This window comes from Uranotaenia lowii, chromosome 1 (assembly GCF_029784155.1).
Source record: "Uranotaenia lowii strain MFRU-FL chromosome 1, ASM2978415v1, whole genome shotgun sequence".
NCBI classification, from domain to species: Eukaryota; Metazoa; Arthropoda; class Insecta; order Diptera; family Culicidae; genus Uranotaenia; species Uranotaenia lowii.
This window is the reverse complement of record NC_073691.1, coordinates 73,557,182-73,629,270: the sequence shown is the minus strand read 5'-3', so window position 1 is coordinate 73,629,270 and position 72,089 is coordinate 73,557,182.

The window sequence follows — 72,089 nt, the reverse complement described above, 5'->3', positions numbered from 1 at the left end:
CTAGACCTCTGGACGCTGGTGTTTGGTTGATCTCGTCTTTTAAATTTGGCAATAGAAATTAAATCACTGACTTCATACAGAATGCTACAGTTTTATCTTGATTTAGAATTTCATGCAATACTTTGTTTGAAATAATATTTGGCTCTAAAAGCAATCCTCGAAAAAAATGGTAGATATGTCATCACTCGGATAAGCTTCTTTAAATTCATAAAGTAGTCTCTGCTAAAAAGGACATTGCTCTTCATCGATATGGCCGTTAAATTAAGTAACAGTCCAAAATATCGATGATATATTGACAAAAGTAGGCCGTTCCCTTAAAATCATCTTTTATTTCGCTCAGATTCAGTAAAGCATTATCCACGGAAGCGCTGAGTATTTGAACTACTATCACTTTCGTTATATTATTTTGGAAGCCCAAATGGTTCTGCTTGACGCTTGTCAACGGAGTATCAGATACATTTTGAAAATGAACTATTTTTTTTTCTAATGCTGCCAATCAGCTAATCCCAACATGGTTTGAAGTTGTTGAAGACTGTGCAATGTGATGCCTATTAGAAATTCCAGGAAGCCCGTTTGTTGGGAGTTTCAACAATTAGGTTTTCCCGGCTCCTTTGTTTTTATCATTTTGTTTATTTTTTACGGACACAAACACATTCACGATCTCAATGAAACTCGATGTTTCCTCGAAGAGATTTCTTTTTCTTAACTCTAAGCGTACATCCTTCGAGGACATGATGGCTAGCATCTTACAAGTGCTTAAACCACCAACCCACAGAAAGTGTACTATGTATGCCGTAACCGGGATTCGATCTCAAACCCGCTGGCTCAGAAGACTTGGAGGCTATCCTCCACGCCACGGGCTGCGGCATTTCCACTGTATTCAAGAAGGAATAGGTCAAATCAAGCACGTCCATACTACTAGGTCCATTCCGCAGACTCAATGGAGCTTTCAGTCCTACACGATCTGTTTGTGAAATCAAAATGTCAAAATGAGCATGAACAATTCATACGCCGTTATAAAAGTTTGTTACTTAATATATCGGCCTTATCGGTGAAAAGTGATGTCCTTTTTAGCAGGGACATCTTAAGTTATGAAATATCAATAGACGGATAGAAAGTTGGACGAAATCAAAGATGGTGAAAATGAGCGGTTAGAATTTATTTAGAAGCATTATCCTCACACACCAAAGTTTTGTTCAGCACGGGCCTACTACAATGAAGTGGTAGATACAGATAAAGTTGCATCCACCACCAAACATTAGTAGGCCGAGTATGATTCGCACCACATGCGGAAACTTGCAGTGCGAATCAATAAAAAAAATGGTATGTGCGTCTAAATAAATTTAACCCGCTCATTTTCACCTTATTACATTTTTTTTCTAACTTTCTTACTGTTTATAAACATTTCATAATCTTGAGATGTTCCTACAACAAAGGACATCGCTTTTTACCGATAAGGCCGGAAATTAGGTAAAAGTCCAAAATATCGTTGATAGATTGACAAAAGCAGGTCGTTGTATCTGCTCTTTTGAAATCATCGCTCAGATTCAGTTGAGCGTTTGCCACGGAAGCAGTGAGTGCCTGAACTGCTAATATCACTTTCATTATATTATTTTGGAAGCCCAAATGCTGACGCTGCTTGACGCTTGTTAACGGAGTACCAGATACATTTTGAAAATTAACTTATTTTTCAAAATGCTGCCAATCAGTGACTCCCAACGTGGTTTGAAGTCGTTGAAGACTGTATAATTTACTCCAAACAAGCTTAAGCATATGTCAGGGATCTAGAAGTACACGAACTTCGTGATTCTCGGAAGGATGGATGTTTTTGGAGGTCTGTTCGGATGGTACTGTAGATCACATCCCTAAAAATTCGCCATCTTAATGTTCGAATAAAGGGTGATACGGTCAAAATTTGGTCAAGGGAAAACGCGTGTTAATCGGTGAAATCGTTTATTTAAAAAATCAAATTAAATTTCTTTTTCACGTTTAATTAGTATCAAATTCCGGAAAAATATTCAGTTAGGCTTCCGCTTTTCCAAATCCAAATTGCCGGGCCTTACGCTTAACCCCTGCCATCAGATTTTGTACAGCCACCTTGTCCACCTTATTCGCCGCAGAAAGCCAGTTTGCCTTGAACTGCTCCTGAACTGTCCTTAGCAGCTTTTTTGGTCTACTTTAGGTTCCGCTTGACAATAGCCCAGTATTTCTCTGGCGTGTTGGGAGGGTTCTTGTCCTTGAGAACCACCTGCACGTTGTTGGCGGCGTATCACTCCATGGCCTTATTACCGTAATGGCAAGATGCCAAATGCTGAAAGCCGACCCTGCCCTATCAGCACAAATGTTGCACCGTCTTTTCGCTGACATCTGGGATACTGCAACATTCCCGGCCGACTGGATGCAGGGTATCCTCGTAAAGTATTATTAATATTTATTTATTCCGCCAAACAGTGTAGGCTACATATATATAATAACTTAAACCTAGAGATTACAATTTTCAAATAAGCTTAATAATAATAATTTTTCTTTACATTTACAAAGTCAGGTTCTTCGGTGCCTGTTACCGTAAAAACCTTTTTTCAGCTGCTGTTTTGACATAGTTAAGTCTATATTCTCATAATGTTTATTATAACTATACATTAAACAATTAACAGGACTATATTTTCCATAATCAGTTCGAGTAGAGGTTATAATGAAAAGATTTCTTGTTCTTAAATGACGGCAAGGACAATAAAAGTTTAATTGATTTAGTAGATAAGCAGACTGAACGCGCTGATTAATTATGTCGTTTACAAAACAGATTGCAGCAAACTCTCTTCTTACACTTAATGTTTCCATGTTTATAAGCAGGCAACGTGATTCATAGCTAGGTAATTGGTTCTGAGACCATCCTAAATTTCGTAAAGCGAATAGAACAAATTGTTTCTGGACTGATTCCAAACGGTTTTTATGTAAAATTTGAAAAGGCGACCACACAACGCTACAATACTCAAGAATAGATCTAACATAAGCTGTGTACAATGTTTTTATTGTGTATGGGCCTTTAAAATTATAACTGAAACGTTTTATAAATGCTAACATACCGTTTGATTTCTGGATTATTGAGTTATAGTGATCTACAAAGGTAAGTTTTGAGTCCAATATAACTCCAAGGTCTCTAATTTTGTTGACTCTCTCGACAGGATCATCTCCCAATTTGACAATTTCATATGACTGACATTTTCTTCTGGTAAATACAATATTTGAACATTTTGCCACGTTAAGTTTGAGCAGACTTTTAATGCACCATTTGTTAAATACATTAACTTCGTTTTGAAAGATTCTAAAGTCTTCTTCGCTATTCACTTTCATATAAAGTTTCATATCATCAGCATAAATTAGCACATTTGACTGCTTGAGAAGACAAGTTATATCATTTACGTATAAAATAAATAATAAGGGGCCGAGATGGGAGCCTTGAGGCACACCAGAAGTAACGGAGATACTTTTTGAAAGTGAACCATTAAATCTAACAACTTGTGAGCGGTTCGTTAAATAGGACCTTATCCATTTCAGTAGGTGTGAACTGAAACCCTGTTTATTTAGTTTAAAAATTAACATGGGGATGTCAATTCTGTCAAAAGCTTTACTGAAGTCCGTGTATAAAGCCTGTACAGAATTACCGCGATCCATACAGCTAATATTATAGGTAACAAACTCGAGTAAATTAGTGGCTGTAGATCTTCCTTTAACAAATCCATGTTGCTTTTCAGTAATGAGTGTTTTAATTTGATTATATATTTTTGCATTCACTATAGCTTCGAAAAGTTTTGGTATGCACGATAAAATGGCTATGCCCCTGTAATTGTTTATGTCAGATTTTTTTCCTGACTTGAATATGGGTACAAGAAATGATTCTTTCCATACTTGAGGAAAAACACCTGATTTCAATGAAGAGTTAAATAGAAGAAACAATGGCATACTCAGTTCATTTACTAGATTTTTTAAAAGAAGTGGAGGAATTCCATCAGGCCCGGGCCCTTTAGTGCTGTCTAAGGAAGAAATGGTTTTAGATATTTCTTCAAAGGAAATTGATTCTACTACAGTAAGTACCGTTGAATCAGAGAGATAACTAAAAAACGAAGTATCACGATCTTGCTCGGAAAAACTAGTGTAAACATTTTGGAAAAAGTCGGCGAATAGATTACAAATTTCGTCGGAATTTTGAACTTCTATGCTGCCAAAGTACATGCGAGATGGAAAACTATTATTTTTTATTTTGTATTGACATATCTAAAAAAGTTTCTTGGGTTCGATTTTATGTTTTGCTCAATTTTTATATTATAGTCTTGGAAAGAAGTATTTAAGCGTATTGCTAGTCGATTACTGGCTTCTTGGTGTTCTAACTTAGTGACTAATGATGGATTCTTTTTCCAGTTTTTATGTGCCTTCTGCTTTTTATTTCTTAAATGCACAAGCTCTTTCGTGAACCATGGCGGATTTTTGTTATTATTTGTTCGTCGCTTTAATTTTGTTGGAACGTATTCATTGAGAATATTACCAAGAATTTTGTAAAAAATCTCCACTTGATTGTCTGTTGAGTTTTCAGCTCGGAATATTGTTTGCCAATCAACAACTTGTAATTTCGTTTTAATCATATTATAGTTAGCATGAAAAAAGTCAAACGTCTCTATAAACTCGTAATCATCTGGTAAACGTTTTTGATCAGGACATATGATTGAGAATTCGATAGCAGTGTGGAAGACCTCGTTTTTCCAAATTGGATCTGAAGCTTCTACAACACAAAAATCATCAGTCAGATTTGAAAATAATAAGTCCAGATATCGACTACAGGCATTTTTTACATGATTTATTTGATTAAGACACAAAGAAGCCAGATTATCAAAAAGAATTTGCAGTGTTTCATTATCACCACAGATCGGCAAGAGAATGCTTTCATTATCTTCATCAATTAAGAATTGGAGACTTGATTGGTTAAAGTCGCCATAAAGGTGTATTTTAAATTCGGGCTCAAAATTTGCGAACATTTCAGTAATGTCAAACAGAAACTTTTGAAAATATTCTTTAGTGGCATATTCTGGCGGAAAGTAAATCGACCCAAAAATATGCGTTTCATTGAAGATGCGGGCTTTGACCCACACCTGCTCGAATTCTTTGTGTTTAGTCGTAGGAATGAGCTCAGAATCGAAGACAGAGCTGATTGCCACAACCACACCACCGCCAGATTTCTTGTCAGAAAGAAGAAAGTTTCTATCATCTCTAAACACGTTGAAACTAGAACCAAAAACTTCTTCGCTCTTTATGTTTACATCCCAGCTTGTTTCTGTTCCCAAAATTATAGTATAACTACTAGCTGCTAAATTTTTATAAATTATATTCAATTTCGATGCACTTCGCATTCTGTTAAAATTTTGACAATAAGCCACAATTTCATTATTATTTACTATAGCGGATGTATTCAGGGCAGAAGATGTTCTATGGTCGCGCGAACGAATTGTAACGCGATCCGCTTGGTCAACATTAATCAAAGAGCTAATACCTATAGTGGCACGCGTCGATGGGGCAGAAAATATGGATACATTACCGGGTTGTTGAAATCAAATGCATTAGGGCCATGGTGGTAGCAGGGGCCGGCAAAGGGTGCACTGAATGAAGTGGGACACGGATTGAACGTTGCATATGGCGGCATGGAAGTCGATGGATGATGTGTGCACATATTTGCTTGGTACGGTGAAGTCGTTGTCGCAGCAGTAGTCGGGAACCTAGCCGGTAGCCTATCATGATGTGGTGGCGTATTAGGTGACACAGAAGAGGGTCCAGGGTCCAGTGGTGGTGTATTTGATGATACAGTAGAGGGTCCAGGGTTTAGAGTATCTCCACGTTGAAAATTGATGAAGGTCGGGCTCTTTGTTTTCGGCTGAGGTTTCCTATTAAACGTGACCTTGGCGGCAGCAAGCAGTTCTTTGTCAATGGAAGGCTTTTTGATCGGTTTGATTTGACGTTGACGTTTTCTTCGTTTTTTCGCTTTATCAGCGTTTTTTTGTTGCTCTCTAAGACGCGACTGGCGAATATCGAACTCTGCCCAGTCAGCTTTCCACACCTTTTTTGTACCCAGAAGTCGCCAACCTGAGTCATTTAATTTTAATTTTCTGTTTAGCTCGATATCTAGGCTTGGGTAATCTGGTGTCGGAGGTGAGGGAGAACGACAACGGGCAGAGGCTATGTTGGCTGACAATGATTTTAACTCATCCAGTATATCAAGCTCCAATACTGGGTTTGACGTAATCGTGCAACTTGAGGCGATTTCCATCGACAGCTGTTGTAGCTGACTGAGTTCCTCATTTATGTTGCACAGGTCTTTGGAAAGACCTGACGTCACTGAATTAATTGACTTTGTTAGGCATTCCTGCGAAGTCAACATAGCCGTGTCGAAAAGCGATGTCGCATGGTTTTTCAACGCAGCGACAGATCCAGCTAAAGTGCTGTTTTTATTAATTGTAGTGAGCTCTAATTTAATGGCCTGCATAGCTATTTCTAGCCCTTCGATCGCCTCTAAGATCATGTTTGACTGATCATGCTGAAGCGCGAAGCGATGCGCCACCTCCGTGTTTTTGTGAATCAGCTCAGCTAGTTTTTTTTGTTCTTCAGCTAAACTGTTGATTTCTAGCTTAGCATTAACGAGCTCCTGGCAAGTTTGACAGCACGGTAAGAGGTACGCACTGGAATCCACTTTTTTGCTCCTCAATGTGTTTCTTTGAATAACAACTCCCACACAGGATGCATGGAAAACTCGCGGGCAACCAATGCACTTCCACATGATTGAATCAGTGGCAGAGTCCAGAGAACAAATTTCACACTTCATTTTAATTAATTTAAAAACAGCGGGCGATAAAAAAAAAGTTAAACGCAGAGTACGGAGGAGCGGAAAAAACACGTCCGAATCGATTGACAACTGAAAGCAATTGTCCCAAAGGTCCCGGAGGTCCCGAAGAAAGGAGACCTGACAGAGTGCGGTAACTGGCGAGGCATAACGTTGATCTGTACAACCCTCAAAGTACTCTGCAAAGTGATTCTGAACAGGATCCAGGAGAAAATAGACGCTACACTCCGAGGGCAACAAGCTGGATTCCGATCTCGACGATCACGTGTGGACCACATCACAACGCTACGAATCATACTGGAACAAATCAACGAATTCCAGGACTCTCTTCTGCTGGTGTTCGTTGATTTCGAAAAAGCATTTGACCGACTGAACCATGAAAACATCTAGGCGGCTCTAAGGCGAAGAGGAGTACCAGAGAAACTAGTCCATCTCATCGAAGCACAGTATGAGGCATTTTCGTGCAAGGTCTTGCACGACGGTGTCTTGTCCGAACCAATCCCGGTAACTGCTGGAGTGAGACAAGGATGTATTCTATCACCGCTACTTTTTCTAATCGTAATGGATGAGATTTTGATTGGATCGATTGACTGTGCACCGAACCGAGGATTGCCGTGGAATCCTTCAACAATGGAGCAACTGAACGACCTTGACCTGGCCGACGATATTGTTTTGCTCGCCCAAACACAACCAGATATGCAGAGCAAACTCGACGACCTCACCGAAAGTTCCAAGGCAGCAGGTCTCAAAGTCAATGTCGGAAAGACCAAGTCGATGGAGATCAACACAGGAAATCCCTCCAGTTTCATGGTAGCTGGGGCAACAAGTTGAGAAAGTGGAGTGCTTCCAGTATCTTGGTAGCCAGAGAACGCCTGATGGTGGTACCAGAAAAGACATCGAAACACGGATCAGAAAGGCCCGATTTGCATTTGCGAGTCTCCGAAACATCTGGCGGTCACGCCAGATCTCTCTACGAACAAAAATCCGAATCTTCAACTCAAACGTCAAATCCGTATTGCTGTACGGGTGCGAAACTTGGTGCACATATGCGGTAACGACGCGAAAACTGCAAGTATATGTAAACCGCTGCCTGCGGAATATCATCCGCGCTTGGTGGCCTGGCAACTGGATCTCGAATGAGGAACTACATCGCCGGTGTCATCAAAAGGCGCTAGAAATCGAGATTCGGGAACGTAAGTGGAGATGGATTGGGCACACGCTGCGAAAAGATGAAAACGAGATTTGCAGAGAGGCACTAGATTGAAATCCAGAAGGTCATCGAAGAAAAGGCAGACCCAGAAATTCGTGGCGGCGAAGCCTACCCTCTGAAATCCGAACTGTCGACGAGAATCTTGACTGGGACCAGGTGAAGACGCTGGCTCCGGATCGTCAACAGTGGAGGTCTTTTACCACGGCCCTATGCACCGGAGGATCGGCGCGGGATCATTAAAAAAAAAAAAAAAGATGCCAAATCCGGCCAAAACAGTACGGAACAACCGTGTTTCTTCAGGAAAGGCAGCAGACGTTCATTCAAACACTCTTTCACGTAAATTTCTTGGTTGACAGTCCCGGAAGCTATGAAAATGCTGCTTTTCAAGCCACAGGTACAGATGGCTTGCCAAACCAGATATTTCTTCGCGAACTTTGACAGTTTCATGTGCTTGAACATATCTGCTACCTTTCCCCTTCCTTTTGCCGTATAATACTCCTGTTCCGGATGCTGCTTGTAGTCGACTTTGACGTAGGTTTCGTCGTCCATTACCACGCAGTCAAACTTTGTCAGCATCGTCGTGTACAGCCTCCGGGATCGCGCTTTGGCCGTCGTATTTTGTTCATCATCGCGATTTGGAGTCACTACTTTCTTGTAAATCGATAGTCCGGCTCGTTACTTGGCTCGATGTACGGTTGTAGACGATACACCCAGCTTATTTGCGGCATCTCGGAGAGAGAGAGGTTAGGGTTTCGCTTGAAACTACCGGCAACTCTCTTTGTCGTCTCAGCGGCTTCCGGTTTTTGATTTCTCCCGATCCAGACTTCCTGGCTGTCGACAAACGTTCCCCAAATACTTTAATTACATTTGTAAGGGTTGATTTGGCAAATTTTAGCGATTTTGCCAGCTTTGCGTGCGAGTAGCTCGGATTTTCGCGATGCGCGAGCAAAATTTTGATACGCTGCTCTTCTTCCTTGGACGGCATTTTGACAACTGAAGAGTGAATTCCAAAGTCAAAATTGTACGTCTCGGTGGTCGAGTGGTTAGCGTGGTAAGACGGTAATCGCTGGTCCAAATGGCATTTTTTGATGGCATGGGTTCGATTCCCATCTCGGTACTGGGTATTAAATGTTAATCTTAAGTTTTCCATGTCATTTATTCAGTCTGTAAGCCTAAATCGGCTAAGACGGTGTGTGTCTTTTAAAATAGGAGCAACATTCTACACACACACCTTCAAATTGAGGGGTGTTCTGGTTTTTTAAATGCAAAATTGAAAGAAATAAGTCAAGTTGATATTGACCAAATTTTACCGTATCAACTTTTAAATACGTTTTTAAAACGAAGACGTTTTAATTTAAAAAAATATTTCTCATCTTCAAATTTTTAATTCATTTTCAAACAAATTTATCGATTTTTATTATAATCCTACTGGTAATTTTTTTAGGTGTGTCTTTGCTTTTCAATTCTGAATTTTTGTGTTCTGAAAACATAATCTTCGTGAAAGCCGAAATCTAAATTTATAATTAAAAAACATTGTACCTTTTGTATCTTTGAATAGAAAACAATAAATCCTGCGCTTATAAATTGAAAAACGGTTCACTTTGTTAATAACTTGAAATCTTCCTTTTTTGAATCGAACATGATAAATTGAATAGTAATTGAAAACTTAGAGCAATGATTTCAAGAAGAAACTTCTAAAGTAAATTCCAATGCGCAATATATGCTTTAAATTAACTTTTTGTTTTCATATAAACTACAACACTTGGTTTTTATAATTGTTATCATACTTACCCATACTTTGTAAGTATGGATAGTTTAAATATGTAAAGTTATTATTACTAACTTCGAAAATTAACCATTATGTGTGAATTCATCTCTGGCTCTTACTTGCAATAAAACAGTTTCTTTTTTTTATCAAATTAAATTTCATCACCAACTATGTGTTTTGAATATAATCTCATAGTTTCAAAATCGAAATATTTCTTTCTCCAATCGAGAATTGATATTTCAAATTGTGATTGTAATTTCTTAATCAATCCTTCAATTGAAAATGATGAAAAGAATTGAATATTAAGATGAATAATGATTACCAATAACTTTGATAAACAATTTTCAATAACGGCTTATTTCTGACCTGATCTTACATTTATTTTAAAATTCGGATTTAATTTCTTTTCAAATCTGGTGCTATATTTTAATTATTTGTTGATACTTACGATTTCGGTGAAGCACATTGCTGCCGATTGCAGCTGAACCAAAACATTGTTTGTTTTGGTTATTATAGTTGTATTCTTATGGCTTCACAGACGAAACATTAATAAAGATAACGCTATTCCACCACTGAAACCTGCGTTTTACAACAGGTTATGGGCCCAGATACATCTGGATACGGAAATTAGGAGTTAATTCGAGAGGGGTTCTCTCAAGTATTTGACTTGCGGTTAGCAAGTGGAGCAGCCAGCAGCCAGAGGACCACCAAGAAGAGGACCACCAGCCAGAAGGACCAGCCTGCGCAGAGACCACCCAGCCCAGAGGGACCACCCGGAGAATTACCAAACAGCGAGATGTCCAATGCTCGAAGTAATCGAGAAAAGGTGTTGTTGGCTAAAAGAGGTTGTTTTTCTGGGGTGACCAGAAAACAGTCTGCCAAAAATATTCACCACTCGCAAGCTGAGGCTATCAGCCACCAGAAGCAACGCAAGGTTCGATTCTTTGCCGATTCTGGTGCCACGCAACACATGGTTCGAGATCAGAGCCTGTTGGTTGATGTCAGAACTCTGGCAGAGCCATACATCATCACCACAGCAAAGACTGGCGAGTGCTTGATAGCCAAGCGGACTGGAACAATGCATCTGAGCAGTGTAGTTGGGAAGTCTATTTTTCCAATTATACTGTTCAATGTACTTTTGAAACCAGAGCTAGACGAAAATCTACTTTCGGTCAGCAAGTGTACCGAGAACGGGAAAAGGGTTACTTTTTTCGGGAAACAAGTAAAATTTGAGTTTTCAGGGGAGGTTTTCGCCCAAGGAAAACTCCTGAACAACTTGTACTGTGTGGATTTATTGTGGAGCCCTAAAATCAGGCGGAAAGCTTTACTTGGAAGCCAACCGAAGTACAAACAGTGACATATGAGACTCGGACATCTTGGCTTTGGAGCGATACAGAAGATGGTCCGCGATAATATGACCAGCTGTCTAGCAGGGAAGCAAGCGGCCAACAAATTCTGCAACGCTGAGCTTCCTCGGTCGGGTAGACCACTTGAGCTCGTGCATTCTGACGTGTGTGGATACATGGAGGTGTCGACGTTCGATGGATTTCAGTATTTCGTCACCTTCATCGACGTGCTTGGTCTATCCGTTGAAGAGTGACTGTTGCGTTTACCGATCCTGCAAGCGAGGCAATCAGGAATCCTGCGGCATCCTGATTGCCGGAAAAGACATTTCACTGGTTATCTGGATAAAGACCGAGCTTGGAAGGCTATTCCTGATGAAGGATCTCCTGGAAGTCAAGACTTTCTTGAGGATGACCATCAAGCTAGACTTCCTGAATAGCGTCATCAAGATTTCGCAATCAGGATACGTCGAGAAGGTTCTGCATTTATTCGGTATGGCCGATTGTAAACCCGTAAGCACACCGCTTGACACAAACGTTCGCTGGACGAAGCTAAACAATGGTGAGGTTATCACCGAACAACCGTTCAAAGAATTGATCGGTTGTCTACAATATCTGGCGACATCTTCGAGATCAGATATCTGTGCTGCGGTTAGCGCAATGAGCAAGTACCAGGCAAGCCCGGCGGATAGGCACTGGCAAGGCCTGAAGCCTATTCTGCGATACCTTCGAGGTACGACCGATACGGCGTTGGTATTCCGCGGAAACACGAAATTGGATCCACTCATCAGATATGCTGATGCAGATTTTGCCAACGACTCCGATGATCGGAGATCTGTATCAGGTCACGCTTACATGATCTTCGGGAATCTAGTTTCGTGGTCAACGAAACGTCAGCAGACGGTCAGTCTGTCGTCGACCGAAGCTGAGATAGGATCCCTTTGCCATGCAGTCAAGGAAGGTTTGTGGTTAACAAACTTCCTTGGTGAATTGGGTGTGGTTAGCACTCCTTTCACGTTAATGGTAGATAACATCCCTTGCATCCAGTATCTGGAAGAGGCGCGGACTCATCAGCGGATGAAGCATCTGGATGTGAAATATGCATTCATCAGGGAGATCGTAAGATGCGGTCAGCTTTCTTTGAGAAACATCTCTACTGAGGATCAGCCAGCTGATGCGTTCACGAAGGCGTTACCAAGGGCGAGGCACGCGAAGCTGTTCAGCATTCTCAATCTGCGAATTGAGGTGAGGTGTTGATACTTACGATTTCGGTGGAGCACATTGCTGCCGATTGCAGCAGAACCAAAACATTGTTTGTTTTGGTTCCCCTTGCTATTTCCTATTCGCAATCGGGAGCAATAGATCGATGATTGCTGATGACAGGTGATGATAGTAAACACGGTACAAATGTTTACATCATCACACGGTTAGGCGAGAATACTCAAATTGGGTTGGTGGTAACACAACAGTGTTGCCAGATATTCCGGGTACTCATTGGTAAATGAGTACATTCCCGGTTAGGGATTATAAGAAGTGGAAGGTGACAATTAGCTATCCCTAATTAATATAGTTGTATTCTAATGACCTCACAGACGAAACGAAACTATTCCACCACTGAAACCTGCGTTTTGAAACATTATTCTATTCGTATTCGTTTACTAACGTTTCAAAAATATTGATTCCAAATTTGAAAACTTTGGCTGCTTAAAATTTATTTTCGAGCACATTTCTAATTCAGAACTAAAAACATTATTTTGAAAAATTTATTGATAACTTCATGGAAAAAAACATTGATTTGATATTTCAAATCTTATTTATTTTGAATCGTATTAGCTATGTGATGGTCATCAGCTGAAAAATTTATTTCAAAAATCAATTTCTTTATTCATTGTGTATTTTTTTGGTATTGTTATTATTGCTAGCTAAATTTGAAATTCGAAAATCCCCCTATCGGCGAGTCTTTCGCACGGGCCTGATCAGAAATATAGTTGAATATAAGCGGAATATTATTGAAAAAGCTGAACTCATTGTCGAGACCGACCGACCTAATTGCTATTGTGACTTCTATATTTTCTCATTCTTTTCTTTTTAAATTCAATTCTTTTTCCGCCATTTTCTTCTACGAAAATTACACTTTTTTCGCACAATACCAAAACTCGATCCATCTCTCTCGAAATTATTCTGTTAACTGATTCGTCTTTTCCTTTCGGTTCCTGATCAATTATCTTCTTCTAAAACTCTGCACAGTGTTTCTCTCTAATAGAAACAAACGCTCCCAAAAACCAATAGTTGCTAAGTACATCAACAGGAACCTGCTTACTCTTGAGCCATTTTGCCAACAGTTCATTTTTTCCATAGCTATTTATCCTCACTTTATTCCCTACACTCATGTCTCCGAGTACAACATGTGGAAATTATCGAAAATCTTTGAAATATGAAATCCCAGCCAAACTTATAACCCTTATAGAACTGTTTTAGGCGTTTTAGGTTAATTATTACAAAATTAAAAAGTGTTAGTAGAAAGCCCAGGACTATGGCACGTATAATGCTAGTGGCTAAAAGAGCTGCCCTAATATTCCCCAGGCGGAAATAACAATCACGATAAAATTAAGTATCCGTCGTGAGTTTTCGTGTAAGCTATACATCAACCGGTTAAGCCCTTTTCATGCATCGAAAATACCTACAAGAAAAAGTATCCTGATGATCGAAAAATGATGCAGTAATGACACGTCTTCGCAAAAATCCATTGCCCTTATCCACGGGGAAAACCAGCATGTCCAGTAGCGTGTTTAACAGCACAAAGATTGCCACCACTTTTCGGAAAACCAGGAGGCCATAGGCCAACCTTTTGAAGCCGGATCGTTCTCGGTGCTGTCATGTTTCTACAGCAGTTGCCCCCATCCAGTCCAGAAACGGTCTTCAGTTCCCATCGTCGCAGTGGAAAACAATGTCCCGATGTCACTCGTCTGCCATTCATTCGCTCGGCTGCCCGGCTGCTGTTGGAAATGCTCCGATGATGGACGTGCGAAAATTGGGCATCCTTCAGGGGATAAAGAAGCTGACAGCATCGATGGAAGCGTCCCGCCGGAGAAAGAATTGAATGGGTTAAACTCTGCAGCAAGTAGGCACATAGGTACCTCCACATTGACTGACACAACTCTCCTCTGCGCCGGCATCAATCCGTCGTTGTCATAATGAAGCAGCGCCAAAGGTCCTCACCACGACGACGACGACGATGATGATGATGAAGGGCATTGTTTATTGGAGATGTTTTTGTTTCTTCCACCAGGTCCGCAATTTTGGGGAACCCAAATCGCTGACTCTCTGGAGACATTCGAGGGCCCGATAGGAGTACAAGCCATCGATGCTGCAGCTAATGGGACTGTGGTTTGGGAATTCTCCACTAGTCAATGTTGATTGTTAAGTTTCAGCTCCTAGAGTGATGTGATTAACAAACATAATTAATGCAGAGTTATTGTGTTGAAAGTTATTGTCATGTTTTGGAACTCTTTTGAGGAACAAGACTAACACAAAATAAATTCATTTGACCATAAGACACATTTCGGCGGGACGTGACGGTTTTGTGAATGGTTTTTTGGTTTCAATTTTAATTTTTTTGCTTCATTTTTCAATTAAACTCACAAACTATACATAAAAATAGAGTGTCCCGCCATATATCTACAAACGATTTAAAATCAACAGCATAAACACAATTTTAGAGCAAATCCAATTTTATTATCACTTTTTGTTGAAAATGAGCAATTCAACACAGGTTTCAGTGGTGAAATAGAGTTATCTTTATTCATGTTTCGTCTGTGAGGTCAGTAAAATACAACTATATTAATTAGCGATAGCTAATTGTCATTTTCCACTTCTTATATTCCCTAACCGGGAGAGAACTCATTTCTCAATGAGTACTTTGATATTCTTACCTAGAATATCTGGCAACAATGTTGTGTTACCACGAACCCAATTTGAGTAGTCTCGCCTAACCGTGTGATCATGTAAACATTTGTACCGCGTTTATCATCATCTGTCATCAGCAATCATTGATCTATTGTTCTCAATTGCGAATTGAAAATGGCAAGTTCGGTTCTGTTGCAATCGGAAGCAATGTGGGAGCGGCTCCGCCGAAACCGTAATTATCAACACTTTTATATTCTCTTTAGTCTGCTTTTACAGTGAATCAATAAAAAAATAGATTCCAGTCAATCGTAGTGATCGCCAGTGATCGAAAACTGCTCATCAGCTTCAGCACAAACTTCTTTACGATGATTTTGAATATTTTTTTTTTCAGTCTCATGCAAAGTTTTTGATAGAATCTGCAGGTTTCACATCCCAAATAAGATTTGGTAGGGGCCTAAAAAGTTTTAATCGGTCTCGCTTGAGCACAATTTGGCGGAACCATCTCATTCTGGTTTTTTTATTTGGTACCTAGCCATCGTATCCTTTGAGTAGTGAACTGATGGAAAATCAATTCATGCCACACTTACAAATGGCTCTCGTCTCCACAATAGATCAAATAAGTTGGTCGCAGTGGATTTGCTCATACAAAAAAAAAAATATATGGCTTGACAAAATATTGCATTTTCCCCAAATTTTTCTGCTTAAATTTATGTCTTCGTCTCGTCAATACTTAGGCCATCCCGAATACTGTTTCAATACTGGTCATCCGGAAGCGTTTTCTAATCAAACTTGCAACACAGTAGTTGGTCATCTAACTAACGAGCTCTTGGTTTGACAGGGGCAGCTTGATTTTAACTCCGCTTTGGCTTGTGCTGCTTCTTATATGTCTTAAGCCTCCATTTTACCTTGGAACAATTGATGGAACGGAGAGAGGAACCCACTGTAAGCACGTAAGCACGCATGACTTTCCGGTCCAAAGTTTTGTCCACCGGATCAGGTTTCCGCCCTGAATCGCATCTCGGACCGCTCCAATGCTTACTTTTTCCATTTTAGCCAACTGACTCAGCGAAACGTTGAGGAAAATATAGTTACTTTTTGTGCACGATATTTTTGCGCTTTTCCGGGATTATGCTTCTCATTTTCTCGAAAGTTATGAAAACTAGTGCTGACTATACACAGAGTTTTAAGTTGAATTGTAAACAACACTTCAGAAATGTGTGTTAAATTTCAAAGGCTATCAGCAAAAATATACGTTGAAAATTTACTTGAAACAGTGCCATCTATAGCGCCGTTCAAAAGTTACAAATCAACTTTAAAGTGCTCAGTTTTCGAAAAGATGAAGTCGTATATGAACTCACAAATAATCAATCCCATGCCTTAGTGCAATGGACGGCTTCAACTTATTGCTAGATAAATGAAATCAAAGTTTCTTTTAACTAGGCGAAATTTCACTTTCTTCATTTTTGCACTACTACGACAGTTAAAATAACTAACAGCTTTGGTATAAGTTTTCGCTAGAAAACGCCTAAATTGCCTATTACAGTAAAATAAAGAGAAATTCTTGGCGATCAGTCCCACCCAGCGATACTGATTCTAGGCATCTTAAAGCGAGTTACTTTCGCATATCACTTTAGTATATCATTCTTAAAAACTTTGTATCTCTAACCAATTTGAAGGGAAGAGCTAATAACTTTAAAGATATGTTTTAATGCAACATAATGAACGTGTTATGAATTTCCAACAGCGTTTTTCTTGAAGCTTGCCAAGTAGCTCATACAACCTATTGAAAACTGTCAGAAAACTAAATAGTTATTTTTCCTCAGCTTTGTTTTGACAGTTCCCTTTGGTGCGTTTGGAGACATCTAGTGACCCAGCCAAAAAACAAAAATTAGTTCAAAAAGATTGTTGGGATTTTTACACTAGTTTCGTGGGCTAGCTTGTACGTCTGTTCTCTGTGGTTTTACAAAGGCAAGAAGAACAATTATAAACTTTTATTTTTCTTTGGGACTCAGACATACCCAATAAACATTTTGGCTGCTTAAGAACGGCAATTCGCTGAACAAAAGCTGAGCTAAAGCGTAATTGCTGCTTCAGCTTAATGGATGAATAAAGACAAACTATAACCATGTTTCAGCGTTTAAAGAAGTCTCAGTGCAGCCAATGTAAGGAGTTGAAGAGTTGCTTCCATAACACTATTTCAGCCTTTCTTCAACCATTCGCTACCATTGGAATTTGACAGACTGTGAACTGTGGTAAAATTGCCCTGCATGATGGCGGCTTGATTGGAATGAGAGGGGAATTTTTGTTTTCTTTATGCAATGAGATTTTTTTTTATGATTTCTCATTTAGCCTAATTTTGAAATAAAGAATAAATTTTTTTACAAATTTTATTTTTGGTGCCCAAAACTGAAAAAAAAGATCATTTCTCTCACACTTATTTAAAAAAAAAACTCGGTTGAGAAGCATGTTGGTCACTTAAGATCAACAAATTTTCATCGCACCGCAGACTTCATGATTGGTTCTGCGTGCTGCGGCATGCGATCAACAAGCCGGAGGTTTAAAAGTCAGGGCAGTTGAAACGAAAAAAAAAACAGCACAGAGGGGAAAAAGTGGGTGTGAAACATTTGACAGACAGACATTTGACTTTTTTTTTATTTTTTATGTTTTTGATGATCCGTCAATTGACGTTTAATGACGTTTGCTGAATAACTTCTCCAGATCAAGATGATTAAAGGCTGAAGACACGTGAATTAGTGAATTTTTGAGACCGTCTTTCAGCCAGACTGCTGATTAAAAATTGAACCACGATATTTTTTCAGCGTTTATTCAGCAAAAAGTGTTTGTTGGGTAAGTTCTGGCTGTGAAAGTATGATAAGTGATAAGCGATTAGTGAACTGTAAAACAGCACAGAAATTTTGAATTTGAAAATTCACAATGACGTAATTCCCTTTAGTGGTTCGCAGGTCCTGTTTACAAAATTTTACAACAAAAAAATGGGGTGCGGTAAAATTTTCTAGTGCAGCTGTACGGTCAAGAAATTTTACTCAAAACTCAGTTTAAGGGTGGAAAAAAACCAAGTCCCATTTTGTGAACTAAATTTAGTTTGTACACAAAGTTGCAAATTCTTTAAAAGTTCGATGATAAGACTTGTTTACTTAAATGTTTCAAACCCATTTTTTACATGTAAATTCTGGACCAACCCACTTTGCATTGAATATTCTGGGGCAGCACTACTACCGTAAAACGGGGTAACATTGATCACCGGGGTAGCTTTGATCAACATGAAATTGTGCCAAATAATCATCAATAACTAAGTCTATAGTTTGAATATTTGAAAAGTGTTTTCTACGTTTGAAAGCCTATTAATTGAGTTTTAAATAGGCAAAATTTGGTTTGTATTTGAAATTTGTTTTCTGCTAGTAAAAATGTTATTTCAAAATCTTAAAATATCTATCTTTTCCAAGGCTCGCAAACAAACAGCTCTCCTGATGATACCAAAAAGCATTTAGAAGCAAACGAGTTGTTGAATGTGAAAGAACAACTTTTTTCTTTGTATTTGTGTAGTTTTAGTGCTATTTTTATAGGCATTTAGTGATAAACTTTTTATATTTAGAAATAAAGGACGTTTTCCAAGAGTAAGCCCGTACTGTAAAAATGGCTATGAACCCTGTCAAATGGTTAACTTTGAAGAAAAAATGGAAATGGTAATAGTGGGTGAGCCTAGAAGAACGTGTGAAGGTAAAATTTCATTTGTATTTTGAAGCTAAAACTATTTAGCAATTGTTATAACTTTTGCCCCTAAATGTATGCAACATCAGTGTTCTTTTTTCGATTATAAATGTTTTTAAAAGAAAAAGTTAAAAACTAGGTCAAATTGATGAACAAGCATTTAAAATTTTATTATTATGGTTTTTTGTATTCTTTATGATCAAGAAAACTCGATAAAACCGTCAAAATAGAGACTGATCAATGTCACCCCAAAGCATCAAATTCTGAACAGAGACTAAATCGATTTTTAAATCAAATTTAAAGAAGTCTAATAAATTTCTGCAACCATGTTTTACGTTCATAGGAGCCCAGTACTGGTTTTAAAAATATTAAACATGCCACATTCCCCTTAACAGAAAAAATAATCGAAAAATATTGAAAAAAGTGATCAATCTTACCCTGGATTACGGTACTTGAAACAAAAAATCCCATCGAATATCAAAATGTGGAAGCTTCCAAAGAATTCCAAAGAATATGCCCAATCAAATGTACGAAAGCTTCTTGTGTTATTTTGACCGGAAGCTTTAAAAAAGTGCACGGTCAAATATGTTTTTCCCCACATATGTATTTTCGATGCCTTTTGGGTCAGCAAGTGTAAAATTTTAGGTGATTTGGTTGATTCCTGAGTCAACCCAACGCGTTTAAATTTTGTTTGGACATTTGGATGGAAAAAGAAATTATTGCTCATTAAATCATCCAGAAAATTCAAACAAGCTTGAAATGAAATTGGTTCATTTTTTTTTGCAAATATGACAATAAACTAAGCGTTTAATGGAAAAAGTTATAACCATTTCGAAATAAAAAAAAATCTGAATTCATTGAATAATATTTAAAAATGGTAGACTTTGCTTACTACAGCATTTAAAAATTTCATGAAATTTTCTTGCAAAGGTTTTATAAATCAATAAAAACTTTGGCAATGAAAAGCAGTTTTTTGAGATTTCTTTTCTTATCCTACGGTTACACAGCATTCAAAGAAGCAGTCAAAAACGCAATAAAAAATGTTTTGAAAAAATAATGAATATCTTTTCTGGGCATTAGGTTTGTACTTTGTTCACATGAATTCCACTGCAAGAATCAAGGAATATTCAAAATAATGTTTTTGGAACTTTCAATACATCTCTGGCTATATTTGAATGAAAAATTTTGTTTTCTCATACCAATTTCCACACAAAATTAAAGATCGTTGCGCTTATGGAAGGCAATTTTTTTTTTTTAATTAGAAATTTCCAATGGAAGCTTGCAGTGGTCTAGTGCACATACTTGTTCGATGACACTATTCAGGGACCGAAAATCCAACATTGGAAAATTCCCTTGTAAACGTAGGTACTTAAAGGCAAGCCTGAACTAGTCTTAATTTTTACGATATCATATAGGGAATATAAAGGAATAAAAAAAGCTTCGGATAGTTTAACTCTTAAGTTTAAATCAATGTATTCCAATATTTTTGTTTTCAGCTAGACGAACAATCAATGATTGATTTTTCATTATGTATTTGACACAAAGAAAAAACATCTTATTGTTTAACAACTAATTTCGTTTTGTTTTTTTTTTTTCTAAAATTGAGCTGAGAACTATTGCTAAAAATGTGTGAGTGAAAATAAGATTGGGACCCAAATGTTTGCTTTGTTTCCTCAGCTTGTAGAATTGGAAAAAAAGGAATAAAAACAGGAACTGCGAAGCGCAAAACAGTGCGTAAATCGACCCATGCGTTACTTTTTGACATTTCGATTTTGACATTTTGAAGGTTACGGGTTCGAACGTTATTAAAAAAGCCTAAATCTTCGCCAGCTGAATCAACAATTTACATTTTGCACAGTTTAGGAACAAAGTTGAATCTATGTCCAGAGTAAAGTTACTCACCTTGATTCACTAAAATTACGGTCTAATGAAGAATAAGAAGCTTATAAAAACAAAATATGTGATTCATATTACATAAATAAAATGGCTTTTTAGTATCTTTTTAGATTTGGAATAGTTTTTTGCTGTTGAATCGGTTTGTCCGCTTAGACCACCCTTGGTTGAATGCATCTCAGCGCAAAGTTCTCCAAATCTATTAAGATCTTACCTTAAAAGCAACTTGGCATACTTAGTTTTCTCAAAAATTATCTAGACTAACTTTTGAAAAGGGCCAAACTTTTCAGGCAGAAGTTTTATTTACATTTTTAGCTGGAAAACTACAATTCCCACACAAATGTAATTCATGAGAGAGTTTTGGAAAAATGATAGAGTTAAAAAAAATATTCATTTGGTTAAATCCCCCCATAAGGGTCAAAAAAAGCAAGCGAGATATTCTATTCTACACTCGAAGGCTGAAATTCCTAATAAAATTTTAATGATTGGGATTACCATCAAGAGTAACAATCTTGACTCAAAACTGATGCCAAAACCTCGAAAACTGATCCCAGGTTCAGAATTCTGCTACAGTTTTTTAAAATTTTCTCACTTGTGTAGCTGCCAACCATGGCCACAATCTTATGACCGTTGGCTTAGTAGACTTGAACGCTATCCTCTAGGCCACAAGCGTCGGCGTTATATCAAAAAGTCATTTTCGAATTTAGCTCGTAAATAAATTTTACAATCAAGATGAATCATATCAAGATGTCTGTTTCGTTGAGGAATTTATATTGCAAGAAATCACGAATTTAGAAGAGAATTTTAGTTTATTGTGCAAATTTTGTTAAATAACAAACCTCTAACCATAAAAAAGATTTTAATTAAAGAATTCGTATTTAAGGAAAGTTTTAGGGAATAACAAACATGTAGAGGACAGTGGGATACCGAGGGCCATGGGGAAACGTGGACCACTTTAAAATATCTCAGCTGTTTGTTGAAATTAGAATTCTAATCCAACTGCCATCAACATTGCCTTTCTTTATCATATTTTGCTATATGTTGTTCGCTTATGTACGCAACATATGCTTCTTTTCTTTAACTAGCTCAAAATAAAATACTTACATAATTAAACAAGCACCCGCATATTTCATTGGTGGGACATCGAAAGTTCATAACAAAAATATGCTAATGGTCTTGGTTTTGTCATGCTCCTTCACATTAAAAAGGAATTTTCCATAAATTATCAATAAGTCATTCAAACGCAACCAACGTACGTTCATAACTTAAAACACATTTATAATATCTGTAAATTTTTTTCCTTCCTGATGAAGAGTTATGAAAAATATTCTGTCAACATTTTTAATAGAGATAGAGATGAACATAAATTCAGTATAAGGAATTTTGCCAAAACGTTCGCCAGACAGGTTTTTGAAATTATTCGATCATACACAGCTCTGTTTTTTATTTCCTTACTTGAAATTACTTTCAAATAACATAATGTAATGAATTATGAAATTACTGTAATGGGCCAACTAATAAAATTTGCATGTTATCTGATCAATTGGGATTTGATGGCCCGCAATTCCCCACCATTTTTCAAAATTAAAAAAAAAATACTTTTTTTTAAACAGTCAGAACTCGGGAAAATAGTTTACTAAAAAATTAAAAAAAAAAAACGTTAGAAATGTAAAAAGCCATACCACTTATCTTTTTCATTTTATCTTCTGAAAAAATGAAGTTATGGATCGAAGAAAAAAGTGGCTCATGAATCTAAAGCCTATTTTTCCAACACAGTTTTGTTGGAGTTCACGCTGCAGAAAACTTTTCCGCATTTTAAATAAAGAAAATCACCAGCACAAAAATGTACAACCGCCAAAATTCCTGCTCATCTCAACTTCCGATTCAATTTCAAATCATACCAATAATACTGCTAGTTGTCTGGTCAATCAAGCTCCATCGGAAAGTACAAAATTATTCTGATTATCGGTCCAAGAAATTCACTTTTATCGGTCCTTGATGGAGTTCTATTTTTTTTTTTTTGATTTTGTGATCTTAGAATTTCCAAGACACACCCGGTACCAAGTACTTGTTTCTTGACCAAAATCAACCAGAGCACACCTGAATTAATTCCAGATATTCGAAAATGGACATCAATTTGGTTAAATTGCAAGATAGTGCTGCCATCTATGACTTGAAACTAGAGAAAAAGTGTTCGACTATTTAAAAACATTAGTATTCTTGAATTGGAAGCCTGTTTTTTTATTCAAATTCAGCCTCAAATATATGTTTCGTCATTTTACATCATACTAATGAAAAAAATCAAGCAATTTGATAAAGTTTTATAGCTCAAATATCAAATTCCTTAGTTCTAGAAGAGCATCTCTTAAAACCCCCTTTTAAAAGCTTTGAAAATTTTTGGAATTCTAGAAAACTCCTTAAAATGCAGTTATCTATTCAAATAACTCTTAGAAGCATTATTATTCATTTTTACACAGTAATTTTTAAGAAATAATCTAGTTTTTGTTGAAAAAAACAAGTCGTACTATTCTTATTTCGCACCCTTTTTCATATGTTTGATCCTCAACGCCAGTTGCAACGTCCAAAAAAAGTAAATTTATCCGTTAACCAGTTCAAAACAAATTGTAGCAGAAAATGTTGATGATTTTTATTCATTCATATTTTTACAAGCAAAACACATAGTGGTAGGGTAAGAACACTATATATTGAACACCATCTTTGGGATTCAACACATTTGTGGCCAATAAATAATAACGAAAGGTTTTTCTGATAAAATTTTGATAGCGTAGCTTAAGCTTATTTCTCTACTTCGAATCGATATATTTTTTTCGTGGAAATATGTTTTGAAATTATTGTTTAAGCCTTTTGATTCAAAATTACTTTTGTTCCAATGATTAAACACAATGATTCAAATATTGAACAGGCAATGTTCTAATTATTGAACACGTAAACATTGATATCATTGCATATATTCAGGGGTATTTCGCTTGATAGTATGCCTTGCAGGGGCGATTTTGGTTGAGCTAGCAACCAAAAAACAGTTTGTTTACATTTCCAAACACCAACCGATGTTTGTTCAATAACTGGTACATGCATTTCTTCACAAAACGAGTACCGCAAGATTGAACGTTCAATAATTGAAACATTGGCGTTTTCTGTGATCCAATGATTGAACACTTTAATTTGTTAAATTTTTAGAAAATAAGGATAATAAAGGCTGCCACTCTTCCAGAAATCATTCAAAACGACTTAGTTGAAAACACTATATCATTATCTTAGACGTTTATTTGTCTTTTATTCAATTTTTCCCCCAATCAAAAATAGGCTGTTTTCTTCATCCAGTCAAAAAACCAAGCAAAAATCTGAACACATATTCAAGTTTCGGGGATTGTGGCTTTAAGAGTCCGAGATTTTTGATAAAAATTTGAACATAGGTAGAAATTGCTTCAATAGTGGCACAACGAATTTTGATTCATTTTTCTCCTGTATATTATTGTTTTAATCGGTAAATGTTTTACTAGTGTTCAATATCTGGTACCTGTTCAATAACTAGTGCTTCTACCCTACTATTCTTATTTCGCTCACTGTACTTGAGGACTATGCACACACAAAGTTTCATTCAATTATGAGAGGGTCATGCCAGATAACGTGTAGAGTTGGCGCGAAAGCGTCCGAAACAGAACTTGGTTGCTAAAAGCCGAACAAAAAGCTATCCCGAACAAAATGAAATTATATATAAATGATACTCCAAATTGCCTATGAAGACATTTTCAAAAACCATTCTAAACACGTTGATTTTTTTTTCTTTCATTTACGACAAGCTTCGCTCAACAAAAGTTGAATCGGATAGCAGTGTCTCCAAAAAGTTGAGAATATGCATTTCTAGCTATCTAAAAATGAACTGATTTACGATAAATGAGGGGTCCTTCAATTGACACTCTATCCGGCCTTTCCCTGTAATCCTTTAACGGGTTCGTAAAAAGAAATCTCACCTATAGAGCTATAGCGTGGATCATCGGACAGCCAACTCGGAGGACTGGAGATCAAATCTCGGACGAGGATTTTTTTTCAAGTTTCACTGAAATTCCTTTAAATCATTTATTTTTCTTTTTGTGGAGAAATCGAATCGTTAGAATCTTGTCATTGTAGATAAAGCGCCTCTGCTTTTGTAGCTCTATACTTTTTCGGTAAGTTTAATACAATCTATTCATCTAGTGTAATTGTTTGAATAATTATGTTGTACATGCGATATATTTGCTTAAATGTTTGCAGAGATAAGGCTAAGACTGGAAAGAGTACTACGGCTGTATTGTGATGGACGATAAAACATTACAAATATGTATATGTCAAAAGGGATCTACGACCTGGTTTTGCAGATGTTAGAGTCAAACTTCATAAAACTTTTAAAAATGACAGCAATAAAAGCACATTTGCACAAGTACAATACTTCGATAAAGGTTTCAATTTTAAACGCTTAGTTTCCAGCCTCACTAAAAAGGGATTTCAACAATTTGTTTGCTTACACTGATCGAAAATCGCTTTTCACGAATACGATTGTCTAAAATATACGAAAATTGTCGTTTAAATTTAATCACATCAAACTTCAAAAAAGGTTTGGTAGATTTTAAATTCTCTATTTACCGTTGAAATATGTAAAGCCATCTGCTTTTACTAGCAAATTGAGACCATAATGTCGTTTCAAATTTAAGCTTATTCTATACTACTCGCTGCCCTGGTGCTGGTTAATCCTTTCAACCTTTAACCTTCTCAGGATCGATGCAGCATGCATGCATATCGTTGTATCCTGTACATACTTTCGGGGGCATCTCGATCTGGTCCTCGCATCTCGCATCCATCGATGATGGTTAGCTTTTGCAAAACCACTCATGTGAGGTATTTTAATTGACTCGTTACGTTGAATCCAGCCATATGAAACATGGATGCATACCGATTGGCTTATACTTACGTCGGATGTTCGTGGGATCATACCGAGGACCGAGTCAGCTCAAGCAAGAGTGAAAACATCCCTTTATTGATTCCCGAGAGACTCGCCACACTTTAAGCTAAGGCTGGGTCGATATTCTTATATCATGAGTGCATATAGTGTTCCACCTGATTCGAATTAAAACTTTGTTCGACACAATCTCCGAGTCAAGTGGCCGCAGGACAATCTAACGACGACAGACCTACATACAGCATTACCCGGAACGGAAAGCCACTACCCAAGCTCGGGAAGCCATCCAAGTTTCAGTTGATTTCTGTTATTATTACTGCCGGCTGCTGCCTGGGAAGATTCGAAAAGTCAATCCGGGTCGGGCTGACTGAAGGCAAGAAACACAAATCCTTAATAAATTATTCATTCCCGCTTTCATCGCCCTGGCTCACCGCACCAATAACTGGTTGGACAAACGCCTGCCTTCCTGACTGACCCACAAGGCTCCGGGGAAAAGTAGCTTCATATGTTCCAGTTCCTGGCCCTGGCCGCTTCAAACATCAATGTTCTTGTGGACGACGACGACGACGTAGGTCCGATTCCAGAAATAATCAGCAACAGATAATGCATAAAGTTGGAACCGGGTCGATTGACGGAATTGCTGCTGCTAGCGAGCTAGTTCGTTTGGCAACTTAATTGATTTAAGGATTCGACTTGCGCGCTATGGTATGTTGAAATCAAAGGATTAAAGCCGATTCTCCTGCCAATATATTCATATTAATTTAATAAAGATTTCAAGCACTCGCATCAATAAATTCCTGGTTTTATAAAACACACGCAATATGCGGATATTTTTCGGATTTTGATTTCAAGAGTTGTATCCTAGGTGGTATTCTCGGATATAGACAATCACTTCAAATTTTTCCTCTCGACGATGCTAGAGTTTGTATAATTCTCGATTTCAAAATCATAATCAGATATTTAAATAAGAAAAAATCAGTTAAGAAGTGTTCAGCCAAATGCTGGTTCACCTATAACTACAAATTATCTATATTGACGTTTTAAGAGAAAAAAAATGAGATAAAATTCCCTTTTAAATAAATATCTTCAACGCTTTATAGTATACTATACTATAGTATTATACTATACTATAGTATATAAGTATACTATACACACAAAAAAAAATCTGAGTTTTACATTTCATGTAAAATTTGATTTCATGTAAAACTCGGTCAGATGTGTTGTATATTATAACGCAGCCCTGAAAAAAAACATGCGTTTCCTCATTCAGGTCAATTTGTTGTAATTTAACATGACTTTTGCTTGAAACGATGTTCAGAATCAGAAACGTTGCTGTCGCGCACAGGGTGTGTCTTATTGTTTGCCAATTTTATTAAATATAAAAAAGTGAAATCCTTTGAACAATTTTCACCAAAAACAAATTATGTTTTATTGCTTATTGTAAAAAAAACACTATAAAAATAGTATATTACTCGATAGAATTTCATAGACTTTATTGAAGGAATGATGTTTTGTTCTAAGCAACTGTTCACCTCTTGTCTTTGATTCTTAATTATATATATATTTTTTTCTAAATATAGGAATAACTGTAATCGATAACATTGATATGAAATCTAACAATTTAAAATGAATAGCACAAGAAGTAGTCAAACTTTTGGTTTAAATAAATTTTGCACAAAAAAGTCAACAATATTCTCAATTTGTTGTTACAAAAGATTCAGCACAATAAAGCTTTTTTTCTCTTTATTCTTCGATTTAGGTATAAACTTGTGAATTTAAAAAAATGAGGTTCATGGATTTATATACAAGTGAATCGATCTGAATTGTTTAATATTTATTCAAACAAATTAAAGCTTCATTTCCCCTTCCTCACATTCCATTATTTTGCAAAGGACATTTCAATGTACAACGAGCAAATAACAAGTATTATTAATCAAAAAACATTCTAGATAAACTTAGTGTTACCTATTTTGAATAGTAATTAAATTTTTTTTTTCAAAATCATCCATCCAAAAACTATTAACGAAACTAAAATAAAATTCAGATACACCCTGTAGCAGGATCGTTTCACAAACAAACACCGAACGGCCGACCGGTAAGCAAGTTCGATTTGATGCGCGAAGAAAATGCTGTTTCTAATCTGTAGCTCGTGGATTTCAAGTAATCATAAACATTATGACCATCTTTCAAGTCATTGTCATGCTTTTTTATTAAACTGACGGCAAGAATCGGATAAAATGATGATTCAAAAACTTAAAAGGGATAATGAGCCGGTACGGATTCATTGTTATGGTCATGTAAATTCACAATGACATTTTTTTTCCTTTCGGGAATTTACATTACGTCGTAAGTCATGTAAATTTAGTAGAAATAACTTGTTCCATTTATTTGCAAGTTATAACATGTAATTATTTAATACTGTGTAGTATATATATAAGCACACAAAAAAAATCTGAGTTTTACATTTGATGTAAAATTTGATTTCATGTAAAATTCGGTCAGATGTGTTGTATTTTATAACGCAACCCTGAAAAAAACCATGCGTTTCCTCATTCGGGTTAGTTTGTCGTAATTTTACATGACTTTTGCTTGAAACGATGTTTGGAATCTGAAACGTTGCTGTCGCGCACAGGGTGTGTCTTATTGTTTGCCAATTTTAATAAATATAAAAAAGTGAAATCCTTTTAACAATTTTCACCAAAAACAAACTATATTGTATTGCTTATTGTAAAAAAAAACCTCTTAAAAATAGTATATTACAAGATTGAATTCCGTAGACTTTATTGGAAAAGTGATATTTTGTTCTAAGCAACAGTTCACTTCTTGTCTTTGATTTTTAATATTTTAAAAAATATAGGAATAGCTCAAACCGATAACATTGATAAGATATCTAATAATTAAAAATGAATAGCACTAAACGTAGTCAGACTTTTAGTTTAAATAACTATTGCACAAAAAGGTCAACAATATTCTCAATTTATTTTTACAAAAGTTTCAGCACAATGAAGCTTTTTATTTCTTTATTATTCGATTTAAGTATAAACTTGTGAATTCTAAAAAAAATCAGGTTCTAAGTTTGCAACCACCAACCAGTGCGTATCGTGTTTTTAACTCGTCCGAAAAACCTCTATAATTGGGCAAACAAAATTGTTCCCCCAGCGTCGGAAGGGGATAATTAAGTGAAAGTGCAAATCCAGTGCAACAGACTGTCAGCTTAAGTGAATTGGATTGAGTGTTTGCAGTCCACTCTAGTGTTAGAGAACATGCGAGAATCGTTTTGAATTGTTTCATATTTATACAAACAAATTACAAGCTTCATCAACCCTTCCTAACATTCCATCATTTTGAAAAGAATATTTCAATGTACAACGAACAAATAACAAGTATTGATAATCAAAAAACATTCTAGATAAACTTAGTGCTGCCTATTTTGAAAAGTAATGAAAAATTGTTTTCAAAGTCATCTATCCAAAAAGTATTAAAGAAACTAAAAGAGAATTCAGATACACCCTGTAGCAGAATCGTTTCATAAACAAACACCGAACGGCCGACCGGTAAGGAGCAAGTTCAATTTGATGCGCCAAGAAAATGCCGTTTTAAATCTGGAACTCGAAGATTTCAGTTATGTAAACCATTATCAAAATCTTTCTAATCATTGTCATGCTTTGAAGTTGATAAAACAATGATTCAAAAACTAAAAGGGAATAATGAGCTGGAACGGCTTCATTGTTATGGTCATGTAAATTCACAATTTCATTTCTTTCATTTCGGGAATTTACATTACGTCATAAGTCATGTAAATTTAGTAGAAATAACGTGTTCCATTTATTTGCAGGTTATAACATGTAATTATTTAATACTGTGAGTATACTATAGTATAATCATGTACACTTACATGTTTTAAGCTGCAAATAATTGGTACAAGTTATTCCTACTAAATTTACATGACTTATGACGTAATGTAAATTCCCGAAAAGCAGAGGTCGGCATTAAAACGCTATTCGCTAATTAGTCCGCTACATTTTTGTTTATATATTTATTTTATAACTTTATTTTTAGAAAAATTACGGCTGAAAATACTCCATCACCGTGCAGAAAATAACAATTATCAGCATTCCGGCTTAAAAAACGGCACCTAGTGGAGTTTGTTTATCCGTTATTTCAACAGAAATCCCGTAATAAAATAAATTTGCCAGCAAAAAAGTAGCGGACTATTTAGCGATTAGCGATTTAACGCCAGACACAAGAAAAAAAACATATATCAGCATTCTTCCTTGACTGATTTCTTGATGTGGAGTTTGTCTATCTGTTAGTACAAACGGTTGGTCCAAAACTGTATTAAAACGATAATTATTTAACAAAAACGGAACAGACAAATTAGCGATTAGCGCTTTAATGCCGAACACTGCCGAAAAGAATAAAATACCATTGTGAATTTACATGACAATAACAATGAAATCGTTCCGGCTTATTATTCTTTTCTTGTTTTTGAATTATAATTTATCAACTGCTAGCCATCAGCCTTATAACAAAGCATGACATTGATTCAATAGATATTCATAATGTTCATGTTTACTCGAAATCCGCAAGCTCCAGATTTGCAACAGCATTTTCTTTGCGGATCAAATCGAACTTGCTGCTGACCGGTCGGCCGTTCGGTGTTTGTTTGCGAAACGATCCTGCTACAGGGTGTATCTGAATTTTCGTTTTAGTTTAGTCAATACTTTTTGGATGGATGATGTTGAAAAAAAATTGTCATTACTATTCAAAAAAGGTAGCACTAAGTTTTTTTTTGTTATTTCAGACTTGTTATTTGTTCGTTGTACATTGAAATGTTCTTTGCAAAATGATGGAATGTTAGAAAGGAAAGTGGTAATGAAACTTGCAGAGGTCGGCATTAAAACGCCATTCGCTAAATTTTTTTTGTATATTTATTTTTTAACTTTTTTTTGGAGAACTTACGACTAAAAAAACTCCATCACCTTACGGAAAATAACATTTATCAGCATTACTGCTTGAATAATTTCACTTAGTGGAGTTTGTTTCGTCGTTATTTCATCAGAAATCCCGTAAGATTTCATTGCAACCTTATCGGTTAGAGTTATTGTTATATTAAAAAATACTTAAAATTAGGGGCAAGAGGTGAACTGTACCTTAGAACAAAATATCTTTTCTATCCAATAATGTATAAACTTTTATCGAGTAATAAACTATTCTTAAGCTTTTTCTCACAAAAGCAACAAAAAAAAATTTTTTTATGAACAAATTTAAAAGGATTTTACTTTTTCACATTTATGAATATTTGCAAACAATAAGACACACCCTGTGCGCGACAGCAACGTGTTCGATTCCAAACATTGTTTCATGCCAAATTCATGTAAAATTAAATTTTACGAAATAAATTTGCGGCTTTATCGGTGAGGGTTAAAGAGTTGAAATGAAAGACGGATAGAATATCAGAAGAAAATTCTAAGGTGGTGAAAAGAGCGAAGAGCATTTGAAATAGAAGCTTGACCACATACTAAATTCTTTGTCCCACACCAATTAACTGTATTGAAGAAGTAGTACCCAATAGAGAAGGCACTACGTTTTTCGATACAGTTAATTATGGATGGTTCGACCGCCATGTGAATGCACATGTGTCGAACGGACAAAAAATTTAGCATGTGGTTGCTCTGTTAAGCCTTCTATTGTGCGTTATCGTTCGATCGATGGCTAGGTAGATTTCTTATTTTCGTTTTGTGCGCAAGTTAACCGTAGGCGACAACTCAATCCAGTTGGAACTTGCGCACAAAACGAAAATAAGAAATCTACCTAGCCATCGATCGAACGATAACGCACAATAGAAGGCTTAACAGAGCAACCACATGCTAAATTTTTTGTCCGTTCGACACATGTGCATTCACATGGCGGTCGAACCATCCATAATTAACTGTATCGAAAAACGTAGTGCCTTCTCTATTGGGTACTACTTCTTCAATACAGTTAATTGGTGTGGGACAAAGAATTTAGTATGTGGTCAAGCTTCTATTTCAAATGCTCTTCGCTCTTTTCACCACCTTAGAATTTTCTTCTGATATTCTATCCGTCTTTCATTTCAACTCTTTAACCCTCACCGATAAAGCCGCAAATTAATTTCATAAAACAAATTCACGGTGATTTCTCTTCATAATTAAATTTTACATGAAATGTAAAGCTCAGTTTTTTTTTCTGGGTTCAAACTTCCTGTTTAAATGGCACAGAAATTTGTCGTCATTGGAAAATCTCGAACTATCATAAAAGTTCTGAAGGCGACGTCTTAAATCTTAGTTTTAGCCTGTTTGGATTTTTCTGCGGACTGATGTAATGATATTCAATGGATCAATTCATTCCAAACTGTAATTATGGTCGGTATTTTGAATCTGAAAATCATATTTTCAACAAACTTACAACATTTACAACATTTCAGCAAGCGTGTAGCGGTGTTTCCATCCTTTTTTCAGCAGACTCACCTGTAAGTAAAAGAAAATATCGAATTAGTTAACCGGAACAACAACAACTTATGAAATGAGGTCAATGTGCTCTGTATAATTTGTGAAGTTAACCTATTAATAGCCGCTTTTTAATTCAACATTTTGACTATCATGGCAGAAACGTCGTTACTATGTCGATTGAAAAAAAACTGAATTGTATATATTTAATTGAAATCTACTCATTTCAATTATGTTCATATTAAAAAAAAAAATAAATTTACGTTATGAAACAAAAAAAAAACTAATCTCTTTATTTCATAAGGTTTTGAAATATCTAATTGAACGTTTTTGGGACCATTAGTAAAGGTTTTTACATCCGAGCTGTTTTCACTCGATAGGAAATTTGTTACTGGTGCTAGTGCAGAAAACTATATGGCTACAACATTTTAAACAAAAAGATGAAAAAAAAACAATTCAAAGTACATTTGAATTGATCAGATCGCAAGTTTGGTGTTTGTTAGATTTATAGCAGGGGAGTAGGTTTAAAAAATCCAAAAAATAGAGATTATCCAAAATTCTTACAAATTTTATGTACTGAGACTGAGGACTGAGGAATCCTTCAAATTTATAACCCTGTCACATGGTACTAAGATAATCAGCTAATCTACGCCATGTAACTGAATAAACGTTTATTGATCCAAGTCTTTCAAAAACATGCTGGACTGGGAAATGTTTCAAAGCCTCCATAGGCAAAACTTCCATTAAGATTTTAACGACACATTTGAGTAACCACCACTACACCCACAAACTCACGTTGGCTAGCGAACGGTAGACAATGTGCAATTCGAGACCCCATACACCCAACCCATGATAACCCATGGGGCCAAGCCTATAAAATTGCACTGGCGAGATTTGGTGGCCCAAGGTCGCCGATCGAAAAGTGTCAGGAGAAATTGGGAGAGATCGTTGCACATCTTTTCCCGCAGCATGGCTCGACGCAGTGGCCACTTACCCCGTACGATGCGGGTTCCCACGACATCGAGCCAGTAACGAATGAGGAACTCTTGGCTATTGCCAAGAAACTTGCGGTGAATAAGGCCCCTGGTCCGGACGGAATCCCAAATGCAGCGCTGAAGGTGGCCGTACAGACCATTCCGGATATTTTCAGAGTGGTGCTACAAAAGTGTCTCGACGAGGGATCGTTTCCCAATTCGTGGAAAACGGCGAAGCTGGTGCTACTACCGAAACCTGGGAAACCCCTAGGGCACCCGTCATCATACAGACCCATTTGTCTGCTGGACACCCTTGGTAAGCTACTGGAGAGGATTATATTCAACAGACTTATTATCAACACAGAAGGCTAAAGTGGACTGTCGGACAGACAGTTCGGTTTTCGAAAAGGGAGATCTACGGTGGACGCCATCCGAATGGTGACAGAGTACGCGAAGCGCGCATATAAAAAGAAGCGGACAGGTGTTCGTCACTGCGCCATTGTGACGATCGACGTTAAGAATGCCTTCAACCATGCCAGCTGGGAAGCGATTGCCAAAGCGCTTCACAGGATGCTTGTTCCCAATACTCTCTGCAGGATAATAGGGAGCTTCTTCGAAAATCGAGTCCGAAACCGAACCGAACCGTACGAAACCGAAACTGGGTTACGATCTACTGCCCTAACAGCGGGTGTTCCACAGGGTTCCATACTCGGACCTTTGCTTTGGAATGCCATGTACAATGAGGTGTTAACGCTGAAACTACCAGCAGGCGTGCAGATAGTCGGATATGCTGACGATATCGTGCTTATGATTACCGGCGAAACAATCGAGGAGGTAGAAGACCTTGCAACGGTGTCCGTAGAAAGGGTTGGCATCTGGATGGAGGGAGTTGAGCTTCAGATAGCTCACCATAACACAGAAGTTCTGCTCGTGACCAATAACAGAGTTGTGCCGCATATGGATATTACTGTTGGAGGGTACACGACATCATCGAAACAGCAGCTGAAATACCTTGGAGTAATGGTCGACAATCGCTTAAGTTTTGGTGCACATGTCAAATACTGTTGTGAAAGTGCATCAAAAGTCATCGAATCATTGGCCTGGATTATGCCGAACTGCCATGGTCCGAAGAGTAGCAAGAGACGTCTCCTTGCGAGCGTAGCACTGTCCAAACTACGATACGGTGGAGCGGCCTGGAGCTCCGCGATAGAAGTAGAGCGCAACAGATTCAAATTACGCAGCACACATCGGCTGATAGACATGCGAGTTTCCTGTGCATACAGGACCATATCAGCAGATGCAGCTTTTGTCATCGCGGGCCTGATTCCCTTCGATATAACTCTGGCTGAGGATATGGAGTGTTACAATGCAAGAGCTGTTATAGGAGTGCGTAAAATTCAACGAGCAACGTCAATGCTCAAGTGGCAGGAGCAATGGGACGCATCGAACAATGCAAGATGGACGCATAGGCTAATCCCGCGACTCTCAGACTGGGTAAATCGGAAGTATGGAGAGGTCATCTTCTACCTGACGCAGTTCCTTTCGGGTCATGGGTGCTTTAAGGTATCTTCATCGGTTTAAGCTTATCAGCTCGCCTTATTGCCCGGAGTGCGTAGAATCGGCAGAACATGCTATCTTTGTCTGCCCCAGGTTCATTTCAAGGCGTCAACAACTTCAAAATTTGAACGCTGAAACTATTGTGAGTGAAATGTGTCGCGACGAACAGTCGTGGCGTGCTATAGTCGATGAAATCTCGCAAATCATGCGCGATTTAATAAGAATCAGGAAAGATGATGAACGGAGAGAACGAGATAGTCAACCAAATTTGACAAGCTAATGGAAGGTCTTGGGCCTCGTATGACACTTCAATTCAAAAGCAACGCGATCTTAGGGCGGTGTAACCCTAATCTGGACTCATACGTGTGGTGGGACTTAAAAGGTCTCACGTACTCAGCTACGATCTTTCCTGCAGCAAAAGGAAGCGGAGATATCATTCGGAGTGGTCGTGACGGGATTCTAGCTTGGTAGTTTCTCAATCGGCCATGCCTTGGTGGTTAGAAATCCTGCGGGAGTGGATGCTGTGACGGGCGCGAGTTACCTTGAAAGCGTTACCTAACCGGCACACGTCTCGGGGTCTCCCGTACCAGTCTGAAGTTGGCGATGGAGAAAAGGAGAAAGACCAAAATTGAGAATGTGGAAAAGGGTGAGATGTATAAGTGCAGTTCCAATCGTTACGTCACAGCGTACAAATCGAAGAGAACATTTCGGAACTGATGATTTGGAAGCATTGCAGAAAAAAAGTCACACACGAAACAACAGAACGAAGCTAACTAAACACAAAATGCGCACGAACGTTCTTTGCCGACAAACCGAGAGAACAGTACCTTACTATCACTTTTAGCCACGTCCGCTGCGTTGTCCGATTGATCTGTTCGGCTGCCGAAGGAACACGAGTTTGAATTTTGAATTTGCAGAACAGTACGTTCGTTTTGCTGCTGATGTTTCTTTTGATAGCTGTTAACTCAACCGAGTTTATCCAAAGCTCACTTACTGATGCGTTTAGAGTTAGAGATAGCATCATTGCAGTTTAAGTTTAACAAAATAGAGTCGATTTGCAAATATGACAAAGTCCGATTAGTAGACCCGCAATTTTAACATGCCTGCTTGACTATCGCTATCTATTGATGGATTTGGATTAGTTCTCTTTTTCTGCGCAAGGTGTCGCCAAACTTTTTTCAATTTAATGTAATTTAATTTATTTTATCAGAGAGGCTTGCTTGGTAGATTCGCCTCTAAAACTTTTTTCAGAAGCAAGATACCGGTCTGCATTAGCTCTACAAAGTTATTCAATGTATCTTTCTTATTTATTTTTATAGAACATTGTTAAGCTCCATGTTGTTTGCTTACTTTGTAATAATAATCATTAAAAAAATATTTCAAAAAAATATTTTTTACTTATTTTTGTATTTAAGTGAACAGTACTTTGGAACTCAGATATATTATATAGCTTAAAATTTCACTTCTTTCAAAAGCGATGAGAACTACAACAATTGGGCACTATCCGACACCTTATTCGTACCTATCGGCAGAGATGTCAACTGTTTTTCAGAAAAGTCTGGGAGATTTTGAAAAAATGTCTGGAAAAGTCTGGATGGCGAACTTTATAGGTGATGACCTTTTTTTTGGTCGCAATACCGCAAACGTGTGGATGCATTACTTGACAGTACAATCATACAATCTGTATACAATCAATGCCAATCAGCCATTGTGGTAGCCGTTCTACACGCAGCAATTTTTTTTTTATTTTAAAGGAAAGTCCCAAAAAACAGTGAAAAATTTGCTTTGATTATGGGATCGATAAAAATTTCTTTGGTTCAAATGCATTTCCCTTTGTTTCAATGTTCTGTTTTTGAAAAATCTTTGATTCAAGATATTAAAGCTTTGATACAAAAATAAATAAAACAATTTCATTTGATTCGAAGTAATTTTCTTTTGTAACAATTTAATAAAGATTTAGATTTGAAAGCATTTATCCATTGAACCATTTTCCGTTTATTTATTCCAATTGTAAGAAATGTTTGCTGTTGTTCCAAAATTACTCATTGAAATTTCTAATAATTATAAGAACAAACTGGTTCACTATAATCGAACCATATGGTCCTAATTTTCGTCAACCAGACCGCTGGATATGAAGTGGCGTCATCTAGCGCAGCTTTCACTTCGGTTGAAGCATCCAGGGACTTGATGAAATTATCCGTCGGCCTGGTTCTGTAAAAATGCAAGCACTTATAGAAAACATTCAATATTCATCCTTAAATCAACATACACTTACTGAACCCTGAATCCTCCTAATTCAGCTTTCACTGATCCACACTTTCACACGATTTGTCAAACTTGATTCGATTTTTCGGTTTTCTTTTTTTCTTGCAAGTCCAATCCAACTATCTTTTATTCAAATGCTGTAGTTAAAAACATTTTGCTTTGGTTAAAAAAGATTTCTTTTATTTTTAAAGATATAAGAAATAAAACTATTTATTTAAAATCAAAGAATTTTTTTTGAAATCTAAGTCCAAAAATGTAAAGTTCAAAGAATAAATTCTTTCTTTCATTATTTTTTAATCTTAAACAAGATTCTTCTATTTGAATATAACAGATGGTTAAAAAAGCGTGTTTTGAACCAAAATCAGTTTTGTATTGTTTCAAAAGTCAAGTTTTCTCTGTGTGTATGCTTAATTTCTTGTTTTACATCCATTTCTGTTGCATTTAATTAAAAAACTTCATGTCCAATCTCAAAGGTCTGTGGAAGTGTCTGGAAGAAAACTCAAAAGTCTGGAAGAAACCTAAACAAAATGTCTGACAAAAGTCTAAAAAGTCTGGAGATCCAGACAAAATCTGGAAGGTAAACATCTCTGCCTATCGGAAGAATGCAAGAGAGCAGTATTTTGCCTCACAGTTTATTAAAGGGTGATACGGTCAAAATTTGGTCAAGGGAAAACGCGTGAAAATCGGTGAAATCGTTTATTTAAAAAATCAAACTAATTTTTTTTTTCAAGTTTAATTAGTATAAAATTCAGCAAAAATATTCAGCTAGGCTTCCGCTTTTCCAAATCCGAATTTCCGGGCCTTACGCTTAACCCTTGCCATCAGATTTTGTACAGCCACCTTGTCCACCTTTTTCTCCGCAGAAAGCCAGTTTGCCTTGAACTGCTGCTCGTCCTTACCAGTTTTTTTGGTCTACTTTAGGTTCCACTTGACAATAGCCCAGTATTTCTCAATTGGGCGGAGCTCTGGCGTGTTGGGAGGGTTCTTGACCATGGGAACCACATGCACGTTGTTGGCGACGTACCACTCCATGGCCTCTATGGCCATGGCAAGATGCCAAATCCGGCCAAAACAGTACGGAATAACCGTGTTTCTTCAGGAAAGGCAGCAGACGTTTATTCAAACACTCTTTCACATAAATTTCTTGGTTGACAGTCTTGGAAGCTATGAAAATGCTGCTTTTCAAGCCACAGGTACAGATGGTTTGCCAAACCAGATATTTCTTAGCGAACTTTGACAATTTCATGTGCTTGAAAATATCTGCTACCTTTCCCCTTCCTTTTGCCGTATAAAACTCCTGTCCAGGAAGCTGCTTGTAGTCGGCTTTGACGAAGGTTTCGTCGTCCATTACCACGCAGTCAAACTTCGTCAGCATCGTCGTGTACAGCCTCCGGGATCGCGCTTTGGCCGTCGTTTTTTGTTTATCATCGCGATTTGGAGTCACTACCTTCTTGTAAGTCGATAGTCCGGCCCGTTTTTTGGCTCGATGCACGGTTGTAGACGATACACCCAGCTTATTTGCGGCATCTTGGAGAGAGAAGTTAGGGTTTCGCTTGAAACTACCGGAAACTCTCTTTGTCGTCTCAGCGGCTTCCGGTTTTCGATTTCCCCCCGATTCAGACTTCTTGGCTGTCGACAAACGTTCCCCAAACACTTTTATTACATTTGTAACGGTTGATTTGGCAGTTTCTAGCGATTTTGCCAGCTTTGCGTGCGATTAGCTTGGATTTTCGCGATGCGCGAGCAAAATTTTGATACGCTGTTCTTCTTCCTTGAAAGGCATTTTAACAACTGATGAGTGAATTCCAAAATCAAAATAGGAGCAATATTCTACACACACACACACACACACACCTTCAAAATGAGGGGTGTTAAGGTTTTTTAAATGCAAAATTGAAAGAAATACGTCAAGTTGATATTGACCAAATTTTGACCGTATCACCCTTTAAGTTTTCACAGCGCAAAAATAAAGCGATGGCACGCATTTAAGTAGATACGAGACTTTTGGTTACTTGGGAATTTGAACCGCGAAATTTTTTTGACTGTGTAACACCTTTTTTTTATTTCCCCAATAAAGCTTTGTGTTCGTTTGCCGTTTATGAATTCGAAAAAGAAAATTGTGTACCAAAGGCTGCGTAACCAATGAAAAGCGTAGACTAAGATGTTTAGTTTCTTCTACAAAGTGGATAAATCGATCCACTGTTGATTTTAACCAACAATGCATACCTAATCGATGGATTTCGAACATGTGCCTCAAACTTGTCATCTTGTGAATGTAGTGGATTGTGAAAGCATAACCGCCAACATCCACGTTCTTCTGATCCGAATCAGCCAGCAATGTTTACTAAAGATGGTCCAACGGCCGTATCGTTCTTCTCTCCAGCCCTCAGGATAGATTTAGCCAGCAGGTACGTAATTATGAGGCAAAACACGTGAAATCCGCGAATTGACCGCCGGCATCAGGACCGACTCTTGTCGGGAAACTCTACGAAGCTAAACAAGCACCCGGTTAATGAACTTGGTCTGTTGGTCCTACTTGGTCCTCCTAACCAGAAGGACCGGGCCGAGTAGTCAAGACAATTCAATGGCACAGCTCAACGAGTCCTATTTACTCTGAACGACAATTGCCAAATAGCTGAACCCATTTACGGATGATTGGAGGCGGATCATTTGAAGGACCACCGTTTGTTTGTTTGTTGTGGTCGTCGTCGTCGTCGTCGTCGCTGTTTGCGATTCCATGCAAATGAGGTTCCGCGATTCATTGAGATGACAATCATTGTGCAGGTGGTGTTTTGCATTCTTAAATAAGACAGATATACTTTACCGGATTGTAGAATTGTTCCTGAGATTTGGGGTTCTTCTTTTCTTTTGTTTTTAGTATTGCTCAAAATAGGAAATCTACAAGTACAGTGAGCGAAATAAGAATAGCACCACTATGTGTTTTGCTTGTTTAAATATGAATGATTGAAAATTACGAAAATTTTCTTCCACAGATTGTTTTAAATAGCTCAACGGATAAATCAAGCATAAGTTTACTTTTTTTGGACGTAGCAATTAGCGTTGAGGACCAAAAATGTGAAAAAGAGGTGCGAAATAAGAATAGAACCACTTGAGTTTTTCTAACAAAAACAAGATTATTTTTAAAAATTTACTGTTTAAAAGTGAATAATAATGCTTCTACGAGTTATTTGAATAGATAACTGCTTTTTAAGGAGTTTTCCAGAATTCCAAAGGTTTTCAAAGGTTTTAAAATGGGGGTTTTATAAGATGCACCTCTAGCGTTAAGGAATTAGATATTTGAGCTGTAATTCTTTACCAAACTACTTACTTTTTTCATTAAAATGACGTGAAATGATGAAACAAACATTCGGGATTAATTTTAAATCAGAAAAAAACAGGTTGGAAATCAAAAACTTTGATTTTGTTCAATAAACCATACTTTTATTCCAGTTTCAAGTCGTAGATGGCAGCACTATCTTGCAGTTAAACCCAAATTTTGTCTCAATATTGATTTTCCAGGTTTATTTAGGCCCATGTTCATCATTTTGAGGTATTTTTTCATCACAATTTTGTGGAAGTTCACGCTACAGAAAGCTTTTCCGGATTTGCAAAAGAATCACCAGCACAAAAATGTACAACCGCCAAAATTCCTGCTGACTTATACCATACAATCCAAATCATACCAATAATACTGCTAGCCGTCTGGTTCATCAAGCTGCATCGCAAAGTATAACTTTATTCTGATAATCGGTCCAAAAATTCCTTTTTAGTGACCTTGATGCAACTCTATTTTTTTTTTGGATTTAGTGATCTTAGAATTTCCAAAGCGCTCACACGGTACATGTATTAATTTCTTGAACAAAATCATCCAGCTCTCCCTAATCAATCCCGGATATTAGAAAATGGGTATGAATTTGGTTTAATGGCAGGATAGTGCTGCTATCTATGACTTAAAACTAGAGAAATAGTGTTTGACTATTAAAAAACATTAATATTTTTGAACCTGCTTTTTTGATTCAAACTCAGCCTCAAATCTATGTTTCATCATTTTGCATCATACTTATGAATGTTAATGAAGAAATCAAGCAGTTTGATAAAGTTTTATTGCTCAAATATCTTATTCCTTAAGGGGGGGGTAGGGTCTAACGGGTATAAAAAAAACACCATTTTCACGATTTTTTCCTAGAGCTATCGTTCAAACAAATGTATTAAATTTTTTTGCATTATACAAAGCATTGTTAAAAGAACATTTAGTAATTTTTTCGTAGAAAAATATTGAAAAATGAGCCAGTGACAAAGCATTTTCGAGGATGCCTTTTAGAAAACAGGATTTGCGGTGGACACTGTATCTCAGCACAGAATCATCTGAATTCAAAAAATCAGAGCAAAATATTTTCAATAGATGTTTTTCTGGACCCCAACGTTTTTATTTAACTTAAAAATATTTTTATGAAATTTTTGTGGCTGTTTGAAGTAAAAACTACGATTTTTCACTTAAAAATCCGCCATTTTTCACCTCTAAAATCTCCCCAAAGTAAAAAAATCAAAAAAGAAAAACGTTGGGGTCTGGTATTTTATATGTAGAAAATATGTTCCAAATTTGAAATGAATCGGATAAGTAGTTTTCAAATGACGATGTCCACGGACTTTAAAAATGTGCTTTCGAGAAAAATGCGTTTGAAGTTTCTGCTCTTGCTTTCTTGCAGTATTTGATAGGAGGAGATAAAGGCCTATAACTTCTACAGTTTTGCTTCAATTCGCTTGAAAATTTGACACAACATTCTTGCAATGTTTTACAATAAGAAAATAAAAAAATAAAAAAATCGATTTTTTGAAAGTGTTAGACCCTACCCCCCCCCTTAACGCTAGAAGAGCATCTCTCAAAACCCACATTTTATAACCATTGAAAACCTTTGGAATTCTGGAAAACTCCTAAAATGCAGTTATCTATTCAAATAACTCGTAGAAGCATTATTATTCACTTTTAAACAGTAAATTTTTAAAAATAATATTGTTTTTGTTAGAAAAACTCAAGTGGTTTTATTCTTATTTCGCACCCCTTTTTCACATTTTTGGTCCTCAACGCCAATTGCTACGTCCAAAAAAGTAAACTTATGCTTGATTTATCCGTTGAGCAATCCAGAACAATCTGTGGAAGAAAATTTTCGTAATTTTCAATCATTCATATTTTAACAAGCAAAACACATAGTGGTGCTATTCTTATTTCGCTCACTGTATAAGTTTGTAACGTAATTTTTCGATTTTGCGTTGATTTCTCGAGGTTTTTTTTTATTCAAGCATTTTCGTTACCAAAATGTTCTCTAACCGTGTTCAACGTATGGTATCGCTATTACTTCCAGAGTAAAACTTTTGACCATCTTTGAAAGCATCCGGCAACTTTGTCATATTGTTCAGGCTGAAAACAGCAATAGAATCAAGTACAATGAAGCGCTGTTTAACAGAATGCACTTTCAATTGCATAAAAACTCGAAACTCCTCCGAGCTGAAACATCGGAACCATTATGGAAAATTATCTGAGTTGCTTTTTGTCGTCCTGTGCGAGATGATTTTCGCGACAACTTGCTCGCTGGGAGCAGCAGTCCCAACTCTCGAAAACAATTAAATGTTTATTTACTTCCAGTTTTCCGCCGTCGAGCCATAAAATCTTGATCGCATCTGAGCTTTTGGGTTCTTATTGGTGCGGAACAAAGTCGTTTCGGCGCTAAAGATGTTCTGTTGCACTTTTGTTTCTCTCCGAAGAGTGGAACGATTCAATTTTGATAAACATCTCTTAATAATTCAAATAATTTGATATACAAAAAGTATAAATTTTTAAACACAGTCTTAGTTGAAGCTCTTTTTGTTGCAAAGGAATTAAAGTTTTTTTTTATGTTTATAGAAACTCAAGGGACATTTGACGCTCGAAGCTGATTTTTCGCAGCTTTTGCTGCCGTTTGTTGTGCAATAATTGAACTTTGTTTCTTGGCTTAGCATGGCCCACGCTAGGAGTTCCGGAAGAAGCGAAGGGCGGAAGCTTGCTTCTTAATACGGTGCGCGCCACTTCTGGACGACGACCACGACCATCTTCTACACTCCAACTAGGCGGTTCCGGAGATGACTCTGAAAAGTGCAATCGAAAAATCAGCGCCCGTAAAACAAATAGCGCAAAACATCGACCGGTCGAGGCGAAAAACTTTGGAAGATCCTGTTCCGGGTTCCGACTTGCAGTCGAGTTCTTAGGTGGTGTATTTTTTCTGGGTCCGGTGCCAATTCGGGTTGCTAGGGTGACGGTTATAATATTCGCTTAGAAGAGAATTAAATCAAAGTTAACAAATAAATTAGACACATCCCCCTCCTACTTATCCAAACAGAGTTGCAAGTTTTCAGATAATCATCTGAAATTGACACTCACCGTGATGAGTATCAATCCAGCAGCACAATGAATTTCGTTGTGACGCTCAAAGCTTTCGATGTCATACGAAATTAGCTGAACATCACAACTAGAAAAAAAATCACAAATCCAGAATCCCATTGAAGAAATCTTCAGCTATACTCCCCACTTTTCCCCCTACTATTTTTTGACGACAATTTTATTTGTAACGAATTTGGAATATTTTAATGTATCCTATAATATGGCTAGCTTTTCACGCTAGCGGCACGCCAAGTTGAATGACTCCAAACGCTTCGATATAAAAAAAAAATACGAAAGCGCTTTAATGATTGGAGTTGATTGAAACTTTTTAATAACGAAAGTGTTAAAGCTCGTAGGACCTATGTTTCAAAAAAGTGTCTTTGTACACATACACAACACAATACCTTATAAATTTTGTGAACAACACTTAAGTTTAGTAATATTGTTTGCAAATACGACCCTTTGGTACTAAACGATTTATAACATAATATCAAAGTCAAGTTATAATATTTAGCGCTAGCGCTATGTTGGTTTTCAAAGATTAAAAGCATAAATATAACATGGGATTAAGGGCAATATTTCAAATTGATTTTCTGGCTATTTGAAATCAATAAAATATGCTTGGTTTGCTGAACATAGAATACATTAAAAGAAAAATCGATATTTCATTTAACTCTTAAGGGCTGAGATTTCAACAGAAAGAAACGATCAAAACTCTGCTTTTTTAAGTATTTTTTGTACTTTCACGGCTGTTGACATAAAAAAGAGTAACATTTGTTGAACTGTATTATGATCACAGTCATCAATTCTCATAAGGTCTCTTCTTCAGAACATGAGTGTAGGATAACTAAATTTGGAAATATTAATGAAGATCATGTGAGGCCCTCAGAGCCAAAGGGGTATAAGTGACAAAATTGTCGATTTTGAGTTAATGATGCCAAACAATTCTTCATATTTCAAACTATATTTGGTGATTTTTTCAAATTTTTCGAATTTTATTTACATACTTTGACGTTCGAGAGAAAAAAACAAATTTTCGAATAATATATGGAAAATGGCGTAACACAACAACTTCAAAGCGTGTTTTCTCGAAATATAATTTAATGCACTTATACCCCTTTGGCTCCAAGGGCCTCATGTATTCTAAAAATATGCATCTATACATTCAGAATTAAAACCTATTTTTTTAATATCAACTTAATAAAAAAATTTATGATAGAAGCCGTGTTGTCCGTGATAAGGTGTCCTTTGTTTCAACTTCTTTCAATTCTCTTTTCAAACGATCTTTTTTAAAAGTCTTGGGTCCTTGACACTCTTTTCCAAAATACTCATTGGTGGTGTAGTTTTCAGCTGAATTTTTGACAGGAATAGTCACTTAGAGACTGCAAAAGATCCCAAACAACCGTAGAAAAACCAATTTTCGAAACAAATCTTAACAGTCCTGTGTGGGCTGACTTTGAGCACACGAACCCAACGCGGTATGGGCTGAGCGATTATGCCACTTCAAGCACGGCACTCATTGTTGAGTGCCCGTCTCCGACTCGTGCACACTTGCTTGTAGCCGACGAGGTAACGTCCTCTTTCAATTCCCAGCTTTTCAGCAAGTAGGTTGTGTTCGGTTACCGAGGTCCCATTCCCAGCGACAATCGGGCCCTCACAAGTCCTGGTTTCACAAATGATCTACTAGGCTTTAAATGATCAATTTACAGTCTAAACTAGCCATTTTACTAAATTTTAAAAATGTTTTTTTTCTTCCAAGGGTTTCACGATTTTCTAAGGGCATTTTTAAACGTACACAAAAATCGTTTAAAAAATCCAGTTATGATTATTAAAGAGCAATTCATTTATGATGCATGTGTCTAAGAAGTTCATAAGATCAAAATCAAGTAATTAGTAGTAAGGCAGCTTAACAAAAGAAGCGATTTTACAATTACTAAAAACGGTAGTTCAACAATATTGGATCTATCTTAATATTCAATGGCACATTATTATTTTTGTCATATTCTTTTTTCTATTTAGAATTCTATAAATCTTCCAGCAGCGCTCTAAATAGAATAAGTTAATTTATCGGACATTTAATAGGCTGGTATGAACCATATCCTACTTTTTGGTGCAACGATCATGTTTTCTACTTCAGAAATTTCCCACAGGGGATTTCAATTATCACGCGATTTGAGATAATATTTGAAAAAAATTTGTGAGCCTGCTCAAATAAAACCGGCTTTCGTTCTCTCGAAAAAAGAAAATCTTTAAAATGTATAAAAAAAAAACATTAAAATGTCTTTTTAAAATTGAAATAAAAAAGTTTAACCGTTAAGATAGAAGCTACAAACCGCAGCCTTCATTTGAAAGGGATAATTTTGATATTTCTTTATTACATTTTATTTGGTTGATAAATGCTTTCCACATGTGGTCGATTCCAGCCGGTTTCATAAGCCGGGATGCCATGCGTTTTAGTTGAAATTGGAATGGTTTTTTCGTTGGTCATGATCTTTTTTTTTCATTTTTAAATGCTTTAAATCTGTTTCCTAACTCAATAATTCGTTTGGAAGATTAAGAAACTATTTTTCATTTATATTAAAACTCTACATAGCTACCTAAGAATTTCAAATTTTTTAGGTTGCCGCTACAAGTAGAAACAAAGCATAGCTCGAATGCTATAAATAAAATCTAAAACTTTTTTCTTCAAAATTGACAAAACACTTTCGCTAATTCAAAGATACTAAATTCGTAAAATTAGGCTCAGTAGATCCTGACATTTTTAATGCTGAATTTTGATGTTTCCCAGCTTGATAGTCTTTGTGGTGCTAAATGTGTTATTATTTATAGTAATCAAATATGTAGCTATTCAGATTTTGATAATTTTGTTTCTAGTTTCTTGTAAAGTTCAGGAGATTTGAGATGTTTTTTTCTGGCAAGCACATTAAGTCATTGGGTTTATTTTTGGAGAATTTTGAGCTTGGGTATTTCAATATAAGCGATTCTTTGTTCATTAATTCTTACAAGTCATGATACTACATTCTTCAGAAAGATGTTTTAAAATGAAAACTTTCATTCGCAATCAACGTTAACGTTTTACACTGAGATTCAAAGAGGAAAAACTTCACTCGATAAAATCTCAATTTAATGAGATTTCGCAACCTTGCCTTAGACGGAAATAAAATAAACAAATTCTTATCACTAACTCGATTAAACTGAACTTTTAAAAGTATGTTCTCCAGAAAAATGTTTCAAAATGTATAACTGGCCTTTAATATTCATCAGGTATAACTGACAGTGTTTCAAAAAGTTGTGGTATGTTCAGCTTTTTCTGAACTGAAAAACTTGTTTCATTGTTTCATTGTTCAAGAGTTTGCACAAATATTATTCCATGGCATCTCTGTCCTCAAGAAAGTAGTTTTTTGCTTGTGACTCTCAGACTGAGAAGGCGTTGACATTCAAGACAAGAACCGTTTGTGATGCTTACGATGAGATTACCTAACATCACACTGAGATTCAAAATGGAAAAATCTCACTCAAAAAAATCTCAATCTCATTAGATTTTGCAACCTTGGTCTGAACAATGTGCTGCAATTCATAACATTTGAATTACAGTACATAATAATTGTTTGTGTGTTACATCCGGATAGTAAAGATCCGGAATCTTGCAGTCTAATTTTTATACTAAGTAACTTTTCTCAATGTTAGTTTATTCGAATATATTTTTAAAAAAAAATTTGGTACAAAAAGAATATTTTTTGGTTGAAGATTTTCTCTTTCAGTTTGGAGAGGAAAACTTCTGCAATACTCCATTTTTTTTAGAGAATACAGCTACTAATGTGAAATTTCGTAGAAGTGAAAAAAAATTATTAGTGAAATATTATCAAGCAGTCAATATTTCAAAACAGTCGATCGAATAGAACTAACAAGCCTTGCAAAAAATGACTGTTCATTGATTCAAGAAGATTTTAATGAGTGTTTCTGTGAAACAACCATCTTAATAAAATTTCGAATTTCTGTACCTACATTTATAGATTTCAATTTCATGATACCAAAAAAGCCAAGCCCACGACATTTAAATAGGTGAAGCCTTGATGTTAGCTGTACATAACATTTTAAGTGGATGTAAAAATTATCGAGCAGCCTAACTCGCTTAAAATTTCACTCGAATGGAGAGATCCTATCAAATAAAAATGTTCTGAAACGACATAAAAAAACGAAAAAAAAACGAACCAACCAAAACGTAAAAGATGCAACATAGAAATTAAACTCCCGAAATTAAAGATAGAAAAAATCAATAAAAAAGAACACTAAATAACAATTTTTTGTGTTGCTTTACATCTTATTTTAACAAGTTTTTTACATGAATTGCATTGAGTTTTTTATAAAACAACCCATTTTCTTATTACTGCTAATTATTTTCATTATTTGGTGTTGAGTTGAGATTTTCAGACACCGTATATATCATATTGGACAAGTTTCGGGGAATATATGAACATAGTTCGGGGTAATTATTAAAAGGTTTTGGGGTAATTATGAAGCTTTTTTTTAAGAAATAAATCACCATACATGGTTTACTATGGGTAAATGCAACATAAAACTACTGTTACTTTTCCAAAAATTTTTACCAAGTTCGTAATCCGTGTTCATAATGTCAATTTTGCAAATTTTGTCAAGTTATCAATTTTGATTTTTTTTTTGTCAATTTTGTCCGTTTTGCTAGTTTTGTTAATTTTGTTAAATTTGTTCATTTTGTCAATTCAATGAATTTGACAAATTTTGTGAATTACGGCAACTTTGTCAATTTTTTTTATTTTGTCAATTTTATTCGTTTTATTTATTTGGTCCATTCATTCAATAATGTCAATTTTGCACATTTTGTTAGTTTTGTCAAAATTTCTAAATTTTGTCAGTTTTGACAATTTTTAGAATATTAACAAAAATATCATTCAATTTATAGATTCTAACCAATCTTACATTTTGCAATTGAGAGTCGAAACGCAATTCGTTAGTGTCGAATTCTGATCCTAATCGCCAAGAAATGTTAAGCTTCTTAAAGTCAAAAAAAAGTTTAGAGATTTTTATACAAACTAAAATATTAAAATACGAATTTTTTAGTAAATCAGCACACATAATTGACAATAATTTTCTTTGTTTATGCTTTTAAAGAACTCCAGGGCATTCAAACTAAATAAAATCTATGGTAAATGATCTTGAGCGGAACTAGTCGAAATCTGATCTTGAGCAGAACCCTTTACTTTTCCTAACATCTAGGCAATGATTATTTATGAATCTTATAGAAATGTTGAAATAACACTTTTTCAAGATCTTTTCATACAACCTTTGTCATTTTTGCTAAAAATTATGAAATGAAATAATTTTATTAGAAGCTTCAAAAACATACGCATTTCTGCTGCAATTTTCACCAATCTAAGCTGACTTTGAACGTCCATTTATGTAACCCTTGGCCGTTATAAACTGATTCTTAATAACTAAAGTGGTAGAAAAACTCATAAAAAAGCATTATTCGGGCTTTTAAAACAAGTTTCTATAAAAACATCAATTAATCGCGTGGTTTTTAAAAGTTAAATATGATCTTGAGTGGAACCATCTTTGATCTTGAACGGAACTACTAGCTTCCAAAATAAGCCGCTAGGTGCGCTGCCTTATGCCTTATGTCTTACACGGGGTTTTTACCCCTTAATATATGCTGCACCTTTTATACATCAACTTTAGGGACAGAAAAGATGTAACATTAATTTCGAATAGAACCAAAAGTAACAGCGTACCAAACCTGGCACTCAAAAATTTATTCATTCTTTCAGAGGGTCGACGGGAAGGACGAGGAAGGCTTTCTACATATTTTTTTGTCAAAGTTCGAGAATTAATAATAACGATTCAATTAATAAATAATAATGCTTATTCTATTCTATTCTATTTTGTTTAATTATAGAAGATTTTAACCATCTTGGTCATTCTTCCTCTAAAATAAAACTTTACGATTCAATTAGTGGCCTGGTATTGATTACCTATCCGATTCCCTAATGTTTGTTGTCACACTTGAGCTCGTACTCATGGAAATCGGTTTGAAAATAATTGTTTTATCAATTGAGCTAAATACTTAATGTTTTGATATTTTTTTTATATAAATAAAGTTTTATCGTGATCCTAAAGAAACTGGAACTTATTATAAACTATACTATAAACTTATTATAAACTATATTCTTTGAATTATTATTTTTTTTGGTCAATATGAAATTTCGGATTCTTATTAGGAATTAGAAAAGTATGATGAGATTTTCAATGTAAACTGATTTTTCCCAACTAAAATGTAAAGAAGACCCAATTAATCATGAATTTTCAATGAAGTTAAAGAAATTAGCATCACAGAATTTTCGGATAAAATCACAGAAAAAAGATTTTTTACTCAAAAACACCTTGATTAACCCTCCAAAGCCGTTCGGGTCAATATGACCCGAAGCGCACATTTCAAACAACTTTATCATCATTCCAATATACTGATGAACTGGTAGTTTTGACAGACCAAGTATGTTCTATGAAAATAATGATCAAATTAACGCCAAAAAACTAAAATTTGAATTTTTAAAATCGGTTCATTGAGAAATGAAATACAGCTAAGCAAAGCCAAAACTGGATGTCGTTTTTTTAAAGTAAGACTTTTTTCTACCGGAAGATCTGTAATAGCGGTAAAAACTTTCATTGGACCCCAACATATCTATACATTGTCGGATAGATGGATTCTTGACAATTTCAAACATCAATGAAATAATTAAATACAGAAAAGCTGTCAGAAGTTATGAGTATTATAAAAATAAATTTGATTTTTCAGACTTTTAACTTTCTGAACCAGTTTCTGAAAACCTGGTAATACACATTGACTTTATTTTGAAATGTTGAGTAATTAGAATAAATTACCTACACAATGAATATAATATCATCAAAATCGGTTAACATTTACAGCCAGGAGAACGAAATCAAATTACAACGCATATTTCCCCGAACCTGTATTTAGCGAACGGCTTTGGAAGGTTAAGAGAAATGTACAGTTTTTTTTTTGCAAAATCTATAATTTAAGGCATCTACTTTTGTATTACTGACTTTGTCGTAACCTTCAAAAGTTGTTCGAGGCAATATGACCCTAAACGTTCAAATTCAAATAGTCGTTGAAATATACTTACAAAATGAATTTTTTAGATAAAAATACTAAAATTTGAGTTAAGAGAGTCGATTGTTTCAAAATAAGATACAGTGAATCAAAGTGAAAATTGTAGATCTTTTTTAAGTAAGAAAAAAATTTTAACGGATATTTTGATAACAACTTTGTAAGGCTAAGTTTTTGTTATTTACGTGAAAACATTAATTTTTGAACTTTAAAATCTTTAAAGATGAAATTTAGTTGTAGTTTTCACAGTTACACAATGATTAGGAATGAGCGCTTTTAATGAAATCTTTCAGTACAAAATGGTTCCACTCAAGATCAGCGTGGTTCCGCTCAAGATCAGAATTCTTACTTCAGTAAAACAGCTCTAGAGTTATTAGGATTTACACTAAAATATTCTAAAAATCATCATTAGAAAGCAGAAACCAAGATCTATCAGCTGAACTAAAAAAAATCGTTCGGATATATATCCACACCGCTTGATCAACTGTTCCGAGTTGCACGAATTGGGCCATTTAGTTCCGCTCAAGATCATTTACCCTAATCGATTTTACTGGAAAAATTAATAGCATCATTCAAAAACACTACATTTAAGAGAAAATTACAATTCATTAGAATATATCACATTGACATCCCTTCTGATACAGAAAATATAAAGTTTTCATGGCACGTCATTTATATTGTCAAGAATTGTACGTCAGCAAGCAATAATAAAGAAATAAATTCCCGTAGTTTTACGTATTTGTTCGATATTCATACATCCAAAATTAAATGCTTCAAAGTTGGTAACCCGTTCCGCTCAAAACCGTTGAACCAGAAGAACGACGCTCGCTGCCCATATTTTCTGCCACCTTCTCAGCTCAGGAAGCCGGTAGAATCGGTCACAATCTGCGAATGCGAATGTTGGTATCTGAGTGTGTGTATGTGTCGGTGTATGTCACTGCAACTAGTGAAGCACTATTTGTTTACCACTAGAGCCGGAAGTACCGGAAACGAGCCCAGCGAGAGGATTGACGCTGAGCAAGGGGTGTGTCTTCGGGGTGCCATGTAATCTGCGCCCGGGTAGTCGATACTGAACGTAAACACCAACAGTATCAACAACAACAACAACAACAAAAATGGCAGCAGCAGCATCAGGCGGCAGTAAGTTTAGCGATCTTTTGGCAAAAAAAATGGAATCTGAACTGTATCTCCACCGGCGGCGGATCGGCGACGAAGCGAATGAAAATTGTGCTACTTTCAGCACAATGTAATTGAAACTTGATGTTCGTTTAATGGAGGGAAATATGCGACCCGTTGTTGTTTGCCCTCTTGGTGCAGCATTTTTTTTTTTCGTTGTCACTGCCGTTGTTGTTGTGTATTTTCTCGAATCCCATCGTTCTCCATCCATTGTACACGACGATGTTGTACCTACCTGGTAGGTAGTTGCTGTTTTTATTTTTTTGCTTATTTTGCGTGTAAAACCAGGCCCGCGATTCGTGTTGTTTGGGGCTGCGGCAACATGGCCGCCACTCTACCGGATATGGTTCCACCAGGTGTATAGTTGCAGCTGAGGCCTCCACGATGCCGCACCACGATTCGACCAACAATGTCTGATTGCTGTACTACCTCCATCGGAATGCAGGTGCACGTGCTTTTTTGGGATGCGCTGTATCACTGTTTGGCGGATTCCGGAACGAGCCTGTGACTTTGGGGATTCTCAAGTTGCTCGTTTTTTTGGTTTAATTTTTCGACTCATCATTTATAGATTGGACTTTGGATCATTTTGACATAAGTATATCAAAAGAAAAAATAATAATTTTACGTTGAGGAAAAGGAATCAGAGCAGAAATCATGAACCTTTGAAAGAGGTGATAACTAAGACTAACAGTTTTTCCATTTATTAGAATCAAATTCATGGTGAAGTAGGTATTTGTAAACAGAATAGCTACACAGCAAAAAAAAATCTGAATCCTTAATAACACTGTAATTGAAAACATTGAATATAACATGACTTCGAACGCGATTTATAAATGAAAATTTGAAGATTGAAAAAAAAATCCTTAACAACACTGAATTCTTATGACATGAATATTACATGACACGGAACGCGATTATTGGATGTAATTTTCTATTACATGTGATGTAAACAAAAAGAAGCATCACATATGACGGAATTTTCAGTGCGAATTAAATATTACATGTCTTGAATATTTTACATGTCTTTCGAATTCTAAACGTCCGTTGAAGTTTAATGACGTTTAGTATCCAACTCGCTCAGAAAATTCCATCAGATGTGATGCTTCTTTTTCGTTACACCATATGTGATGTAATTTTACAAATTTTCATAGTCACACAAAATTTTTAACAACACTGAATGAGAAATTTCTTAAAATTACATGACATGGAATGTGATGAGGACATTGAATTTGAATTTAATCAATGTTTCAATACACTGAACGTGATAATGTCATGTAAAATAATAAATTGACAAATTATAACAGACAGATGTAAACAAATTGTCAAATCAAGTCGTGCACCAAAGTATTTTGTTTAGGCAGTTTTCCCGCGATTAAGGTTTCCGGAGAACTTCGAGAAGCAGGGATACGGTTCTGGAAGCGGCTCCACGGTTCTCAAATTTGGGTCCGCTATTCTGGGGAAGAAAATTAAAGTGTAACTGTGACTCGTAATTAAAAAAAATGAGATAAAAAGATCTTTGTCGCATGACAAAATTGATTAAACTAATTGTAGAAACATTTTACTTTTATTAACAGATGAGAAAATTCTTATTGATTTGATTCTTATTGATTATTATTGAATCATACTGATAAAAAATACAACAAAACAAGTTCCAATTGGAATGTTTTTCTTCATTTTTTCAGTGATTTTATAATTTACATCATTTTTATTTTACACGTTGCAAAATTTTACTTGCAATGCAAATAATATTCAACAAGCTCTAAAAATTCCGTCCATATATGATACTTCTTTTTAATTACATCGTAGTGTGAAGTAGTAGAGCAGTAGGCAACCTAAGTTTTTTTTTATTATTTTCGATCGATTGGCAAAAACATGCATTAAAATCAAACAATTTTCATGCATTAATTTATGTATTCCTTAATCTATTCTGTTTTTCACAACTTTGCATTTAAATTTAACAAAGTATAGGCACAGAGAACAGACGTACAAGCTCGAACAAAAAATCTTCAGAAAAGTGTGTAAAAATTCAAAAGCTATCAGCAGAAAAATACGTTAAAAATTGACTGGAAACAGTGCCATCTGTTGCGCCGTTCAAAAGTTATTCTTTTTAATTTAAATTGGCATTTCAGTCAAAAGGAAGCAAACACTAAAATTTACAATTTGCCCGACGTTTCGGCCTTTGGTCTTGGCCTTCCTCAAGGGATATCTAAAAATTATTTTATTTTTTGAAAATTTTTGAAGTTGTGAATTTTACAAAGTTTTGTCTAATGTTGTACTTACATTGCATTATACTGTATGTGTTCCTGAGTGTATCGGATGTGAGGGGAAGTTTTGCTGGTATCTAACCTGTTATGATAATTGTTTTTTGTTGAATTTTCTATTTGAATATTGGATTTGTGTGTACTTTACCTTTATCTTGTATGTTGTTATCACTATGGTCATAATTTTATAAAAATTTCTAACTGTTTTCTGCGGACACAATTTGTTTAAACCTTTTAATTTTGATGTGGTTTTGTTTACACTTGATGTTGGATTGTGTGTTTGTATGTGTGAAGTAATTACATTTTTGTATTTAATATAGAAGTGTGTAAAAGCTCTTTTTCCAAAATTGATCTTATTTATCTAGTGTGCGTATACTTATCATTCTACTGTTACAGTCGGGTGGCTGCTCCATATGGGTTGATCCGGATAGAGCCATTGGTTGAGATGAGTTGAGTGTCGGATCGGCTTGGTTAAATTTTGTTTTTACTCTCCTTCGATTGGCACTCACTGAGTGTAGTATCTCGGAGTATACAGGAGACATATCTTCTACGTCGGTACGATAATTAACAGCGTGTTTGGTGGATTTGATGTGAAATGTCTCAAGAACGTTCAGGCGTGAGTTCTGGTATGTACGATCTAAAACGTTTGCCTTCGTCAGATCGAAGCGGTGTTGATGCGTCACGCAGTGCTTGACGAGAGCTGTGGTGCTATCGGCTAATGCTTTGATCTTCTCACTCGAATAATCGCAGCCTGTGTTGAGAAGCGAATCTAGTTTGGTTATGCTAGATTTATGTGCTGATAGACGTTTTTTAAATAGTTGTTGCGTTTGGCCAATATATTTTCCTGGGCAACCTGTGCATGGGATCTGGTATATAATATTATGCTGTAACATTATATCGAGTGGATCTTTTACTTTTGTGTAGAAGTTTTTTATGGTGTTGTTAGATTTTGTAGCGATTTGCCAGGTTGAATAATCTTCTTTAAATATATTGGCGAGTTGTTCACTTAGCTGTGGTACATATGGAGCGGCGATGTATCTTTTTGGTTCCTGATTTTCGATTTTATTTTCCTCAGTAGGCTTTTCCACTTGTGATGTAATAGTATGAAATATTCTATTTATCAAGGTGGTTGGATAGTTGTTGATTTTGAGTTGTTGGTGAACTATATCTTTTATTTGAGTTTTGCTGAGGTTTTTACTTAGGGTGTTGACACGTTGTACAAAGTTGTAAGCTACATTTATTTTCATTTTTAGACTGTGGAGTGATAGATAGTTGAGTATTCGACCAGACGCTATCGGCTTGCTGTACCACTACTACGATTCCCACTTACAGTTCACGGTCGAAGAAGAAAACGAAGGCCGACTTCCGTTCCTCGATATGGTAGTGATCAGATGCCCAGATGGAAACATGTCAACTGAGTGGTACAGCAAGCCGATAGCGTCTGGTCGAATACTCAACTATCTATCACTCCACAGTCTAAAAATGAAAATAAATGTAGCTTACAACTTTGTACAACGTGTCAACACCCTAAGTAAAAACCTCAGCAAAACTCAAATAAAAGATATAGTTCACCAACAACTCAAAATCAACAACTATCCAACCACCTTGATAAATAGAATATTTCATACTATTACATCACAAGTGGAAAAGCCTACTGAGGAAAATAAAATCGAAAATCAGGAACCAAAAAGATACATCGCCGCTCCATATGTACCACAGCTAAGTGAACAACTCGCCAATATATTTAAAGAAGATTATTCAACCTGGCAAATCGCTACAAAATCTAACAACACCATAAAAAACTTCTACACAAAAGTAAAAGATCCACTCGATATAATGTTACAGCATAATATTATATACCAGATCCCATGCACAGGTTGCCCAGGAAAATATATTGGCCAAACGCAACAACTATTTAAAAAACGTCTATCAGCACATAAATCTAGCATAACCAAACTAGATTCGCTTCTCAACACAGGCTGCGATTATTCGAGTGAGAAGATCAAAGCATTAGCCGATAGCACCACAGCTCTCGTCAAGCACTGCGTGACGCATCAACACCGCTTCGATCTGACGAAGGCAAACGTTTTAGATCGTACATACCAGAACTCACGCCTGAACGTTCTTGAGACATTTCACATCAAATCCACCAAACACGCTGTTAATTATCGTACCGACGTAGAAGATATGTCTCCTGTATACTCCGAGATACTACACTCAGTGAGTGCCAATCGAAGGAGAGTAAAAACAAAATTTAACCAAGCCGATCCGACACTCAACTCATCTCAACCAATGGCTCTATCCGGATCAACCCATATGGAGCAGCCACCCGACTGTAACAGTAGAATGATAAGTATACGCACACTAGATAAATAAGATCAATTTTGGAAAAAGAGCTTTTACACACTTCTATATTAAATACAAAAATGTAATTACTTCACACATACAAACACACAATCCAACATCAAGTGTAAACAAAACCACATCAAAATTAAAAGGTTTAAACAAATTGTGTCCGCAGAAAACAGTTAGAAATTTTTATAAAATTATGACCATAGTGATAACAACATACAAGATAAAGGTAAAGTACACACAAATCCAATATTCAAATAGAAAATTCAACAAAAAACAATTATCATAACAGGTTAGATACCAGCAAAACTTCCCCTCACATCCGATACACTCAGGAACACATACAGTATAATGCAATGTAAGTACAACATTAGACAAAACTTTGTAAAATTCACAACTTCAAAAATTTTCAAAAAATAAAATAATTTTTAGATATCCCTTGAGGAAGGCCAAGACCAAAGGCCGAAACGTCGGGCAAATTGTAAATTTTAGTGTTTGCTTCCTTTTGACTGAAATGCCAATTTAAATTAAAAAGAATAATAATCATCAGTCGTTAAAAATTACTTAAAAAAAAAAAAAGTTCAAAAGTTACAAATCAACTTTTAAGTACTCAGTTTTTGAAACGGCGCAATCGTATATCAACTCATGAATAAATTTACCAATATCTCAGTTAAACGAACGGCTTCAATTTATTGCTTGATAAATGTGATTATTAAGAGCTACTTTTAACTTGGGAAAATTTTACTTTCTTATTTTAGTACTACTGCGGCACAAATACCTGACAACTTTTGGATCAAGCTTTCGCATTTCTTGAATGATTATCGAAGTCAGAGCAAAGGCATCGGCTATTCCCAGTCAAATAAGAGCAATCTTGACGATCATTCTCGCCCAGCAGTACTTATTCTAGGCATCTCAAGCGGGTTTCATTCACATATCACATTTGCATCCCTTTGTTTAACATTTAGTACTTCTTGCAAGTTTGAAGAAAATAGCGAATAAACTTTAGGATACATTTTTAATGCAACATGACGAATGTGTTACGAAGCTCCAACAGAAATTTTCTTGAAACATGCCTAGTGGCTCATTCGACCTGTTTAAAACTGACTCAAATTTTGTTGTTTTTTTCTCAGTTTTGTTTTGACAGTTCTCTTTGGTGTGTTTGGAGACATCTGGTATCCCAGCCAAAAAACAAAAATTGATTTAAAAAGGAGGTTGGAATTTTTACACAAGTTCCGTGGGCTAGCTTGTACGTCTGTTCTCTGTGGTATAGGTAAGAACACTTATGAACTGATGTACAAGCTAAGCCTTGAAACGTGTGTAAAGTTCCAACGACCGTTTTCAATCAATTTTATGTGTTTTGGTTGAGCCACCAGATGTCTCTAAGGACACCAGAGAGAACTGTGAAGAAGAAAGTGAAATGTAAACAAAACAAAATAACAATGTCGAATTACTATTTGACGAGTTTTGAGCAAATAGATGTTAAAGATTTGCAACACATGTATGATTTGCGTAATGGACATTTTTAGTTTTAGCTGTTTTTCTAATTGCTCCAAACTAGCATGAAGCACTAAATTGAAACAGATATGATACGAGAAAATACTCGCTCAGAAAAGCCTAGAATCGGCGTTGTTTCATGAGATTGTCAATTTTAAAATCAACTGGATAAAATATCTGGTTCGTCTGACTTGTCCGAAGTTCTTAGTTAGTTTTGTTTGGTAAATAGAATGAAGGTAAATGAAACAGGCAAATTTACCTTGCTGTGAATATATTGAAGCCGTCCATTCTACTACGATGTTAATTTATCAATTTTTGAGATCATATACGATTGTGCTCTTCCAAGAATGAGGTACTTCAAAAGTTTATTTGGCTTGTTTAAATGAAAACATTTGAAATTTTGCCCTGGTTTCTGGAATATTTTAATTCAAGCTTGTATATCTGTTTGTTATTTCGGCAGTCTCTGTAGTGGAAAAAAATATGATGATGCTATTTTCCTCAGCTTAAAATTACTCGTGGTTAATCTAATTGTGTATAATTATTCGTCTCATTGTATTGAAGTTTATTCATTTTTGAATTCAAATACCATTGCGTCCTTTCGAAAAATTGTTACTTTTAAAAGAGCTATCTAGAAACAGTGCCATCTATTGCGCCATTCAAAAGTTAGAAATCTAGCAATAGATGGCACTGTTTTTCGTCAATTTTTACGGCTTCTTTAAAATAGAGCACCGGAAATTTTACAAAAGTTTCTGAAGATTTTTTGTTCGAGCATGTACTGTTCATCTGTGGTAACCCAAGCAACCAAAAGTCTCGTTAAAAAGGTTGAACACAGCTTAATCAGCATAATCAATGTGCTTAAGTTCCTTCTGTTCAGCCCAAAATTTAAGCCCTTTTTGAAACTTTGAAGGTCCATAATAGATTTGAACGGCCTTCTATTCAGCCCGCAAGTAACGTTTAATCAGCGAAAACGAAAAAAAAATTATCCTCTCCTCTCTTACTTTGGTCACCACCAGCCCATGTGGTGCTGTCGGTTTCTCGGCATCCATCTTTATTCCTCCCATCACCTCCCTCAATTGATCTTACTTAATTGCTTTGTTTTTAACTTTGTTCGACACATGCCAGCACGCACGCCAGTTCTGCTACACAATTATTTGATTCGCTTAGTCAAGCAATCAAACAACCCGATGGAAAAAATTACTTCTGGTACCAGATTTGAACCCGATCCTCCGAGATGATAGCCAAACACGCTGTCACGACGCCATGCCTAGATGTTGCCTTACCGGCAGCTAAAATTCGAAGTGGTTATAAGCTTCCTAGAATATCCGCAAGAGCAGCCAGCGCCCAGCAACAAAGACGCATGTTGATTACTACTAAGAAACATTACTAAACGACGTATACATCAATCATCCGTTAAAATAATATTGATTAAAAAATGGAATTCCATGTTTATAACTGTTAAGCATAAAATTATACAAATTCTTGAGTTTATCTTGATATTTAATTAATGAATTGCTCAACTGACTTTCAATGTGTGATAAATTCGTGGTAAGTAAATACAGTTTGACGAAATTTTATGTAGTCAAAATATTTACTCTTTTCAAAAACAATCATTTGCGAGTTAGCTTTAAGTTGTTCTGATTTGAAATTTCATTATAAATAATATATTTCAACAATTTCCAAGCTCCAAAAAATGATTTATTTAATATATGCCCTTTTGTGATGTCGTTCACATTTCATATTCATGAAATGGCGGACATATCTCAAAAAAGGCTATTGGAGGAACTTTTTGGACCTTCGAGTCGAACCCAATTTGTAACTTTTATTCTGATTTTTTTTTATATTTATTATAGACATTTTACCACGGTTGTGGCTTTCGTGTCTCTTTTATTCTGAATGATGCGATTGACATGTCACAAAAAACGCTTTTTGAGAAACTTCTTGGAACTTGAAGTTCACAGAAGGCGATTTAAAGAACTTCTTGGAACTTGAAGTTCACAAAAGGCTATTTGAGACCTATTTTGTAATTTTTATACTGTGTGTGTGCAATTGACATGTCACAAAAAAGGCTATTTGAGGAACTTGTTGGAACTTCAAGTCCATAGAAGGCAATTTGAGGAACCTTTCGTGAGTTATATGCTCACAATCGAGAAAATTCGGTACCAATTCCCTTTGGAACCTTTGTTCAGCGAAATTCGAACTTTGGAGGCACGAGTTTAAGTAGATATGAGACTTTTGGTTGCTTGGGAAGAGTGATGAGACTCAAGTTCTGAACAATTTCTTGTAACTGGAATCAAGAACAAACTATGTAATCATCCCAAGTAACCAAAAGTCGCATGGCTACCTAATCGTGCGCATTCAAAGTTCATATTTGGCTTAATAAAAGGTACTCGAGAGGAAAAACAACAATTTTTCGTGAATGCTCCATATAGGCTTCTTAACGAACCTGGAAAGTCCATAGAAGTAGCATAGAACATTTTTGTGAGTTCTAAGCGACTCACAAAATTGGAAAGTTATATTTAAATAACGTGCTTTCTATTGAACCTTTAACTAACTTTTTAGTTCCATGTGGAACTTCCATCGAACTTTTAAATTCCATGTGGAACTTCTAATGAACTATTTAGTTCCACGCAGAACTTTTATAGACTTTGTGTTTTGTCCGAGTTGTGTCGATTTTTTCACATGATTTAGGATTTTTTTCAAAGCCTTTGGTGACAGTTCATCGTATCGTGTTCATTAAGATGTTTTTTTTAAGTTTATTTTCCCCTACTTCGATGGTTAATTGGACAATGGGTGCAGGGGAAAACATAAAAAAAGTTTAAATTATTTTGGAAATGTATATTTATCAGAGATATTCAATGCTTTTAAATTTGAATTACTTATAAGTATTCATTATCAGTCTACATTTCAAAGTTTTTATTTTTTACGTTTTTCGCAATAGTAGGAACATAGTTATTCCGACTCCGACTCTTCTTATTTTCCTGCTCGGTGGAAGCAACTATCACAGCAACAGCATTGACACATCCTAGCAAATTACAACAAACAGTTGGTATCAAAGGTAATCGCGACGGGAAATTCATCAATGGACTCACAAAATGTGGGTAGTTTAAACTCATATTATTCAATGTTGAATTCGAGGATTTCCCGTACCAGTATGAAATTTGAACGTGAAATACGGTTGAATCAGCGCCTGCACCTCTAGTCAAGTGTGTTCGTCACCACCCTGCGCTGCTGATCTCAATGCAGATTTCCGTTTTTAATTCCCGCTCAGAGAAACCGACATCTTTCTTTCATGATTTTAAAAACGCTGATTTCCAGGCTATTTCTCACGAGCTTGACTCTGTTGACTGGGAAGCTGAGCTTGATCGATCCGATCCCAATGCTGCAGCAGAAAAATTTACACACATCATAAATCACATAATCGATCTACATGTGCCGAAACGTCTTGCTGCCGAAAATGCTCGAGCGCCTTGGATTACCAAAGATTTGAAACGCATGAAAACTATGAAGCGCAAAGCTCTTCGAACCTACAACAGGCTCAAATCACCCTCCTCAAAGGATGAATTTCGTAAGCTGAATTCAGCGTTTAAAAAAGCCAGCGCCAAATGCTACCAGAATTACTTATCTCGATTGCAACGGAATTTTAAACAAAACCCTAAGTCTTTTTGGAAACACGTCAAAGACCAGCGGAAAGAGTCGGGATTACCAACTAACTTGTTTCTTGATGACGAGACGGCATCGTCGGACCACGATATATGCAATCTTTTTGCTAAAAAGTTTTCTAGCGTCTTCACTTCCGGATCTATTTCCCCAGAACAAATAGCTAGTGCAACTAGAAACGTTCCATCTTTGAATACTCTTTTAAACAACATCTCTTTTGGTGAAGACACTATTCTGAAGGCGACTGTAAAACTGAAAAATTCTGTTTCCCCGGGCCCCGATGGCATACCAGCTACTTTTTTGAAATGCTTCATGCCTCATCTAGTAATTCCTATCAAACGCATATTTGACGCATCGCTTGACAAAGCTATATTTCCGTCGTTGTGGAAGAATGCTTTTATGTTCCCGGTCTACAAAAAAGGCGAAAGAAGGGATATTCATAACTACAGAGGAATATCGGCTTTGTGTGCTGTAGCTAAATTGTTCGAACTCGTTATCTTCGACCCAATTTTCTCGTTTTGCAAGCAATATATTTGTAATGATCAACATGGATTTATGCCCAAGCGCTCTACGACTACGAACTTATTGACATTCACATCATTCGTGCAAAACAGTTTTGCTGCCGGTTCTCAAGTCGATGCAATTTAAACTGATTTGTCGGCCGCTTTTGACAAAGTGAACCACGAAATAACTATTGCGAAGCTGGAAAGGCTGGGAATTTGCGGGTCCTTATTAGATTGGTTTCGCAGCTACCTCATTGGACGCAAATTCTCTGTAAGATCTGGTGACTCATGTTCCAAACAATTCTCTGCCACATCAGGCGTGCCTCAAGGCAGCCATCTAGGCCCAGTAGTGTTCCTGATTTACTTCAATGACGTGCTTTTACTACTTGACGGTCCAAAACTCGCCTATGCAGATGATCTGAAGCTTTTCTACACTATAAAATGTTCTGGAGATACTGTACTTTTACAGCGACAGTTTGACAATTTTGCCAAATGGTGCGATGACAACTGCCTGCCATTAAACCGCAAAAAATGCTCGGTCATCACCTTTTCCCGTAAACGGCTTCCTGTAACTGCTGATTATTTCCTTGGAAACCAGATAATTGCTCGAGCAAAACAAGTAAATGATTTAGGTGTAATTCTTGACCAACAGTTGGACTTTAAGTCGCACACTAACTATGTAGTCGACAAAGCATCGAGAAGTTTGGGATTAATCTTTCGCGTGACTAAAGACTTCAAAGACATTTACTGCCTGAAAAGTCTCTATTGTAGCCTTGTCCGCTCAACTTTGGAGTATGCATCTGCTGTATGGAGTCCCTATTATCAGAATGGTGCTGATCGAATCGAGGCCATCCAAAGACGCTTTATACGTTACGCTTTGAGACGCTTGAATTGGCAAGATCCGTTCCGCCTTCCACGATACGAGAATCGTTGCTACCTCATATCTTTGGACACGCTCCAAGCCCGGCGAGCTACCATTCGAGCGTTATTTGTCTCCGATCTTCTGGCTTCGAATATAGACCGCCCCATGCTGCTGGAAACTATCAACCTGTGCGTACGACCTCCAGGACTAAGAAATCGGAACCTTCAGCCTCACATTCCTCTTCGCCAGAACAACTATGGAGCCAATAGTGCCCTGATCGGTATTACAAGGATATTCAACCGTTTTTCAGAGCTCTTCGACTTTGATACCTCCAGGAATACGTTTAAAAGAAGAATTCTAGCGATGTTAAGAACTGTGTAGTCTGTAGTTTATACTTTTTTGTTAATTTATATTAATGTTACTTTTAAGTCTAATCATAAGGATCAATACGTGATCCGTTGATATAAACCCAATAAATAAATAAATACTCAGCTTTGTTTATGGGACTTGAAAGTATCAATAAGAACCTCAATTTTCAGCTGAGAAGAATGCTATAAAGCCTTCAATCAGGGCTGAGTAAGCTTTTAAGAGACCATTTTATGGAACTTTCGGTTACTTGAGATCCCAAGTAACCAAAAGTTCCATAAAACAGACTCTGAAAAGCTTACTCAGCTTTGTTTAACAGATGAGTACCCAAGCAACCAAAAGTTCGAATATCACTTAAGGGACGAACTAATAAGTTCATATATAGCTGTACAAAAGTTCTGTGGAACTTTTTTGCTGTTCAAAATGCTTTTTCGAGGTCCATGGAACTTTATTCTTTATCAAGTTCAGCCAATACTCAAAAAAAGCTTTAAAGTACTGTTTTGGTTTCTGTTTCTACTTTTTGGGATCTTTAAAGTTTGTATGAAGAAAAACAATCTACTTGTTACGTACTTCTCATTTTTTCAAAATCAAGTAGCTATCAAAGGGTTGCAAGTCTTTTTTTACAGCTCAATAGTTCGTAAAAAGTCTCTGTTGTACTATTTTGTAAACTTGAAAGTTTTTAATTAGTCCCAACGGGCGTTCAAATGCAACTTCAACGTGGTGCCTAGACAACTGAGAACGCGAGAATTTCTACGGCTAGGATTTCATCGAACACTCTACGGTCAGAATGAGCCTATTCGTTCCATGTGTGCAGTATTCAACAATGTATGTAGTGAATTCGATTTTAATTTAACGAGTGATATGTTTGTGAACCGCTTACGAGCTACAATGCTAAGTTAATTTTTGTTTTGTATTCTGTTTGATGTTAGATCTTAGTATTGCTTTTATTTTGTAAATCAGTAGTATTAGTTTTTATATTCTGTTAATTATTGTATCGTCTATGCTATCTCCACTGATTGGTTTTTGTGCCTTGTGCTTTTCCCATCACATCCATTTAGACCTCTGGTCCGATGGATTAAGAAATAAACAATAAACAATAAACAAAAAGCAACTTCGTATTATAGAAACTTTGAAGTAGATTTAAAGGCTAAAATCTACTTTTTTCGAACTTCAACACGTGTTTGCATAAATAAACACATCGATACTTGGGAAAGAACTATATGGCGTACACATTAAGTTCCGGAGAACTTTTTAACAGCTTGAAAGTGGGAATAAAGTAGAAATAAAGAACCTGAAAGTCGTTTTAAAGGAAATCATCACATCGAGTAAAATCGTTGCCTACTCATGATGTTCATATAGGGCAACAAGTATGGATCTCAACTTTCAAGCGATGAGCTCGGGACATGTAGCTCGGGTAAGAACATGTTTTTTAAATGTAATGTGAGTTAGTAACAAATATAGTTGATTAATATCAATCAAAATAGCAGACTTGAGAAGGCAATTCTGAAGGAGCGGAAGAGTAATTTTTTCGTTTTTTTATGCTGCTTATAAAGTGGATATTGAAGCTGGTTAGAAGTTGTTTGGCGATTTATGCGAACTTTTTTTCAACTTTAAAGTTCGTTTAACTACTTAAAAATTGAGCTGAAAAGAAGTTGTATTAGCATACTCGATTAAGCTGCTTAAATCTGATAGAGGAATGTTATCCGAACTTTTGGTTGCTTGGGTAGCATTCTACTCAGCCTCAAATTACGTCCTCGGTGATCGAGTGGTTAGCGTGGTAAGACGGTAATCGCTGATCCACTGATGGCATGGGTTCGATTCCCATCTCGGTACTGGGTGTTTAAATCTTTAGTTGTCAACGTCATTAATTCAGTCTGTAAAGCCTAAATCGGCTAAGACGGTGTATGTCTTTTTTAAAAAAAATTAAGTTCTTATCGATTTTTCTAAAGTCCATAATAGAAGCTGAGTGAAGGCTATTCAGCCCCCACATGACACTTCGAAAAAAAAAAGATTAATGAAAAATAAAAATCCTTTTCTTGCCGGAATTTTTATACCTTTAAAATTAAAATTAATCTGATGTTGCTTAAACTGTGAATGAGTTTCATACATATGTACTTTAAAAATGAGTTTTGGATTTATCACCGCGATTGTTTGATCTTCGAAATTATCGACGTGTTTCGGAAAACGTCGATAATTTCGAAGAACATTCCCAAGTAACCAAAAGTTCCATAAAATGGTCTCTTAGAAGCTTACTCAGCCCTGATTGAAGGCTTTATAGCGTTCTACTCAGCTGAAATTTTAAGTTCTTATTGATACTTTCAAGTTCCATAAACAAAGCTGAGTAGAAGGCTACTCAGCTTCAAATGAAACTTTGAAAAAAAAAACCTTGCAAAAATAAAGCGTTACTTTTTTACTTTGAATTCGGATCTGCTTTAATCTTTATTACTATTTATATTTGTTTCTATTTTCAACAATTTTAAACTTACTTGAAAATTTTTCCTGCATGGAGACTTGAACCTGAACCTGTGGAATGAAAGCTGAGCACGTTACCTTTGAACCATGGCTGTTTTCTGATTCAATGGTATTTAAAACATCTATTTGAAATAATTTACGGGTTATCCTTTTAGAAGTAGGCGGGATGAAAAATAGTAAACAATCAGCTTCAAAAAGTATAAACAGAAGTTGTGAAACGAGGACTGCCGTACGAAATAAATTATCCTTGCCTCAATTTTGCACACCATGAATAGATAATATCCGTGTAAGTCGTATCCACATTTAAATTTGAACGTAAGTGCACGAACTGAATTCTTTTTTGTAACATATGTATCTCATTGTATAATGTTTATTTGCAGTTCAGAAAAGGAATATACCTAAACATATGGGCCGTGAACAAGCCGCTGCAATTTCTGTTACAATACAATCCAATTTAAAAAAAAAAAACTGCAGAAATAGATTCTACATGAGGAAGTGGTAATTTGTTTCTAGTTTTTTAACATTTTCCTAAATTAAAACACATTTCATGTACATTTTAGATTGACTGAAACCAAAGAAAAAAAAATTTAAGATAATTATCGATTTTTACGGCAAATCCTCGCATTCAACGGAATAATAATGAGCTCAATCGACCCACATTTCGTCCATCGATGAACTTCCCGTTGAAATAATCTGCCTTTGATATTTGTTGGAATATACTTGGTGCTGGATGTGTCGTTAATGTTGCTGTGAGAGTTACTTTCATTGAAAAGGGAAACAAGAAGAATCGGAATCACTATGTTTCTACTAATGTGGAAATCGTTAAAACCATGAAATGTAGTCTGATAGTGAATATTCATATGTAATTCAAATTTATAACCTAATAATATACAATCGCTGATAAATATGCATTTCCCAAATAATTTTTACTTTATTTATGTTTCTTCCTCCACCCATTTTTGTCCAATTCACCATCGAAGTAGGGATAATGCAACTTTTTTGGGAAAACTTATATGAGCATGATAGATCGAACTGTTACCAATTAAGAATGTTCCAAAACTAAAGAGTTTTTGTTTGACAACTCTGGTTCAAGGAAAGCTGGTGCTGAAATTTGACTTTTAATGAGTAAAATATTCTCATAATATTATTTTCTTTTCTCATTCCATTTTGTTCCAATAGCCGGCGACGGTAATAAAACAAACCATTCTTTCTTTTTTTTTTGTAAATAATCCATTTTTGTTCACAAATTGAAAATGCATTCGAAAAATTTTCTAAGAGAATGTAAACCAACCAGAATTGAAAATTTTGACACAACTCAATTCGCATTGAAGTTCCATAGAAGTTCCGCATAGAACCAAAAAGTTCGTAAGAAGTTCCGCAAGGAACCAAAAAGTTCGTAAGAAGTTCCGCATGGAATCAAATAGTTCGCAAGAAGTTCGTAACGAAGCATGATAAGCCGAGTTAATATCCGGACTTTTTAAGGTACTTAGAACGCACAAATATGTTATATGCTACTTGTTTAGACTTTTTATGTTCGTTCAGAAGTCCAAATGAAGCACTTAAGGGAAACGGATTTTATTCCTCTCGAGTACCTTTTACTCAGCGAAATGTGAACTTAAAACGTACAAGATTAAGTAGCTATGTGACTTTTGGTTACTTGGGATTACTTTAAAAATTTGCATGCTTGAAGATTTGTACCTGAACCAACGAGGTGAAAACTGAACACGCTACCTCTGTACCATGGCCAATGCTTAGATTGCTGTTATTTTAAACATCAATATGATATAAACTTGGAATTATCGACTTTTCAAAGCAGGCGATATTAAAAATACAAACACTAGTATTTTTTCAAAACAAACTAGGAGGAATTGAAATTGAACGTGAGTGTTTTATGTTTTAAGTTGTTTTTTTGTGGTTCATTTATTTTCTATCTGTTTTTTATTTTAGTTTCTAAAATGGAGAGCGCTTAATTCCTCATCAAGGGTTCTCCCAATCACGAGAATGAAAATTTGCGGATCTTGTTCAATTGTAAAAAAAGGCAAAGAGAAATTTCGAACCCAGCTAATCCCATTGAAGAATCAATTGCCACTAGTCGCGAGAAGCTACCGTCGAAAACGAAAAGATGTGTTTTATTCGGTTAGCTAAATATCAATATTGTTTAAAATGCATAACAATGTGAAATTAGATTTATGTCATTTTTCCATTTTGATTAAAACAGTTGATTTATTTGTGGGTTTAATTCGTTGTTCCTGTAGAGACGAACCAGCTTAAGGCTGAAAGTCTCTCTAATAAAGACAAAAAACATCGTTGCTCGTATATTCGAAGTTCTGATATTCTGTTATTCACTCTTGTGAAAAATCTTAACGCTAACGTTTGTATAGAAGTTCTATAGAAGTTCCTCATGGAACCAAAAAGTTCGTAAGAAGTTCTGCATCGAACCAAGAAATTCGTTAGAAGTTCGTAACGAAGCACGATAAGCCCAATTGAATTCTGGATTTTTTAAGGTACTTGGAACGCACAAAAATGTTTTTTGCTACTTGTTTAAACTTTTTATGCTCGGTCAGAAGTCCAAATCAAGCACCTATTTTCACTTCTCTCGAGTACCTTTTATTCAGCCAAATGTGAACTTCTAATGCACAGGATTAAGTATCTATGTGACTTTTAGTTACTTGGGTCTAACGGGTATAAAAAAAAACACAATTTTCACGTTTTTTTTCTAGAGCTATCGTTCAAACAAATGTATTCAAATTTTTTGCATTATAATCGCATTGTTAAAACAACATTTATTAATTTTTTCGTAGAAAAATATTGAAAAATGAGCCGGTGACGGAGCACTTTCGAGGATGCCTTTTAGAAAATAGGATTTGCGGTGGACACTGTATCTTAGCACAGAATCATCTGAAGTCAAAAATTCAGAGCAAAATATTTTTAATAGATGTTTTTCTGGACCCCAACGTTTTTATTGAACTTAAAAAAATTTTTTATCAAATTTTTGTGGCTGTTTGAAGTAAAAACTATGATTTTTCAGGAAAAAATCCGCCATTTTTCACCTGTAAAATCTCCCCAAAGTAAAAAAAAAAGAAAATTGTTGGGATTTGGTATTTTATATGTAGAAAATATGTTCCAAATTTGAAAAGAATCGCATAAGTAGTTTTCAAATGACGATGTCCACGGACTTTAAAAATGTGCTTTCGAGAAAAACGCGTTTGAAGTTTCTGATCTTGCTTTCTTGCAGTATTAGATAGGAGGAGATAAAGGCCTATAATTTCTACAGTTTTGCTTCAATTCACTTGAAAATTTGACACAACATTCTTGAAATGTTTAACTATAAGAAAATAAAAAAAAATCGATTTTTTGAAAGTGTTAGACCCCCCCCCCCCCTTAACGTTCCCAAGCATTTTTGTTTTCCACAAAGTTTTTTACCTGTCTATTATATTTCTTCACGGAGAATTTTGACATTGTGTGCCATTTTGAGGCGCTTAGACTTGTTTTACAGTAGTTGTACAACATAAGCATCTTTCTCAGTTCCTATACCGCATTTTAAGGATTTTTCACGTGGCCAACCCATTTTCTCCACGAAAAGATACAGGTTCAAGTAGTTCATTTCAGGCATCGTTTGAGAATCAATGCTTAAAGATCTATCCGAATGGAACTATTTAAATAATTTTTTTGGAACTCTCAGATTAACAATTCGAATTAGTTATGAACAATATTCAATAATGCCATTTAGATCTTTGTGGTGGTTATGGACTTTCATTTCGTCAGTATTTCAATATTTATCCAATAACATTTTGGGTTTCGCACTCAAATGCCTCAAATGAACGAAGCAGTCATGCATTTGAAAAGGGTTTGCATTTAAAAACATAATTGAAAAACAGATCCTCAAGAAAAAGATTTTCTTGCTGCTTGAAGTGGGAAAATATAAATTATTTTACACTGCCCTAGCTTGTACAATATCATAAGGCCAGTCCATTCTCAATTTAGAAAAAAAATAACGGTCATGCTTACTGATTTGATATCTACGGGCATATTTACTTCATAACTTAGGTCGTGTATATATGAATCCTTCTTTTGATCGAAAAATGCCCTCCTACTTTACAGTCTAAGGAAATATCCCTCATTTCTTTATTTTTTTAGGGTACATATATCTTACTAACTATGTATGTCATTAAAGACTAACTTTTGTAACAAAGTTTAGAGCAAAAGAATTAAGAATACATGCTCTCACATCGACTGGTCGGTTCACTACATTTCTTCAAATTCAACAAGAAGCTAGGTTTTAACTTATGATCGTTAAAAAGATAAAGTACTTGACAAATTGAATTCAACACAATCCCTCTCCGAGCAAAATTGCGTTATTGCGTATAAATGCTTCAATCTAAAGGACTCCGGGGATACGTAACAAAACCGAACTTAGCCTGGAAGAGGCGTCACATAACATCATCCCGAATATGCTCGTATATCATAACCCAGCCTTACTATTTTCGAAATGTACACTTTCCCATAACTTTTATCAAGTGAATAGTTGATCATTCATGTTTCCATTTGACTAAACGAATTCGCTTTTTGCGGAAAAGGTCACGACTAAAATACATAAATTTCGAGATAAAATTTCGCCTCCGGGCATATACGCGACTGACAGCGCGCGGATTTTCTCGAGAGGAGCAGCGAACAAAAAAAAAAGAAGCTTCAGCAAAATAGAGCTGTGAAGAATTGGGAGGGATAAGCAGTGTGTGGAGGCTACCCCTTTTTTGGCATTGTCGAGTTTGCCTTCTTGCTGGCTGCAATACTTTTTTTTTCTTCTCTCTGTTTGCCACAAAACGGTCCTGGATCCAAGCTCTGGGAAATCCGGAAGCCAAAACCGAAAATCCGCCACCGCAGAAAATGCACTGCGAAAATCCGACCAAAATGAACGACAGTTTCTTATGCAAGCGCTCTGGTCGGCCTCTTTTCAGGATTGAAAATTTCGCCCTTGCTTCTGGGTTTGGTTGAAAAAAAGGAGGAAAAAACAGCAGTGGAACTGGAAGTTTTTTTCCTATCTCGTTTGTACTATTTCGTTCCCCGAGATATACTTTTGCTGGCTTCCTTCCACGTCATTCTTCATCATAAAGTAATCTTGTAAATACGGCACGTCGTATGCAATATTTTATTTGGTCGCTGTCCCGCTGCCGCTGTAATTCCGCTATCAGATTCGTGACTATCTCTACCTCGTTTTAGGGAGAAAAAATGTGTCATTTCAATAGTTTGGCTTCCTTACTCGAGAATAAAAAAAAGGTTCTTGTAATTAAAATAATGTTTCGAAAAATCTCCACTGCAACTTCAAAGGTTTTGAAGCGCAATAGAGCGCAATATTGAGAATAAAGCTTAGTTTTAATTTAGCTGGTAGGGTAAATCAACATAAGTTAAACTAAATTACTGTATTCAACGTAATTTATCTACCAGCTTTATACAGGTCACAACACCCAAAATTCAGCCATCACTCCAATCATGAGTTCTCAATATAGCAGCGTAATTGGCATAAGATGTGAACACCAGCGGTGATGAATCGATTTTAGACCGCAGAATTTAACCTCCCAGCGTAACGAAATTGCGTATGACTGAAGAAAACAAAGTAAAAACGTTTTCATCAGAGCACATCTCTCAGGTTCAAGCTTTTTTCTTCAGTTTTAAGCTTTTTTCTACAGATTAAAGCTTTCAAAAGACAAAAAAGCTTAAATCTGACGAAAAAAAGCTTTAAAACGAGATTCACTAACACTTTCAAAAAGAGGTTGGTCAAACGATACATAGACAAATCTTGTAACGTTGCAAGGATCTGAGAGCATTGGAGATAAAAGCTCAAATCTGAGAAAAAAAGCTTAAATCTGAGAAAAAAGCGCAATGCACATCTCAACGCATTTTCGGCTCATCATCAAGACAACCCGCTGGATCATCAAGCTGTTCTCTCAACTCACATTTTTCATTTTTATAGCTGTCCTATCAACTCGCTTGATTTCCAAGATGTTCTCTCAACTTGGTTATCAATGTATTTTTTTTTTAATTTCTTTCTATCAAACTGTCCTTTCAACCCGCTTGATCATCAAGTTGTCCTCTAAATTGCTTATCGGTGATTTTTTCATTTATATCAAGATGACTTCTTAACCAGCTCGATCACCAAGCTGTCCTTTCAACTTGCTTATCGGCTTTTTTTTCCTTTTTCACCAAACTGTCCTCACAACCCGCTTGGTCATCAAGCTGTCATCTCAACACGCTTTTTTCATTTTTTCAAGCTTTCCTTTCAACTCGCTTGATTTCCAAAATGTCCTCTCAACTTGCTTATCGGTGTATTTTTTTTTTCATTTCATTCATATAAAGATGTTCTCTTAACCCGATTGATCATCAAGCTGTCCTCTCAACTCGCTTATCGGAGATTTTTCCATTTATGTC